General features: G+C 39.3%; 1 protein-coding gene across 2 annotated transcripts; it reads right to left on the minus strand.

Annotated features, from left to right (window-relative positions):
* Positions 1-5,401: 5,401 nt before the first annotated feature.
* On the minus strand, positions 5,402-31,908 carry cnpy1 (canopy FGF signaling regulator 1). 2 transcript variants are annotated; one of them, XM_078172894.1, is made up of 6 exons: positions 31,856-31,908; positions 26,893-26,995; positions 23,923-24,038; positions 8,933-9,148; positions 6,312-6,408; positions 5,402-5,571 (listed from the first exon to the last, which is right to left on the minus strand). In XM_078172894.1, the coding sequence occupies exons 2-6, from the start codon at positions 26,984-26,986 to the stop codon at positions 5,531-5,533; spliced, it is 564 nt and encodes a 187-aa protein (XP_078029020.1). In that variant the 5' UTR covers positions 26,987-26,995; positions 31,856-31,908; the 3' UTR covers positions 5,402-5,530. The 2 variants fall into 2 exon arrangements, with proteins under 2 accessions (XP_078029020.1, XP_033505653.1); XM_033649762.2 differs by lacking the exon at positions 31,856-31,908 and adding an exon at positions 31,529-31,666.
* Between the last annotated feature and the right edge of the window lie 40,181 nt (positions 31,909-72,089).

Consider the following 72,089-nt stretch of genomic DNA (forward strand, 5'->3'; position numbering starts at 1 on the left):
CAACTTTAGAGAATTAGTGGCAACATAGACCCCCTGTTAAGTCACCTGATGTTGCCATGCCTTGGCCAAAACGCCTAGAGCCTACAGCCAGCCAGCACATACGTTCTGCACCTGTGAGAGGAAATACCTCTCCACACCACCAGACAGCGGTGGTCTATATTCATCATTCAAAAAGTGAAACCAGAAGACCAGAAGACCGTCTTGACGCAAGTTAACCAGTTAGCACGTTAACAACACAATGCAATGCTAAAAGAACAGAGCATATTTACTGTGCGCCAGTGAACAATAACACAAACCATCAGGAAATGTGTTTGCTGAAGAACTCAATGACTAAAGAAAAACAATCTTATGTAACAGGTTTGTTTTGGTCTCACTCCCTCTTGACTTTAGCCCTTTGTTTACTTTCCTCACTTTTGTTTCTCTTCTCATGCGCTGAGCTGAGCTGCCAATCAGAGTGATTTCATTCACCGATGGGCTGCGGCGTGGCCGACACCCATTCAACATTCTGGATCGGCAGAAAGTGCTGACTAGCACCGACAAGGGCCAACAGTGCGTGACACAGCGCAGAGACAAGGGCCACAGGCGCTCACCAATGGCCCAACCTTGACTGACGGCTGACAGTCAACTTGGTGTGTCAGGGCCGTGTCAAACCTCAAAAGAAGAAAAACAGCAGATAACAGAGAGCACATGGACAATGGAAAAAGAGAGTTTTAAACAACTTAAGCTCTGTGCTCTTGGAAGAGTTTAGATAACAGCCCTCTGTGCAGAGCGTGTTTAGAAGCCTCCCAGAGACGATGAAGAGAGCTTGGCCTATGCAGTGACAGTATGTCATCATTTATTCACTGAATCTTTTTCAATTGCACTCCCTCGCATTGCATTTTATTGATACACATACTCTTCCACCTTCATCAAGCATATATCCCAGTTCAGACCAAAGATTCGCGACAAGACAAAACCATTGCAGAGAAAAGATGCAGCGGTGTGAACTGGCCAGTGTGAGCTTGACTCAAGCTGGCTGATGGTGTCACCAGCAACTCAGCCAGTCAAATAGTTGGTGGCTGGTTTTAAATGTAAAGCTCTTCACCTGCTTTAACAGCCAATCGGCTTGTAGTGTAGTGTTGTCACGATACCAAAATCTTTTTTTTTCGGTACCAATATCAATATGAATTTCGATACTTTGATACTCTTCGGTACTTTTCCTAAGGAAAAGTCCTTTTGGATACAAACCTAGAACAATAAATAGTAGGGGTGTAACGGTACCAAAAAATCATGGTTCAGTAAGTACCTCAGTACGGACGTCACGGTTTGGTAACTCAAATGTTCCACCAAGTTGGTGTTGTCTCGTGTTGTCTCCCTTTGCGAGGCAGACTTTCTCTTGTCTTTTTTCATATGCGCCAGCTGCGAATGTTGATACAGGTGTTGTCATACACACCACTTGTGCAATCTGTGCTCCAATAGGAACAAGAAAGGTGTTTGCGTGCATAAATGAGTAAGATAAATTAACTAAATTAATGAACTGAATCAATTTCAAAGTACCAGTATTTTCCAAATGCAGTATAGTACCGTTTGGAATACTCTAGTACCGCGGTACTATTTTAGTACCGGTATACCGTGCAACACTATTGTAGTGTAGTCTGTTGGTCAAGTCAAAATGTGCCAGTGTCAGGCGGTGGGTTGCTGCTGCAGCAACACAGGATTTTAACAGGATTTTAACTTATGCAAAGTTTATTTTAGTCCACAGTGATAGTGTTGCCGTTTTCACACTGCTGCTCGCTGTATGTGCTTATGCCCCCTCACACACACATTCTCATTGATTGATAAATTGGCACTGGTTATCCATATTATTGTGGCATATTTATTATGAATACAGTCCATCTGATGCTTGTTTTGTTTCTGTTTTTTACCATTCCATCACTACAAATGCAACTGTAGCCAGTATCTCACTATCACTATCCGCATTCATATTTTAAGAAACTACAAATTATATTATCTTGAAATATTGGTTACAGAGAAGACACAAACTTGGATCAAGGATCAGAGTCATAAGATTTTAGTGAAACCTTTTATCTTTCTTTGATTTTTTCTATTAATAAACTATAAAGGCTATATATACAGCCTATTTAATATGTATCTGCTTCAGTCATATCACACTGAACTAGAGCTGCTGTGAGCCATTAAAAGTCAGGAAAAATAAGCAGGAGGCAACTGTGGGAAACACAAAGTTGTGTAAAAAATAAAAGCAGCAACACATGATTTTAACAGGATTTTAACCTATGCAAAGTTTATTTTAGTCCGCAGTGACAGTGTTGCTGTTTTCACACTATGATTCCATCACTGAAGCTCAAAATAACACGAGACAACTGCATGATGAGAACTAGGAAAAAAAGATAATAATTAAAATAAATAAATAAATAAATAAATAAATAATAATGATAAATAAATAAATTAAATTGGCTCTCCCATACTATAAATGCAACATTTGGGTCAGATAAGCCTCATCAGTGGGTTAACTAGGCTACTTTTCCACTCTTTACTTCAGTAGCAGAAACAGTCTGACATTGCTTTAAAGTGTTGTATGTGACATATTCAGAGTAGTATCATCATCCAACTCAATAGCAAAAAAATCACTATACTACTGTCTCATATAGCCTTGTGATACACCTAATTTAAGACTCTGTTGACGGGTTATGACTTTTTGGATTGTATTTTAAAAATATCTATATTTCTGTTATGAGTATCATTTACACTGAAGCACAAGTTTTGATGGATTGCTGAAGAGTAAAGACATAATAATGTAATGGATGAATGGATCAATTGTTTTCATTCCCCATCTTAATAACTTCTTAACTGTTGTCTGGATGACAGAAGTCCTTGTGATTTTCATTTTTGGTGACAAATGTGGTTTTATGATCACACTGGCTGTCAAGTCTCTTGTAAGCCTTTATTAAAGGAATACTTCACTTCACCCACAAAATGACCATTTGCATATCAGTTACTCAACCTGTGTTATGTTGAATTTGTGAAGAAAACTGTTTTTCTTGCCGGCCACAGTGAATGAAGAATCCAAAAAGGTGAACATTCTTCATGAATTAAAGTACACTGTGTCAAAACAGCAAAACTGTATCAAAATGTCAGTTTACAAACTCTGACACAACTCGTGCAGTATAATCCAAATCTCATTTATCCAGTCGTATGCTCAGGACTTTCATGACACATGCATTATGGTTAATACATTATGATTTAAAACACATCAGTTCAAACAATCTCACTTGCACGCGTGGGCATGTGCATGTGTTTGAACTCTGCTCAAGTGAAACTAAAGCCCAACTCAGACCAAATTTGCGACAGGATGAGTTGAAACAGGCAACTACTTGCAATGTGCCATTCTGCAGCGCTCTAAAAACTTGCCAGTTCACACTAATGCAACTAGATGTGATGGTGTATCATCTCTATGCAACAGCTCTCTGTAATTTGTAGGTTCTTGAGAGTGAGATACTGGCTACAGTTGCATTTGTAGTGATGAAACAGCAAAAAACAGAAACAAAATGAGCAATGCCACAATAATATAAATAACAGCGCCAATTAATCAGTCAGTGAGAATGTGTGTGAGGGGGGTATAAGCACATACAGCAAGCAGCAGCAACCCACTGTCCAACACCGGCACACTGTGAGGATGGATACAGAGGGCTCAGCAGAGACGGAGCACCTGCAGCATGACTACCGACAATTTGACCAGCTGAGTTACAGGTGACACCATCAGCTGGCTTGAGTTGAGCTCTACTACTGCAACTTTTCTCTGCAACGTCCTCCAACGGTTTTGTCTCATCACAAATCTTTGGTCTGAACTGGGCCTAAAACACACGTGCATACTCAGGCACAACCAGGTTGTGCTTCTCATGGGTGGAACTGTCTTTGTTTTGATATAGTTTTGCTGTCATTAAAGGCAGTCTGCGTAAACTTCAATTCATTAAGAGCGTTTCCCTCTTTTGGATTCTTCGTTCACTGTGGAGGCATGTGAGAAGAAACAACGTTTTCCTCACAGACTGACATACAAATGGTAATTTTGTGGTTGAAGTATTCTTTGAAGCAGGGTTCGCCAATGTCAAAATAAAGTACATTCACATGAAAGGAGGAAATATTTTCGCCTTAACATCTACAGACCACTGAATGTTGCTATGTTGTTCAGAGCGTCGCTGATTCACCTGGCATAAGGGTTTTTAAGATAATCATTTGTTTGTTTTGGATTTTGAGGTTTATAGCATTTACAGCGGTGATAGAGGGAAAGTTGTTCTCCTCAGGTGATGGAGGTTGTACCTTGTGAAGAAGTGAACAAAATGTAACACACCTTCAATCAAAACATGTTTCCATAGGCTTTGGCCTAATCTTCCAGTGCTACACCAGCATATCAAAGTCAGCCAAGCATAGAAAGGTTTGAGTAATATTTGAATCTATTGAGAGGAGCTTCAGTACGACACAGTCTCTGCCACTGAACAAGCTTCCCCCTCTGGACTTGCAGCCTTTAGCATATCAATGCAGACTGTCCTGACCAATCATCAACCAGCTGCTGCTATATCTGGCCCAATCACAATGGATTCTCCAATGTTTGCTCCACTCTGTACACCTGCTAGTTTGTATGAGAAGACACTTGACTATTTGAAACCTGTGTGTTCACACACAGCTGTAGCTCATCCTACACAGACGCAAGCTTTTGGGGTTTTGCATTGTTGTCCCTGTATGTTCCCTCATCATTACTTTTTAGAGATTATCTTATAATTTTGGATCCAAAATGCTCTGAACTCTCATGAGCAACAGCTATATCACTATATTTAGAAAAATTAAAACAACACAAATTAATGTGAACAATACAAACTTGTGTAGTAATGGCGTAGAATTAGGACAGCAAATAATTATAAACTCTATCATCAATTATATTCTCAGTTTTCTATTTTAAGCTATTGATTTAACGTTTAGTCGATAAAACATCAGAAAATAATGAGACATGCCGGTCACAAATGTCCAACCAACAACCCGAAACCCAAAGACACTCAGGGAAATGTGACATAAAACATAGAAAAGGTGAATGGTTGGAGAAGCTGGAACATTTTAACCTGAGAAATGTATTATCTCAGTACTGTGAAGAATGCTATCTCAAATTTATATTTGTCTAGCAGCTCTTCAATCTATCAATTCACACTGACTATAAGCCTGCAAACACAGCACAAACACAGCCACCGCTTCATTGTTGTGCTTAGTTTATGGGCCTGATTTTGGTTAGACAACGAGGAGAAAACCCCAAAAAGAACCAGTAGCTGACAACACAATACTCTGGTGTGACATCAGTGAGCAGCGTGCTGGAGCATTGATTTCAAGCCTCAGACAAAAACCAACGGGCACAATATGGTTTCTCAATTTTTGTTCTTTTATTTATTTAAAAAAGATGGTCAATTATTTGTCCAAAAAAAAGATTCTGTTAAAGGCCTCTTTTTTTGTTCAAAGCTGGTCCCACTGTCGTCCACTGACAATCTAAATGCTATAACTCCTCGTTTGCGTGACTGCTGTCGCTACAGTATTCTGAAATCAAAACACAAGGACAAAAATATTAGTGTTGACGTTATTGACTTGTCTACATTAATACATAGATACATGAAAATTTTTACTATGTTGCAAGGTTGTGTTCCGTTAGATTTAATCTGCTGTTTAATCGTGGTGATTTTTGAAACGGGACAGTTGTGATTGTGATTTTGTGATCAATGTTAAGCCTGACCCTGAAGCAGTTTGTGTGCCACAGAGATAATTATGTTTTTCCTTGAAATAAATCTTGATAAAAACAGAGGCACTTCCGCACTGGCAGCGGCTTTCTGCTGATTCAGATTCTAACAAAATGGCTTCTCTCTCATCTCTGCTGTTACATAAGGCCGTGGAAGCCAAACCCAACAGGGAAAAATAAGCGATATAAGACGATTAAATTAACCACAAAGCACATTGCACAAAGCCATCATTGTGTGCCACAGCAAAGGGAAATGCATTTAACTACTGAAATGCAGAAACAAGTCAGATTTGAACTGATAATTCTACAACAAAGCATGTGAGGTAATTTACCAATATATTCCATATTACTCGAATGTATTGAATTAATTTATTCAGCTAAATTCTCTGTGAATTTCTCCAGCTTTATGCTAAAAAAACCCTCAGATTCCACCTGATGTGAAGAGTGATACAGATATCCTGAGTGAGGGGAGGGGGGAGGATGAACGTAAACCAAGCTGCTGCATCATGTCTGTGGCAGAGAATGTGTGAAGAAGCTTTGGTACCTGAGACTCTGTTGCATAACTCCTCATGCACATGCTCTGCGTCCTGGCTGAACAAAGAGATGATATCATCCTCCAGCTCCTCCACCAGTGTTTCACACTGAGAAAGAAAACACAAACGCAGAAGAAAGACTTGGCCTCGGGGAAACAGAGCTGCATACACAACACACACACACACACACACACACACACACACACCGGATCTTTTTGCACAATGGTGGCCATGCCGTTTGTAGGGCGGTGGCCATGTTTCCCCTCTGTTTGCCAAACTGTTCAGCCATTTTGACAACTCGATGGTCATGCTGCTGACTCCTCAGATTCACTGAGAGCTTAAATTCCCTTCAACCTGATACTAGTTCTAACTCCATTTTTGTTTCATTGATTTCAGTAGATAGTTCTCAAAAGAATTTCGATTTTTTTCTTAAGAAGGACCTGCTCAAAAAAGCAGCAATGTGACCAGCTATGTGTAAAAGCAAAAATGACCTGTGATGTGTATTTTAACTCCAGTGTATTAAATGCATTGAGCAGCAGGGTCACGTTCAAGCTGAAGAAAACCTCAATGCTCCTATTTTGAATCCAGCTCAGGAGCGTTCTTGACTTTTTAAATTAGCTATAGGCTTTGAACATTGCAATTTTCAGGTCTGTCTGCAATAAGCAGATCTACAGGGTGTATAGTATGGCAAACAAAATATGGACATGAAGCTTGAGCATCCCTGTTACCCTAATTAAGATGATTAAGGACCGATTTCAAAACAAAAAGATAAATTAAAGCCATTTTAGGTGTTCTCTGTTCTTTTCTCCTTCACTTTGTTATTCTTGCATGGCGATCAAATTCACTGCAATGTCCTAATCCAAACATTATTTTTATTTAGCTTTTTTAATTATTATTCTATCAATTTAAAGAGGGAAATTATATTAAAGTAGGAAACTTCTTTTGCAGGAGAGATACGGCCATACAGATAGCAAGTATATTACACTAGAAATGATTAAATTGATCATGTTGATCATGTACTGTACAGAACAAATATAAGATAAATGAAATTGCTCTCTGGTCTTAATATGACCTATGAACTTGATATGATCAGCAATATCTGAATGAAACAGCACAAAACACAAGCTGTACTCAAGTTCTGGATGTGAAAATCTGTGGACTAGTTATTGTAACACTTGAACACAGCAGTAGCCCTCTGCATGTTATACTGCGACTGAAAACATAATCCACATTTTTGTGCCATTCACAAAAAACACTGCTAGTGCTTTAGTCACATGACACAACATGGCATAATGTGGCAAAGCTAGCATCTGCACCAACCTACGTGGTTACTGTAGGTAGATATTGACACATCACTAAATTCAAACAGGCTACATCACACAAACTAGTAATTCTAGAGAGACAGGCACTAAATATGACTATTTGCAGGTGGAACTGTTGACTGCACCAACTGACACAGTGGGCTAGTCTGAAGTCTGAACAGTCTGAAAATGACATATCCTGTACATATGTGTATGTATATGTGTATATATATATATATATATATATATATATATATATATATATATATATATATATATATATTTTTTTTTTTTTTTTTTTTTTTTTTTAAGCACAGATGGTAGCCAGTAAACATTTGAGTTTTACATTTTTTATGTAACTCTGTTTCATAATAACATTTCAGACCACTGCACTGTTCAGTAATATCCAGTTATACAGTCTATACCTCACTACTGTGTTGAGGTTATAGAAAGTAATAGTTTCAGTAAAGTAACAGTTTTGCCCTGTAAATATAAGGGCACATTTGCACACTGGGAAAGATTATATTTTAAATGAAGATATTGAGAAACCTTTCATTGCTGAAGACTTTTCAGAAAAGTTCATTCTTTTAAATCGTTTTATTTTAAATGCAAATAGGTTGTCTATAAACATTTATTACTCAGTAAATCACCAACCTTAAGTCAGGGCTCCAGTCATGTTTACAATGGTAAAATGATAATCAATTGAACTTATTTAACCCTTATTAAATGGAAATCCCAATAAATAAAATATATTACATCTATCATCAAAGCATGTTAAATTATTTTGTAATATCCAGATGTAAGCTAGATAAACATCAAAGTAATCTTAGTTATATATATATATATATATATATATATATGTGTGTGTGTGTGTGTGTGTGTGTGTGATCCTACATTTACAAAACACTGACAGTTGAGTTAATGATGTAGTTGGGCCTTCTAAAACTGTTGTATGTTATGCAATAATAGCATTACAACTACCCTGCAAGACTTCCTGTTTACACAACTGATTGCTTTTGATTGGACAGTGCAACAAATGTTTCCTAGCAACCTATTCACACTGGGTCTTTACAGCAAAGACATTCCTCCAATCTAAACGGAACAGCCCTTATAGTAAATGACCAGACTGAAAGAAGCTTGTAGTTACTCAGAATTTAGGAAGGTCTTCACACACAAACTTAGTGAAGGATTAAGCCAGTGTTACCCAGTCCTGGTTTGCAAATGCCTCCGACCTACACATGTCCCTAAATTAGCCAACAGTTATAATAACAGGTTACAGATCTATCACATGTAGTTCATACTATGGTTTAATTATGAACTTTTGCACTCACTGCGAATTTCAGGGGGTTGGGCGTTGTCTCAGGTCCCGCAAACTGGAAATTTTTAAAGTCAGGGAAGTCCCCGGTGAACCCGCTTTCCCTGGGAGCAAATCTCTTGTACTGCTTGTGCTGGGTGTCGGGGTCCACGTAGAGGGCGTAGTCACTCATGCTGTTGCACACCCCATCCAGGAGCTCGTTGAGGTGAGTCTCTGAGCGAGCCAGAGGTACCTGGCCACACAACCAAGAGAGAGGAGGAGAGCAGACGTTGAGCTGTGTGGTGGCGTGTGTTCACGGATGTCTTGGATTCCAGTCTGGCCTGGATCTTTGTCATATGACATTCCTCTTATTTTCCCAATGTATCCTACACTAACTCAAGTGCGTGTCTCTGAAAGTTGTGCAAATATGGTTACAAAGAAGTAAACGCAATCTAAAAATTTTTAAAAATACACTTCCAAATCTGAATGGCACCTGTGTCACTACCATGGCAACCAAATAACTGAAATGGTTGGCTTATCGTGAGGAAAACAAAAACTCTTTATGACCCGCTCTGACGTTGACAGTCCTCAGAGTGTGGGTTGCCCCGGTGTCAGCTGTGTTACACCACAGGGCTCTGTGGGGGTCAGCAGGGTGACCTCTTGTTTCCGCTGTGTTTTCTCCATCCTCACTAACAAACCTCACCCTCCAACTCTGACTTTTAACCTGCGCACATCCCCTCCCCACCTCTCCATTCCAAACTCCACCGTCCTCTTCCTCTCCCCCCTTTGAGGACAAAACAGCAAGGCAGTGGTGTCTAGACGGGTCAAGACAGGTGCAGCACTCTGCTCCCACCATCCCCGGAAGGAGATTGGGTGACAGAGGTGACGCCCAGGGGATGAGGGGCCGAGGATGGGGCGGTGAAAAGGGCTTAAGGGGGTCGCTCTTTACACCTCCAAGCGGGCTGGAAAAAGTCAAAGGGAGGGGTTGGTTTCCTGAAAAGGGTGGGGTCAGTGAAGGAGATGGGAGAAGCAGGAGGCCTCAACAGAAGCCAAGTGCAGGGTAAACGGCTCATTTTCTCAGTCCCTGCTCTTCTTCTGCTGCTTTTTTTGGGCCATTCATCCCCCCTCCATCCTCCAATGATCAAAGGAGGAAATCTTCCTTGTCTTCTCTGGTCAAAAGGTGGTAGGGTGGGTATGGGGGGAGGGCTGTGGGGGTACGGCACAGAGAGGAAGAGGGGAACTGAACTGGATTTTGTAACAATGTAGATATATTATTCCCTGACCCCTTTTGTCTCTTTTCAGAATTGGCTGTGTTCCCTTCCGGGCCAAGCCTACTGATTACATTATATGCACGCGCATGTGCATGCACGCAAACGCACACTCTTCAGGATGTCACAAAGTGACAAAGAGCCTCTCCGCCATCTGTTTCTACCAAATCCTTCCTTTGCGTTTTCCGTGTTTCTGCCTCTTCCTCTGCTCAACAAACAGCTTTTTCATAGTAAAAAGTGATCACTAATCCCTCTGTCTTTAAGGTCCACCCCACCTCTCTAACTGCTGATTCATTCAGCACAAGATCCCTTGAGCTTGACAACACTGTTGTGCTGAGGAGGAAGGAAGTTGGCCGGTCAACAGAATGTGTTACAGCACGGGGCCAAAGGTTGGAGGGCGAGCACCGAGGGATGTAGGTCACACAGGCCAATGACGATGAGGTTCACCTATCAATCAAAATCTACTAGTGATGACTTTGACACCAGTGGTGACATTTTATCCACTGAGTGATAGAAATGAGAGATTATGTCTAGCCTAGCGTATTTGTGGGACAGATATGTGTGGGGCTCATTGTTTTCATTCATTCATTTCATGAACACATTACTTTCTCAATCAATTCATTCATTATTTGGTCTAAGAATTCTTAGGAAATTGTGCAAAATGTCTTCTATTGTCCGATCAACAGTCCAAACCCAAAGACAGTCAACTTCATATCGTTCAAAACTAAAAGGACCAGCAGATCACCAAGTTTAAGAGGCTGGAAGGTTTTTGTCATTTTTGCACAAAAAGTCACTTTTACAGTTAGACCCTCCAAAATTTGTTAGTGATTAATATCCTGTCAACTGACCAATCTTCTTACCTCTACAAACATAGAGCACACTGAATTTTATTGAAGCTTCCTATGGTCTTGATCAGCAGTCACGAAGGTGGCTTAGTGGCCACTGTTAACTTCTTCCTTTATTATTCACGTTATTATCATTACTTGATACAACTACAACTACAGTTTCCATGGTCAAGAATGAATTATCAAATTCAAGGCTGTACTTGACTTCATGATGTTCCACCTACAACTATATAACAATGGTTTCCTTTTATTTGTATATTTAATGTAGTTAATTCTGTTCTATCGTGTTCTGGAAGTCCTTGGTAAATGTTTGGTTCTGCCATCAGGTTGACGTCTAATTTATGTTTATGAAGGTACATATCTGAGATATATTAGAATGTACTTTTTCATTTATTATAATGGGTGTAATTAGCCTTCAAAATTATTTTAAGGCCTTGGAAATTAGCTTAAGTGTCAGATTAAGCAATTAAAATGTAATGTAAGAGATTTGGTCATTTTTTATTTGTAATATAAAAGTATATATATATATATATATATATATATATACACACACACACACACACATATATATATATACATATATATATATATATATATATATATATATATACATACATACACACACACATATACATATATATATATATGTATATGTATGTCTACTCCTGTAAAAAATACTCCATTACAAATGATTGTTAATTGTTAATCAGATCATTAAAGCTAATTTGATTTATTTCAAGTAGTGTTGGGCATTTTTCATCAGTACCAACGCATAATTTTCATAATCAGACAGCTGTCAGCTAAATGTAGTGCAGTGTCGTTTTTGCTTAACATGCAGATCAGATGTTGGGTTATATTTTTATTGTATAAAAATCATAAGATTGTCATACTAAGAGCCGTGGGACTTCACTTTTCTCATCATATATATGAATTTGATAAAACTGAGTTTGAAATTTAAACTCAAACTAAATCCTCAATCTCATCCAAAAAAAAAAAAAAAAAAAAAAAGGACAACTCCCCCTACCCGACAATAAAACCACGTCGGTCCGTCTCAGCCCGTGCTTGGGTCTGAGTCTTTATCATGCCATGCTACAAAATGGTTTGGAATTAAACCCCTTCCTTGCCAGTCGGAGCCCTGTGAAAGGGAGCTGTCAGTCACAGTGTTGTTTGAAGAATGGGGCTGGGGGGCGGCGGTGGTGGCGGGGGGAAGAGACCGGTTGGGCCAGAGAATAGGCTTCTCAGGGATGCTATCCTCCATTCAATTCCCATTGGACAGGGAGCCATTATTGCACCGCTGTGGACAGGGGCCTTTCAATTTCATTGTCCTGGTGATATGGGCCAATGAAGACCCATAAATTAATAATAATAATGATATTGTCATCAAAGCGGTGGGTGGAAGGAGAAGCTGAAATGTCATTTTGACTATTATGCCATTTAAAGCATGGATTAGTGAATATGAACGTCCGTGATAAAGATTCAATGATAACAGTAATATTACTTCATTATGACAAGAGAGAAATATTGCAATGATTTGTAATTAGCTGGCAATTCTGACTGTAAATGATATGCATCCTTGGAATAACATTAAATCATAGCCTGGAGCTGGGTCATGTTTGTAATTTGGAAAAGGATGGAGAACAGGTGATGCCCGGCACTGCTTCAAAACAATTAGCCAACATTGCAGGAAATGTGCTTAGCTGCTTTTTTTACCAATGAGTAGGACAAGAAGATCAATATCAACCCAGAGCCAGGGCGTGGTCAGCTTAGTTTAGCATGAAGCAGGGGGGAAACTGCTAGCCTGGCTCTGTCAAAAGTAAATATACGTATATGGGGCAGTTAAGCGCTGGAACAATTTCTCAATGGAAGTCAGTGATTGTGTCCTTGTTGCTGGCCTTGAGGAATAATGTAAACCTCTGCACATGTTCCCAAGTTCAGTAATACACCGGGACCTCTAAAGCTCACTGATAACATATATCTTGTTTATCCTGTTTAATCTGTTCAAAAACTGAAATTAAAAAAATTAAGTTTGTAGTTTTAGAGGCAGTGCTGGAACTATTTCTGGATGAACAGTGACTGTGTGCAGCTAAGGCCTCCAGGAAGTGTGCTGGGCTTTGAAGCCAGTTATTGTAGTGGACAAACAATGGAATTATGTCCATCACGTGATGCCATGTGGTCCAAAAAGACCTTTTCCCATTGACTTAAATAGTGAAGAAGACATCTGTAAATCAATGGATACTTTTTTTTTTTTTAAATCTCACAACCCCCTTGAAATGACATGTTTAACTATCAGAATTTGATCCATTCATGAAGGTCTCTAGCCTACTCTATGGACCACACGGTGCAGAAGCAGTGCCAATTCTCTGGGTAATTTTATACACGGCAGTTAAACTTTTTGGCTTCATGTGCAACTGAGTAACTTTCATAGGAGTGAATGGGGTCCCACCTCCAATGCTGTATCCAGTTCTCTTTAAACCTCCATGGTGCAGCTTACTGATGTCTTCTTATCTCATACCCCAATTCCACCAACATGGAACGGTTCTGTTCCGGTTTGCACACCTAATTATGAGCTGTTCAAAGCATATTGACCCAAAAAATAGGTCTGGAACCCAAAAAGTTGGTTCCCAGCTGGAATCAGTGGACATATCATATTCTACAGGTTGGAAAGAGAAGATGGAGGGTAATAATGGAGAAATCAAGTGAGAAATCATCTTCTTATCATAAATATGCAGCCCATGCTTGATTTTTGGATAAAAACAAGTATCTGTAATAACCGAAGCTCGCAGTTAGTCGATGCCTTTCTACTACTGTTAACTTCTGTTGTACATTCTGCAATGCCCTCTGTTATTGAAGCATCCATGATTACAATGGTTTTGCTCAAAACCAGTGAAAATGCAGCTGATTTTCTAGACAGAACCAAAGTTCAAGGAATCCTAAATGGAACTGATGGATTTGGTACCAGTGTACTTGTGCACAAATCACAAACAAAACCTCTACTCACTGACCACATCTGTCTATCCCCTCTATAGCTGGCAAGAGACAAGTGTAGTAGGTGGATAGATACATTGTGGCTCCTCAAGAAATAGTTGCAGCATGTAATTCCCCCTAAAATGACACATTTGATTTTTGTACAGATTACATTAACAAGATATGTGTGAAACTTTGAGCTTTAGTGTTGTAGTCATTAGTCATACTTCTACTGTTATTATACACATATGACTATTGTCACACAAGTATACTGTCAGATATTAATACATACTTTCAACATATTGTACCACAGTAGCCAGAACTATAACTATAATATTATTACTTTCATTAATGTTGTTGTAAGCTACTGTCATTACCTGCATCTCTCTCTCTCTCTCTCTCTCTCTGTCTCATTGTGTCATATGGATTACTGTTAATTTATTATGCTGATCTGTTCTGTACGACATCTATTGCACGTCTGTCCGTCCTGGAAGAGGGATCCCTCCTCAGTTGCTCTTCCTGAGGTTTCTACCGTTTTTTTTCCCCGTTAAAGGGGTTTTTTTTGGGGAGTTTTTCCTTATCCGCTGTGAGGGTCTTAAGGACAGAGGGATGTCGTATGCTGTAAAGCCCTGTGAGGCAAATTGTGATTTGTGATATTGGGCTTTATAAATAAAATTGAATTTGAATTGAAGGTGGATTTTTTAACCTTATACAGAGGTTCACACTGTTGCCCCAGCAAAGACAGAATGGCCCTCACAGACTTCCCACTTAAAACAGTTCCAGAAGATAATTCCCCTTAAAACCACAAACTGCCCTTTAATATTTCTGTTTATGGATTTAACAAACTGCTGGCTGAATAGTTAAGATAACTGGTGCAGGGGTCTGTTGCATGGCATCTATCTCTCTCTGTTGAACTATTCCTTTAAGAAACCATCAAAGAAAAAAAACTCTAAACATTTCTGGATTAAAAAATAAATCTGCAAACCTCATGTCACCTCACTCAGTCAAATTTCTGGGCCATGATATTATGTGTCACTGTGTCAGCGTGTCATTGTGCATCCTCTCATTCTCAATGCATGACTTCCCACTGGTCACTATGAGATCAGCTCACCGCTCCAACTAAGTTCAATGTCTTTGGAGGCCTTAAATGTGTCATTGTTGCAGCAGGCAGGTTTAACTTTTGTGCCACGGAGCAGCCCCATGCCCCCAGGAAGTCCTACTGTGAGGAGGCCAAAGAGCAGAGACTTAAAACCTGCAAATCCTCCTCACTGATGGCATCTAAGCTGTGACATCCCTCCCTCTCCGATTCAAACCAGGTCAAAAGCTGCTGAAAAGGAGGGAGCCGGGAGGGCATGGGATCAAGGTTTGGCTTCTTCTGCAGCTCAGTAACATTTGATTGACCGAACAATGCAACAGGTGGAGGTTAGTGTCAGCTGAGGGCAGAGGAGGAGCTCATGTCTGAAGGAACCACACTATCCTGGCATGGAGACTATAGCATAACAACCCAAAAAGCTGATCTGGGTTCCAGTAATGCATTCAAAGCAAAATTCCCCACTGTTACATAAATAAACCAGTGTGTCTGTTCATCAGAAAATTGGAGAAGACCTTTTTAGACCAAATATAAAGAAATGGGCAATGGGCAGTTCTAGTGTTACATAAAAGTATTAAAATGGGGGCTCTAGAAAGACTGTAGTTAAAGGGACAGTGCACACAAAAATCAAAAATACATATTTCCAGAGTTTTGGAGATGTCAGCTGTAGAGATGTCTGCCTTCTTTCCAATATAATGGAACTAGACGGCACTCAGTTTCAAAGCGCCAAAAAGATAAATTTGATACGTTTGATTTGATTCATTCTGCAGACCTTGTTGTGAGCTGTCATATGTAGGAACTATATCACCGTGCAGAAGGAAGTGTGCATCTACCCATGGAGGAGAGGCTCTTGCTTGGGACTACGTGTGATGTAAACATTAACAGCTTCCTCCTCCCCTGAGCTGAAACATTAGCTAAATCAGTGGTGCTAGGTGTGCTAGCCGTAGATGCACTCTTCCCTCAGCATGGTGATTTAATTGGCGGGTGTAGTTCAGTAGAAATAAAATAGTTCCTACATGAAACTGCTCACAACAAGGTCTGTGAATTATCTTGAGTAACTGGGTCAGGATTTCTGGAAGGGGACATTGCTGTTGAGTTTTTCAAATGTGTTTTTTTGGTACTTTATGCTCCACGAGCTGAGTGCCATCTAGTTACATTACTGACAAACACACATGGTTACTTTGGCAAACACACGCACATGATTGGATTTACGCAACAAAAGCACATGGTTGGGTTTATGAAAAAATAAACAAACTTCGGCTTTACAATCTCACAGGGCGCAAACACCGTTGTTGTCTGCTGTGATCCCCCTGATGGCACTGGGTGCCGTTAAATAATAATGGCGACCAACCATGTATCATGCTGTTTTCATCAGTGTCTAACGCTGGGAGTCACTGACAAAGCACTAGTTTTTGAAACGTTAAACCCAACCACGTGTATGATGATGACAAAAGGTAAACCATATGCGTTTGTTGCTGAAGGAAAAAAACATCAATTTGTGGTGTTGTACAGACGTAGTGCATTTATTTTGAAAGAGACTGTATGCAAACTGTACATTTCCTATGAAAACGGAAGTATATTTTGACAAGAGACAAAGAACGTAAACAACTTAAGTTGACACGGCGTCCCAGAATGTCAATAACCAATACACCCAGGGTACCTTGCATGTTATATATCGACGTGAAAGTCCATGACCAAATGTCGATACGTGACAAGGTCGGATTGAAAATGTGTTGGTTTTGACCATTAAGAAAAAAAAAAGTTTCTTAAGTGAATATTGAAAGTGCAATATTAAATCACTTCTTGACGGAACATCTTACTCAAATAAACTATAATACATGTTGAAATTCCTCTATCTGCTTCTTCTTCTTGTGTCGTTGTTGAGGGTCAGTGTAAAATCACAGTTCCACAAAGAAGAGATGATGTTGTTGATTATGACTCCTGTCTTTCATGCTTGAAACATTTTCTATTTTCAGTGTATGATAGCTCTGAACGTATGTGGTGATGTCACAACAAGAGGCACCAGTACAAGGTACATTGCCATGAGCTGCGTTCTGATATGTGAATTTGTCCTAAAGAGCAGTTTCAAAATGTCCTTTGTAAAATATTACATAAGCATCAATATAGTGAGTATGTTAGCATAACCTTTGTTTGAGTGTACTGCAAACCTACTGCCTTTCCTTTTAAGTGGCACACACACACACACACACACACACACACACACACACACACACACACACACAGCTAGGGGGCAAATTAAATGAAATCTAAGCAGGACCCACAGGGGGCACAAGAAGAGTAATTAGCATTCATATCTAAATTAATCCACCTTTAGACAACTGCTTAATGAGAAGCCACGAATGACACAGATAGCAGCATTAATAGCACCATGAAGGACACTCACATTTGGATGACATAAATGTAGTATCCATCAAACAATAGTTGAAACCACCAGAAGGGCAACGTGGTGTTGAACTGTGTCTGATACTCTGGTCATGGAGAAATAAATAAATCATCGTTACGCAGTGTGGAGTCCTGGCTTTCTGTTGGTGTCCTTTACACTTCAACCTGCACACTAACTTTACCCTCTCTGTGCAGTCATCTAATTGATTCATAAAGATAAGTCTCTAACCGTTGTTCAAACGTTTATCAGTTCAAATTAACAAAGGTCCCGTGTTCATATAGATCAGTGTACACTGGTGTCATTTAACAACACCTTACAGTGAGACTTTACCAATATATGGACGCGTGTATTTCTTAGTACAGCGGGACAAAAGCTGTGATTTGTGAAACAGAACTGGCTTGACCTTTTAATCGACAAAAGACAGCTAACCATTTTTAAGCTTTGGCCTTTTTTTTTTTTTTTTTTGGCTGTTGTTTTGTCTCATTTCATTCACCACATGTGTTGGAGGACCTATATTTCTCATACTTGTGGGATAGTGTATCATGAATTGATGCTTTGGTAGTAGATTTCTATGTTCTTTTTGTCTACTGTTTGAAAAACTCAAGTAATAGATGGGATGAATTGAGTTTAATCCAATACTGTCTCCACTGGTGTTGGGGGTAACACATTGAGTTACTTTCGTAACACGTTACAAAAGTAACGCCTTACAGTAATATATGACATTTTAGCAGTAATGAGGTAATATAACGCGTTACCAACAGGATTTCAGATAATGTTACTGTATTACATTTACAATGTCGCATCACAAGTTACCACCCGAAATACACTGTTTATTGTTTTCATTTTTAATTCATCCACACTGATCCACACTACTCCACTTCCGCCAGTGTACCCACAGAATAAATCCCCCGATTCTTGTGTGTTGTCATGTCATTTTATGCTACATTATAGGCCCAGAAAGGAGCAAGCGATCAGCACATCTGGGGCTATGTGTTATCAAGTTAAATGTGTTTCCATTAATACACCCGCAATGTCTACAACCTATCCCGTTCTGCTTTTGCGTCCTAAGGCTGCTTGAAAGCAGCGGGGATTAGGAGCTGGTCTCTGGTTTGTTTTTTCTTTGTCCTGGTGATCAGCACTTCCAGGCTGATGTTAGTGTATGTTGGATGATTCCATTCACATCCCCTACAAATGCAGAGCAACACTGGCACACAGTTGCGTTTTTATGCATAATTCTCTCTAGTGCTGCTGTAGCTAACTGGCGCACCAAGAAATTGGCAGGTGGGTCTTCCAGCTCCGGTGTATTAATTTGCACTCCTCTTAGTAACTCAATCGCATGCCATTCTTTTTGCTGTGCTAACCTCAACATTTGTTTATTGTGTTTCATATCAAAGGCCCACAAATACTTATCTATATCTCGTAATTATTAGACTTTGATCCTCTGCATGACCCTCCCTGTGTCCAAGGCTATTCATTTATTTTAAAAGGTCTAGGCTATTTAAGTGTTCTATATCATCATGCTACTATTAATAAAAGCAGGGGATTTTAATCCTAAGAGGTAACCACTGTAAATGAATGCATGAAGGGGTCAGACCTGTGAAGCACTGGATTTGAAATGAACTGTAATAAACTGGAGCTTCTGTGCTTTGATTACCTGCTGTGAAACAACATGACCATCATCCATTTAAAATGAGCATTAGTTCTTCTTAGGTCATTTTGGTCAAAGTAATCCAAAAGGAGTGTAATAAGTAACTTATTACTCTACACAGAGCGTAACATTGTAAAGTAACTAATTACTTTTAAATGAAGGAAGCCAGGTTTTGGTACCCATAATCTAAAGCATACATTTTGGAGAGCAATCTTATCTTCTGAGAGATGTCAAAAATTGATTTAATCTCCAACTGAGCCACCGATTCAAGAACATCATGTCAAAGGAAACATTATCGCAAACATGAAGGAACTGTAGACTGCTGAGAGTGGAATTAAGCCTCAGGCCAAAGACAGAAGACCCAAGAGTAACAGTTGGCAACAGCTTTTGCAACACAATTCAAAACTCTCTCCCAGAGTGGCATATTATTCATTTAAAATGAAGCTCTGGTAAAGTTTATATTAGCTGCTCTGCCACAGAGCCTGCTGCCAAAAAACTCTAGATCTAGCCATAAGCCTGGAAAATTTGCTGCAGAAGCTCTGAGTTCACTTCATGCCAGCATGCCTCAGTTTAAAAACTCATCTTCCTCTCTGTTTGAACCTCCAGCTATGCTCCTTTTCTAACCACAAAATTCAGCTATCCAGAGAGGACAAATCTTAAAAAGTTCATATTATGGCGATAACTGAGCTTTTGGAAAAAATAATGAGACAGGTTTGATTGGAGGCTGGGAGCTCTAGAGGCACTTCCTGTCACCTCTAACCCTCTCTGTGATCACAAAACTTAAAATTAAAATAGTCAATAATGCAGCAGAAAGTTGTCAGTATTTTGGATTTAGGTTTTCTTTAGGTTACGTTTATGATAGTTAGATATTCAGTTAGATGACTTTGCAATTATGGAACCATAATGTGTTAATCAGCAATGCAATACAGGAATTATGATGAAAAAAAAGTGAGGTGATCACAGAGAGAGGATGGGGCTGAACAGACTCAGAGCAGGAACCAGACTGTCTGTATGACTGCTGAGCGGTTTTCTTTTTTGCTGACTGAAAGAGGAGGAAGATATGGAGGCCCTGAGAGCTCAAAATAAGCAAATTAAGAAAACACATTAAGATAGACAAAATACCAAAAAAATTAAGAAAACATCTTCACCAATTTGACAGCACACTCGCAAGATTTAGATAATACGCTGGTAGCACCCAACCCAAAAGAAAATGTTTCCTGGGGGCACCAAAATGTGAGCTGTGGCTATTTTTAGAACCCATATGACTAATTCATCACATATACCTGTAAACTATCAGCACAGTGATATCTCAATTATCATTGTTAACTGTCAGAAAGATGACTGATGATTAATCTATTGAGCTCATATTGGAATAGTTCCGACAAATGCTAAGTCACTGACAGGGAGATGAAGGCTCAAATGTATGTAGCAAGAACGAGAGACCGTCTTGTGATGGGATCACTCCAGCCATGATATAGCTATCCACAACTTAAAGCACCACACCTACCCTGGAAATTTATCTTCATTTGGATCTAAACTACACACCTGTAAAGTTTCGTGACCGTATCTTGCACGGCTGTGATGCCATCGTATGGACAAAACCAAAGTCTACAGACTGAGAGACATATAAACACCTGCCAATGGGCTCAAAATCATCTCACCTGCAGCTATCTCAGCTGAAACCGTGCACATGGTGTGAAGTCTGAGGCGCGCACATCCTATAGCATAGTGACATGGTAATTATCTTAAGGATGTAGTTCTGAGTCCTGCACAGGTCCATTTTTTTAAAACCCGCACCCGCAAATACCCAGCGCTCAGTACCAGAACCGACCCATTACCTGTCATTATGTCTAAGTCAAAGCTGTACCTGCCCACACCCGCTAATAGAAGTCCTGTGGCCCAAAACATGCCCATGATTAAACCCATACAGGCTACAGTCACTTGCATTAAGCAAATCCAATGGAGAAAAGGTTCAACTTGTGTCATTGACTTTCAAAATAAAGGGAACTGCAGCTTGATAAAGTGATTCAGATGTCAAAATATTACACATATACCATACATCTTTTTCATCTGTTACATTACGAAAAATAAAACATACATTTTTATTCTCACCCGCTGCCCACCCGCATGTAGTTAATTTCTATCCGTGTCCGTACCCATGAATTTATATATATACACATATTTTTACCTGTTACACAGCTTTTTGCTCGTTACCCAGTGGAGGACTCTGGTTCAGATGCTAGTTAGCCAGATTAACATGATTTGGTGATGACAGAAATCCATGCCTTGTTGCTTCCTAAAGTGAGATGGCTGAGGATGATTGTTGCTTAGCTGTTTGAGCAGCATGCTGACAATGATAGCAACATGCTTATTAGCGTGACAATTTGTGTTGAGTGTGTAGATGCAGTTAACATAGCAGCAGTTATGGAGATGGGGCCCACCAGTAGATTTAAAGTAACTCTAAAGTACTTTAAATGTACATTTGGTAAGAATTCTCATAATCTTATCTCATAACCTATTGGCTATGGGTCTGATGGTGATTAAGCCATTGGGGTCATCGGCCAATATTTCAGGGGTTGGGGTGTAGCCAGCAGATATCCAGATAACATATGACGGATATGTGGGTCAGAACTTCCTCTTCTATGAGCCAGTCATTGTTTACAGCCCTATTAGCAACTTGAGACACAATAATGGAGATTGAATTGAGCAAGGCAACAATCTGCATTCACATGCAGAAAAACGTTTTCAGAGGTTTACAGGGTCCGAGAGCCACTGCTTTTCAGTTCTTCTGCTCTCCACATGAACTGTTTACCTGCATGCAATCAAAGCCCATCAAACATGATTAATCAATATACTCGGCCTACAAATGGTTCTCTTCTGATACCAAAATCTTGTCAAGTAGCCTACAGATTTTAATTACATATGCAAATATCTGTTCACAGAGATTATTTTACAGATAGAGACATATTGTACATATCATCGTAAGACTTAAAAATATAGATATTTACGCCCTCTTGTCTTACTTGCACACACCAGTCAGTCCAGCTATCAGAGATTAAAGCCAAGAAAATCAATGGCAGAGCTGGACACCTCATGATAGCCTAGTCCCTGGGCAATAGAGGATATCCAGGTTCCAGTGGGATGTGACCTCATTAGACCAGGAACAATAACCTGGATCCATAGTGTCATTGTGCCCACTCAAACACACACACAGACACAGAAAACCAGAGATCAATCCACTCTGAAGAGACTGCAGTGATACCTTCACATCACCGATTATAGCACAAAGTTTGAATGTTGCTTTATTTTGAATGAGGCAAACCCAGTGTGTGCATATAAACTGAAACAAAGACTGTGACTAGGAACACTGAAATTACCAACATACTTTTAACTGAAAAATAATATACTGCAATAATGACATACTGTTACACACGAGATGTAGTTTAAGTAAACTTCTATGTAAATCCCAGACAGAAAATAGTACATTTACTGCTGAATAAATTACTCTTTTCATAAACAGTGTTAAAAAAGATAATTTACAGACCTTCCCCACTACCCACAGAAATCACTGATTTTCCCTTGACCACAGTACAGTGATCTAGTATTCCACTTCCATAATGTGGGCGTACTCACAAGAGACAGATAACAACCTAAAATACAGTTGGTTGTCTAATGGACAACGAGCCATGTGATTACAGAAAAATAATGCACAAGGCACACAGGTCCAAGTGGATTTTCCTGTTGATATCATGGTCACTGAAAATGTCACAAAGGCTGAAAAAATATGATGCTGAAAAAGCTGTAGCCTAGAAAGAACTTAAACTGGTGACCTTCAAAATACCGTGTGAGTATTAATTTAGAACTTGATAAAGACAATGATTAAGCACATTCTCCAGCCAAGTGTAATGATAAATTCTACACATTTTAAATCCTTTGATGGGTGACAATAATAACAGAGGAATTATCAGCCCAGTCACCAAAAGAATATGTTGGCATTAACATTTCTGAAAACAATCGGAAACATGGAGGGGATGGTGAATGGTGTGTCACCTCGGTGAGACACCGGCCAAGCTGTAGACCACTGTTCAAGGTCAAAAACAACAAATTTGGTTGTTTTTTGCATGTCATCATTGCATTTTTAGCAGCTTTTTAGGCACAAAATGTGGTCACTGTGTACCCACTGGGTGTAGTGCAATGAAAATAGGTTGTTTTTACCGAGACTCAAAACTAGGTATTTTAAGGTAACGTATGCATTACATTTGCAGAAAAATACAATAATAACCTTTATTCTGGTAATTGGTTTGGGAATTATCTATAGTTACTCATTCCGCTATGTGTTTTTTTCTGAGGGGTTCCTGTATTGGGTGCTGTTGCTGTGCCAGTGCACAGCTGTGGGGGACTCATAAGTTAATGTGGAACAAAAGCTAGCCAAGTAGGACAGAGCTTTAGTTCCCTCTGAACCAATAACCAGTAGTGAAAAGTAACTAAATACATTTACTCGAATACCATTATGAAAAACAGTTTTCAAAATAATGTATTTAATTATTTTTAGCAACGCTAAAATCTCATTTTCTTTTCAGACTTTGCTGATAATACTTGAATACTTTCATGTAAGAAAGGTTCTGAATGCAGGACTTTTATTTGTAATGGAGTATTTAAGTAAGTAAAGCATATGAATACTTCTTCCAGCACTGCCAATAACCAAACAGTAGTTCAGCTTATACTTCAACAACTACATATACAGTAACTAAGAGCTGTAGGAGACGGATGAGTGGTAAGCTGAGGGCATCTTTATCAGTGTACTGTACCTTTTTGTCTTTCATGGTTCCATCAGGGTTGAGTCTAAAGCCGCCGACGTTGATGGTTTTCTTTGGGTCCACCTGACTGATTGAGTGGTTCAGTTCATCCACTATCGCCTTACATGCTGGGAAACAAAGGTAAACCTCAGTGATGGCAACAAGAGAAGCTGCAGCTTGTAATTTAGTGAACATCAGTAGATACATTCAAAGTTACTCATAAGGTTATTGTTGGTAACTAAAGAGCACTACGTGTCCAGCAGTGAGCATGGCACTGTTAATAAACTATACTGACTACCACAATGTTGCTGTTTAGGCTGCTGAGTGTCCAAAACAGTGTCTGTCCAAAACATCAGAAAATCAGAGTTTTGACAATATCGATTTCACAGGTGCAAAATGCTAGTTAAAGCTATTTAAAACACGTTTAGCATCAAATACAAAAATCAGACTTCTTATGATCTGGATTTTATTGTTGATTTTTTATTCATCATTCTGAATGGGCACAGACACTCAAACAGGCAAACTAAAGCTTTACCATGTTCGAGTGGGGAAAAAATGCTGGTAAACCTGATTGATTTTGGATTTTTAAGGCCAAGATGTCAATATAATACATCCAATAATAAAATATTTTAGGGCTGGGTGATATGGAGAAAATCCAATTTTATGATATTTTGTAACAAATACTTCGATATCAATATTGCGACAATATTGTAGGGTTGAATTTGGTGCTTTCACAATGAGATATATGATAAATAATCATCAGTAATGTGGATATAATGACTAAGTGGGTTAAGGCAAATAATAGAACAGCTAGAATAGTCTGATAAGTTCAGAAAATTACAACACTTAACTGTAATGCAGCCTTGAAAACCAGGAAAAGACAACACTTGAGATATTATGATATCCAAAACCTAAGACAATAACTAGTCTCATATCATGATGTCATCAATAAATACTGATATATTGCTCAGCCCTACAATATATAAGCCATTATTCAGTCTACAGCATAAACGTTTTACAGTATAAAAGTCAACTTGTCAGTGCTCTCTGGTGGACATTGAATTGAGTTGACTATTGAATGAAGACATTGTTTTTTTGTAATGTTACACCACTATTTGCAGCACCACATCGGCCAACACATACTGTACACTGATCCAATACACCTGTGACAAGTGAATATTGGTTGATGTATTGGTCAGGTACTACTGAATACAAATAAGTTACACAGTAAATTGTATACATCTACTAGAGCTTAAGAGCAACCCCCTGGTTTCATTTTGTCCAGACATGTACACTGTGCATATTACAGACATTTCATTACAGCTGTTTTAAGTATGACCTTAAAATTGTGAATTAAAAAAAAAAGATGTTTAAACTTCATCTTGAACTTTTAGTATCTGTGCGATTATTTGTCCACTTACGTCACTTGCACTACTTAAATCTATCTGGCAGTGCTCCCCATCCCAAGATCACAGTATTTATTTTTTTTTCCTCAAACATCAGAGACATGGTATGATTTTTGCAGATAAATGCATATCTTCTTTTAATGTGCACAATGGCAAACACTTCATAAAAATGTAAAGAACAACAAGTGTGCCCCAGTATTTGGCTGGACTGCAGCAAAGCAGGGCCAGAGTCTTTCCCAGATAAAGTGAGTAATAACGTTGCACCATCAGTCATCAGAGTGTTGGAGCTTCCCCACTGGCTATTGCTCTTTCAAAATGAGTAACAGTGTTTCCAACAAATTCTCACTCTGACCTCATCAAAAACTGAACTTTGGTCATGGACTTTCAATGTTGACATATGACGTGCAAGGTACCCTGGGTGCGCTGGTTGTTGACGTTCTGGGACGCCATGTCAGACTGTTACATGTATTGTCTATTTTCAAAATACACTTCTGTTTTCACAGGAGATGTACAGATTACATACAGTCTCTTTAAAAATAAATCCACTAAGTCAGCACAACCCCACAAACTGATGTTTTTTTCCTTCAACAACAAACGCACTTGGTTACATTTAGCCAACACACTCACGTGATTGGGTTATGAAAAAAATAACAGGGTTGGACTTTACAAACAAACTGGAAGTGAAAACCATCTTCCCAGGTTAAAGTCGGTGCTTGTTGGACACATCCACCTACCCTTGCCCGCCCTATACAGACTTTCTTCCCCTTAACTTATGTTGTTGTCCCATCACGTTCCCCCTGGCACCGCTGCTCGCGACCCACTGCAATCATGCCAACGTGAAAGAGCGGCTTTTTTCATCAATGTCTGACGCCAGAAGTCACTGCCAAAGCACCGGTATTTGACAACTTCAGCATGAGACCGGGTTGGTGTTTGCACTGATATCATTTGACTTGCACAGCAAAGAAAAAAAAACACATCCCACGATCAATAATCATTTGATTCACTTCCTCAAGAGATATGTGGTTGTTGTTATTGTGCAATGGGTTTATTAAACTACCCGCAAAGCCTCATTCAGAAGCAAGGACAGAAAAAAGGTCAGAGATAAGCTGCCAAAGAACTTCCACAGGAAATGCTGCTCGAACAGTCTTCAGTTTCGTCTTCAGGAGGTTTTTACAGTGAGGCACAAACAGTGCACAGTTATTTGACTTAAACTGCTTCAGCTCACTTTAAGAACAAATATTACTGGGTGAATGATGGACTAAAGATGTACGATTTATATCCAAGAATTCATATTATAGATGACACTGACTATCTGGGTAACAGTGTGGCCACAATTTAGCACACTCAACACATGCACGGTCCAGCCACATACTTGGTTTCAGCCTTGTTACTTTTCATCCTTTTGGAAAGTTTTTGTTTCCTTTATCTATGCTAAGGTGCAGTAACAAGCATGTATCATTTGTACATACCATCACATGGTCAGACATGATAGTTTTGTTTCCCCTCCAACAGACGGAATTGCAATTTACAATATTTCATCCGATCAAATGATTCAGTTAGAACACTGGTGACTCACCAGAGCAGTAGAGCACCTTGTCCCTCTTCCCCTGGCCACCGCTGATGAAGACAGATAGCACCATTACAGTCATCTGAATAATCCATGAGGCCATATTGATAACCTAACAGGACAGACAGACAGACAGACAGACAGACACAGTTATACTAACAGTCTGATAAGACAGTAGCACATTCTCATGAAACTAAAGTGTAATACATCCCATTATAATGTCTGTAAGTGTTAATGGATGTTAATGAGTTAAATAATTGGCATTCTGGTGAGTAATTCATTAGCATTTATCTATTTCCAAGGGATTTGTATCATGATGACATCAACATGATTCTTTTATGTTTCCAACATTTCCAAACAACCAGTAAACTGGGAATCAGTCTGCGTTCTCATCCACAAGTGTTTTGAAGTATCGTCTAGAGGACATACTTAAAAGAGTAGTCATACCTTTTCTGTTTGTTTCATTCATTCATTAACAGAAGTGGGCACTGGGATGAGCTATTTTTGGCGCTCCTGGTCGGATTATTTTTTTTCCCCACAATGTCATGTGACTTAAAGTTGGAGCAGCTCTCCTGAGGCCTATACTATGAAACAGGATTTGGAGTTAGTGAGGAAACTTCAGGGTTAACTCTGGGTTTTCAGTACTACGAAGCTGGTACTCTTTTTACCTGGGATACATCACTGTGGTAACTTATGCTGAACAGCCAACCTGCTCCGGAGCAGGTTAACTTCAGGGTTGTGTGTGTGTGTGTGTGTGTGTGTGTGTGTGTGTGTGTGTGTGTGTGTGGGTGTGTGTGTGTGTGTGCGCGCGCACATCAGGGCCGAACTCCGCCGTGTGCGATACAGAGAGCAGAGGAGAATTGTAAATGCGCGACCATGTGGAGACAGAAATGACATGCCGTCGTGTAAATAAGTCATCACGTGCACCACATAATCGTTTGCATAATCATGATTTCAATTTTGACCAAAATAATCGTGATTATGATTTTTTCCAAATTGGGGAAGCCCTACTTTGTAGTACAGGCCTCTGGTTGAATCATCAGTAAAAAAGACCAACAACTGTGTCAGAAAATTTCTTGTTCTTTGATAAAGAGTCAAAGGTCCATGTCTGTCGACATAAAACCTGATGAGAGAAGTGAACTACAACTCTCAAGGTGCATTTCACTAAGAAGCATCTCATCACCAACCAAGTGGAAGCTAAAGATTAACGTGTTGAGAAATTTGCAGCTTGAATCAATTCACTTAGGTCTCACTTAGGTCTCATTTATACCACAAGCGATGCTTGTGGTATAAAGCGATCTTTGGTCATGATTCTAAAACAGGGGTCCTATGTCACACAGTGAAAGAGCTTCAAGGATGGCCGTTGTCACAGGCTTGCCGTCAAAGACAGCCTGGGAAAAAAGTGACAGTGTCAGAAATCTGGGATGACCATCTTACAGTGTAACTGCCGTTATGACCTACATCTACTAACCAACCAATAGAAATGCAGCATGGAATGACACACTGGTGCTAAACCCAAACAAACATGGGGATGGCAGCTTGCCATGGAGGCAAAACATGCTAAAAGAAATTTGTGGGATTCCTCACCCACACAGTCCTGAGAAAGAGGTCCAATCAAAATAATAGTCAAATACCTGTTTGAGAATCAGTCTTCAACAGGGGGTCTGTGGCCCCTAGGGGTCCCCAGAGTTACTGCAGGGGGACTGCCAAATTATTGATTCATCATTTTTTGATTTTTTTTTTTTTTTCAAAAATTTTAATGTCTGAAAATACATGTTAACATAAATCCATAGTATTAGCACAGATAAATCAGCCTATCTGTAAAACAACCCCAAACCGTTAATTGACAGGACACAACGCTGATGATAGCTAACTGTTACCCATGAATCATTTCCAAATTAATCTATGACGTACAGATATATGAATCTGCCAATAATTATTTCAATAGCTTATATGCACCATATAAAAGTATGTTTATACATGTCCCTTTAGGCTGCTCTCAATGTTACTGTAGTTTGAGTTAATGCAACTCTATCTCTCTTGTGTCACAAGAGTGTGACATGTCCGTCCCCAAGAAAGGGAAATCTGGGTTCCAAAAAAAAACAAAAGAAAGGAAGAAAAGAGAGGAATAAAAGAAAGAAAATGAAGCACTGACTTTAAAAAGGTGTGTGAGAGAGGCATGAATCAAGAATAGAAGGGCAGGGGCCCACAGAGACTGCATATGCATATGGCCCAGACTTTGGTGCCAGGCCCCTGCCCATCCCATGTCTTACACTCATTCTTGTGTAGACTTGACCTAAATTGTTCCTCAAAATGCTTATGATTTTATTAGCTGTAAAATTACATGCTATAAAATTCTGACAAGTATTATTCAGGCTAAATTTCTACATGAGAGCTTACATGTAAATTTTTTACGAGTATCCCTCATGGAGTGGCCTGCATTGCTACATGCACTCGGATAGGCGACACCATCACACACATCTTCAGACTCTCCATTTACCTTTAGGTTACTTTCTTCATTGCAAAGGCAACTCTGAGTACAGTGCATACAAATCAGCAGCACACATATGGGGTGCTAAAATTAACAGCAACATTTTGCAACATTTAGCTTCAAACAACGTTTAAAAAGTGGTGTGAATTTTTTAAGGTCACTTTTTACCACATTTACAGCAATATTTTAAATATGTTAAATATAATGTAACAGTTAAATCTAAATATTAAATGTTAAATCTAAATCTAAATCTAAATGTTAAATGTTAAATATAAATGTTAAATATAAATATAAATGTTAAATGTTAAATCTAAATGTTATCTAAATGTTGGTGAAACTAAATATTTAGCTAATATGCAAATGCACACTGCCGGTCACCGGAAGAACCAAAATAAAAAACCTGGGTGGTTAGACTGTGTTTATAGTATATAATAACAAATTAAAACCAAACTAATCAGAGAAAATGAACACTTGAACATATCAGCGTGATAAGACCTAGGCTACCTAAAATGACAGAAACCATGTTTGGAGAAATTTTATTTGACATGTACTTTGAGTTTTTAGTGTCTCATCCTTATCCGATTTAGCTGAAAACACTGGAAGGGCCGTTTTGGCCGCAATTCAGAATTTCAGCAGTGTGAGTATCGACCATAGAGCCACCACAGCACTCGGTAAGTTTGTTTTCTAACTCGCGTAGCATATGTTCCTTATGTTAGCATGTAAGCTATATGAAACTAGCTAACAGTTTTTTACCATTGGATATCATAACAATGTCCAATGGTCAATAATGCGTGAAGTACATTGATGCTAGTAGCAAATCTCTACTGGGCTAACATTATTGTTGGCATGTTGGCAAGCAAGGATGGGACACTAAAAACTCAAAGTAGGCCTACACGTCAAATAAAATTTCCCCAAACATGGTTTCTGTCATTTTTAGGTAGTTCTTATCACGCTGATGTATCTTCAAGTGTTCATTTTCTCTAATTAGTTTGGTTTTAAATCGTTATTTGATGCTATAAACACAGTCTGACCACCCGGGCTTATTTTGGTACTTTGGTGACCGGCAGTGTTCATTTGCATATTAGCTAAATATTTAGTTTCACCAAGCACATTTAGATTTAACATTTAACATCTAGATTTAGATTTAACATTTAGATTTTACATTTAACATTTTGATTAAACATTTAGATTTAACATTTTGATTAAACATTTAGATTTAACATTTAACATTTAGATTTAGATTTAACATTTAGATTAAACTGAGATTTAACATTTAGATTTAGATTTTACATTTAACATTTTGATTAAACATTTAGATTTAACATTTAACATTTTGATTAAACATTTAGATTTAACATTTAACATTTAGATTTAGATTTAACATTTAGATTAAACTGAGATTTAACATTTAGATTTAGATTTTACATTTAACATTTTGATTTAGATTTAACATTTAGGTTTGACATTTAATATTTAGATTTAACTGTGACATTATAGCCTATTTAACATATTTTAAATATTGCGCTAAATGTGGTAAAAAAGTGACTTTAAAAAATTCACACCACTTTTTTAAACGTTGTTTGAAGCTGAAAGTGGCAAAATGTTGCTGTTAATTTCAGTTTGAGACACTTTACAAACGGCACCCACGCGTCAGCCAGAAGTAACATCAGCGAACAGGTGTAAACCAGATACCTGGCAGCGTTGTGCCGCTGTACCTGCGGGCAGACGTGCCTCTCTGTTTCTGTTGAAGAAATCACCTTAGACACGTGTGGGAGTGAGGGTCATACTATTTCCACTATTTGTCACAATTTACAGTTATCTAACATTGTATCCATTGTATTAAATAACTTGCGTGCAGTGTTAAATAACTGTAAAATGTGACAAAGTTACATTTTTGTGTACTTTGGTCAAATGGGAATAACAGGTGAACCAAATATGAAATAGGTTAAACTCTATTCTAACCATAATTCTTGATGTATTGGTTTCATGCCGAATTGTAAACCGACACAAGTCTAAATCGTAAAACATGTTTAATAACGTTTTGCCTTAATGATCGTTGGCCAGTACGCAAGACCGTTTTAAATTCATATATTTCACAGCGGGGTTTGGTGGCGCTAAGGGATAGCTGCTCAGCTAGCAGGCAGCTTGTCTTACCTGGCGGAGACAGCAAGCTGCAGTCAGCTGGCAGAGGACGTGGGGTCGCTCCGACTCTGAGGACAGTAGTGTTATGACTGCAGTGATGAGCTGTCATCAACTACTTTTTCTGTTCATGCTTAGAATCTCACAAGTTACTGATCGATCATCAACACTGACAGGCTTCATTCATACACTCACATTCAGTTTCCGGTCGTAGATTTCAGCGTAAAATCTTTATTAAACAAAAATATGCAATGTTTGAGTAATACACTGGAATTGAGATAACGCTTTACATGTAGGAGGTAATTTACAAGAAGCTGAAATAGTATTCTTAAAATGTGCAACCTCCTTTCCGGTCCCATCTACTCCATACCAGACGAGCTCTGCCTTAATGTTGAAGGCGCAGTCAATCACTCTCCTCTCTCTCTGCCTCGTCCCTTCTGACTTGACGCAGTTGTCAGTGCGCCGGGTGTCTTTACGTGCGCGGCTGTGGAGGAGCCACGTTCGGTCAGGCATTGGCCTGTTCAACCAATCATGTTCCAAACTCAAAGAGCACAAGCCAATCACACAGCTACAGTGTCTCAGGTGGTGTGTTCCAGGTTCCAGGTCGCTTTTGTTAAATAAGGAAATAAGATTCAATTTCTGTTCACAAATACAAGAAACAGATTATTACTAAAGGTCCATACAGTGCAATTAATACAAGGTCATTTATTTACCATGTGCAAAACATCAACCCACTTCCTGATGTTGTTAGTGAAATACAATAGGCATATGTAGGCTTTTATAGTTTAGCTTATTGGAATGTTAGTAAAAGTCTACATGTTAATTAATTTTATGGTAAAAATAAAGAATTATTACAGTGGCCCTGAGGATCAAAACACGTTTTAAGACAACACAACAGCATTACAATAAAGTAGCCCGTTCTCATTACGAAGTCGTCACCCCTTTGTCAGTTTTTGTGGCATCAGACACCCAGTGGTGTAGTGGAGGGTATAGTCGGGTATATGGTATACCCACTTCTTTTTCTATCCAGTTACAGTATACCCATCTATCAGCTAAAAAGCCATTGTAATATATAGGAGAGTATGCCTACTTCCTCATCGGTAACCTACCTATCTACCTAGCAGTACACCCATCTCATCAACTACCACTAACACCACTGCAGACACCATCACCAAAAGCCACCCTTCACAGCAGTACGACGTGCCACTGGGCAGTGTAAGTTTATAACGTGGGCGCACAGAACTTTTGGTGGTGTTATGTCAAGCGACCAGTTGGCCACATGGCACCTGTCGTGGCAGTACCATATGCAGACAGGCGGTGCTTGTTGCAGTGGCATGATATGCCTATAGAGTGCCAAAGTCACGCCCCTTCTGGTAGAGCTCATGGGACCTTAGATCGGAAAAAATATGAATGGCGGTGAATGGGGAGAGAAATATTATCTTTTGTTCCTGTTTGAGTTGCGACATGAAATCTAAATATGTTGTTAATGAATTTAAAACATACATTTTAAGGTCAAGAAAGTCATACTTTGTCGTAAAACTGTTGAGATATAAGCTTTTTAATTAGCAAGACTCAAGAGTACACAGGAGGAGGTCGCATATGTGACATCATAGCTTTTGCTCGCTTCCTGCAGCTTGGCCTCCCCGCTGAAATTCCACTGTTTTATGATTAATCGATTTATGATTGAAGATGTCTGTGTGTTTTGTGCCAGGCTGACATCACTCCAAGCTGCTGGAAGCGAGCGAAAGCTATGATGTCACATACGCGACCGCCTCCTGTGTAGTCTTTCTAATTACATTTTTTCAAAAGCTTACATCTCAGTAGTTTTACCACAAAGTATGACTTTCTTGACCTTAAAATTAATGTTTTAAATTCATTAACGACATATTTGGATTTAATGTCACAACTCAAACGGGACCAAAAGATAATATTTCTCTCCTCATTCACTGCCATTCATATTTTTTCCGATCTAAGGTCCCATGAGCTTCACCGGAAGGGCGTGACTTCGGCACTCTATGCATCAGTTTGAAACATGGCCAGTAATGATGTAATAAGGAGCTGAAAAAATCCTACAGGGTGGGTGGAAAGTGAAGTGGATGGGTCCAACAAACCCCGGACTACCACCTGGGAGGCTGGTGCTTGCCCACCATATAAATGTAAAGCCAAACCATGATGTCGTTTTTAACGGTTTTACAAAACACAACAGCATTTCACTAATCACTGATATTTCAGTTAACACAACATCAAAAAACATAACATTTTACAAAACACAGCTAAATTGAAATATTGTAATGGTCTCTAAAATGTTGCATTTTGTGAAATATTTTGTGAAATGTGTTTTCTGAAATGTTGTGTTTAACCCTCAGGGCCAATGTACTTCGTGATTGTAAACTATGAATCTTCTTGAGGAACTATTTCAAAAGCTCACCTCCACACGAGGTTAATCAAACAACACACTGTAAGTCTTTCCCACCTGTGTGTGTGTGTCCATGTATGACTATATGAGTGTGACTATTAAACAGGGAGCCAGGTGGCGTCTTCACAGGGGGATCTGACCTGGTTTCCCTTCTACTAATTGAATGTCATCTATAACATCAAGGTCTTCATTGCGCAGGTAGATGAAAATGTACCCAGTACAACATGACATGCAATGGTGTGAAGTAGAGTGTGGTATAACTAAGAGCCAAACAAATCCAAGCTGGGAGAAGTCATGGTATGTTGTGTATGTGAGATGTTTTGACAAATAATACTTTTTTATTTTTTGCAAGAGTGAGAGAGTTTTAGGAGGTGAATTGTCAATAATTCACTCAAAGGGATAGTTTAGATCTTTTGAAGTTAGGTCATATGAGCTACTTAAACACAGTCAGTGTATAGAGTCTGTCGGCCCACAGTTTGAGGAAGCAGCAGGAGTACCAACACAGAAACTAAGCTATGTACTGCTATGGAGGGGGGCCTATATATTTTCCCTGCTTTACCTTACTGCCACACAGCAATTGTTAATGGGGACCTGAAGCCATTATATTACTTTTTTTTTTTTTTTCAAAAGCCAGACTCTATTAAAGGAGAAGTCTGGTATTTTGCACTTTGAGCTCCATTTCTGGGTTGTTTATGATGAAATAGAGTGGTTAAGACCAAAATTTTTTACGACTGCTCCTTTTCGGAGAATTTGGCTTTCCCCTGCCTGGCTTAACAATGCTGTCTATGGCCATGTGTGAATCCGTCCTAAAACCACCCTAAACGTTCGTTTTCAAAGCCATGAAACTCACCAAGTGGTCAGTGGTGTTCGTTGATGTTCTGACATAAAAATCGTACTAAACTGTGGTTTCCATGATGATTTATTTGACATTTTGTCTAATCCATTGGTTTTCAATATATATCTTTCTAGTGTATAGCGCTTCAGGGTCAAACGAATGATCAAGCAGAAGTTTACACACGGGTGTGAGGCAGCTGAAAAAATAGTTCCACAATCGAGATGAATAGCGAAAACACGGATGGAAACCACAGATTGCTACGATTTTTGTGTCAGAACATCAGCGAACACCACTGACCACTCGGTGAGTTTCATGGCTTTGAAAACAAACATTTAGGGTGGTTTCAGGACAGATTCACACATGACCATAGACAGCATTGTTAAGCCAGGCAGGGGAAAGCCAAATTCTCAGAAAATAAGAAATCATCACTATTTTGGTCTTAGCCACTCTATTTCATCATAAACAACCCAGAAATGGGCCTCAAAGTGCACCGGACTTCTCCTTTAAGTAAAACAGTAATTTAACACACAGGAGCTGCTGTTCAACTGCTGCCTCCATCAGTTAAACTAGTTAGTTTGTGTTATTGTGTGAGTTTAGAGTTTAAAGGTTAAGATTCACCAAAGTCACAAAATATAATAAACAAACTAACTGACTGATGCAGCAGAAACCAGCAGCTCTTGTGTTCAACAAGGTAAAATTACTGTTTTTCTCTATGAAGTCTGGAGGCTTTGACAAGAGCATAGCTTGGTATCTAAAGCAATCACCAGCTTCCCTGTCTGAAAGGGCTGTCTGATGGAAAGGTAAAGGAGTGAAAATGTTCACAGTATAACGTACACTTAAATGGATTTTTTTTTTTTTTTTTTTTTTTTTTTTTGGTGGGACTTTTTTTAGGTGGCTAAAATCCATTTTGTTTCTGACCCCTCCACAGCAGGACATTGCTTAGCTTCCGTGTCAGTACTCTTGCTAATTGGGGGCATGCCGACAGATATTTACTCTAAGAAATATACTGACTTTGTATACCTCATACAACCTAAATTCAGAACATTCAAACCATCCCTTTAAGCAAATTACTGACAATACACCAACTAAAACTCAAAAGCACACTCTTGCAAAAAAGTCATATTCCACAACACATCTCACATACACAACATACCCTGACTCCTTTAACCCAGCTTGAAATTGTCTGGTTCTTATTATTCATTGTCTGTGAAGCAGCTTCAGATTTTATACCCAATGATATCACAAGTTTGAGACTGACTTCTTTAGTTTCTGGCTTTGAGAGAGAGTTGTTCATGTAGCCTGTACTAATATTTTTGGACTGTTTTAGACTATAGTAATAACATGTATAAATTTTGGAAATGGGTGACATTCCTCTTTAGAACTGGCATGCTTTAGGTGAGGAGGTTCTGGATGAAGACCGATTAGATATTCCTGACTCCCATGGTAAATAGTCTGGACCGAGGGTTGCACACATTGTTTTGCCTCCACCCTGAGGGCATGATTATATGATTCTGTATGACATGGGACCTACTCTATAAAGCTGAGTGAATGCAATGTTAAAGTTTTAGGTATATGCTTGTCCCTGTGTGTGCATACGTGCTGTGCCAATATCTTCTCTGACATCAGATTTGGGTTGTGTTCAAGTAAGGACACCTGTGGCTAATTGTGATTGTTGTATTTATCACTAAAATGATATTTAACCACAATTACAAATTTTCCACATTAGAGGAACAGAGCCACCAATTCAGGGAGAATGCACTGGTGATATTAGTGTCTTTTATCTCAACAGAGTAATCTACGGCAAATAGAGTATATACTGTCATTTGGAGGCCCACTGCTCAGTTGGAGGGTGTCGGATGAAGAGCTGCATGCTGACCTTTAGCTAGACATCCAGACCAAACTAAGAGGTTACTTGAACTTTCCTACACCATCATGACCTGTCAGCACTGAGGATCATACCAGCAATATACATTGCATACTGTATATATGTGTGTACGTGTGAAGTACAGGCAAAGGCTGATGTTGCTCTTTACGAGAGTGAGATCAAGGTGAAGGTGAACATACAAGTGTGATGTGATCCATTTACTGACAAACAAAAACAGGCAACACAAACGTGCTGACACTGTTCTCACACACAACATAATAATTACTCTTTGCAATACAGTTCAGAACTTACTGGTTTTCTCTGGAATAGTTTTAATTCTCTACCTTGATTATTGTTCTGATTCTTTTAGCCATGCAAGCGTCACGGTCATGACATTCGATACAGATATCTATGAGGCCCAGACGATAGTTGCTAATAATTTTCCCCAACTTTTCCTCAAATGCTGCAGCAGGTCAGTTTTTTTTTCTCATGTTGCATGTCTTAACATCTATTACAGATCATTTTGTATTGATATTAATGTTTCCATTAAAGGGAAACTCCAGTATTTTTCACATTTTTGTGTCTAACTGTGAAAACAAAATTATTGAAGCATCTGAACTCCACATAATAAGGGTGTTACAGTTACGTACATATTGTAACTTAATTATTATTAATAATTTGCAGTGCATGACACTGGAATTCTTTTAGGTAAGAGGAAGATACGCTTTCTGTACTCCAACACAACAATCTCCTCACGGCACTCCTCTCTCCAACGCTCACTCAGCTTTCCACCATTTTCTTTCTGCAACATGCCACCTCTCACAAGATTTCAAAGAGACTTCTCCTTTCGAGACTCCTGGACACAAAAACAAAAACAAAACAGAAAAAGATTTTTGGTACCTTTCATTGGTTCTGTTTTTTCTTTGTCTCTGTAGGGTCCCTTCTGTGATGTTGTAAGATACTCATTGTTAGAGTTAATTAGCAAGTGCTTTTCAGTTAAAAAAAATTTGAGTCACTTTAATGTGCTACCTGAACTGGCATCTCAGGAACCTTTAATTGAGGCAGGCATGCTGAAGTGAGTGTGGAGCGTAGAAGACACCATTTGGTTACAGTCTTTGACAGCCATATGTTTGGTTAATCTTAATTTATTGTTTGTTGAAGTCTGTCTTTGTAATGGGCTGTTTATTTGGGGAATATTTGTTTGGGGATTTTTGATTTTGATTTGACGTCACAGTCAAGTCAATCGTTTCACAGCGTCATCCTATAACTCTCCATAAATCCTGCAAATCAATCAACTCTTAAACCAACTGAAGCACTCTTGATCATGAAACACATAGCAAAATTTAACTAAAACAGAGAGTTGATCATATCTCCTGCTATGGTGTCTGTGGGCAGCTATTTTTGAGCTTATTTGGAAGTGGCAAAAACTAGCACTTTCAATGAACATATATTGACGAGGCGCACGTGCGTTGAGTGGTTACATTGCAGCCTGTTTCATCTTTGCAGCTGCAGCATACTGTCTCGATACTGGGCCAGTTTCAGAAACAGTTGTCTTCAGCAGTCACTTAAATACAAAAACATGGCCAAACAGGTTCCATTTTGAAAAAATACCAGAATTCTCGTTTCAGTGATCCGCTTACTTTTCATTTAGCGCTATTATCAGGTCAAATTTTTGATATAGCTAATTCTTTTATGACCAAATACATACAAAATTAATGACATTCCAATCTTAATATGCGCTTGTTACCAGTTATGAATATGTTTTCCTATGCATGAGAAAATAGATGTGTGATGATCAGTGTTTGAGAGTTGGCAGCCCCACTCTTCAGCCCAGTTGCCAGAAGAAAATGTTGGCATTGTACATTTCTGCAAACCACAGATATGTTACAAAGTACTGTAGTAAATTAGCTGACTTTGTCATCTGGACAAAGTTAGCTCATAGCTCATATCTCATGTAACAGGCAGGAGTTGACACGGCGTCCCAGAACACCAACAACAGACGCTCTCAGAGTACCTTGCATGTCATATGTCAATGTGGAAAGTCCATGACCAAACATCGATATGTGACAAGGTCAGAGTGAGAATGGATATAGAGTAAGACAGTCATAAGGAAATGTTGCTGTGTAGTGGCTTTGATGAGAAGGTAAACTCTTGTCTCCCAGTAGTGTTTCTGTTGGCCCTTATCCTAGGCTGTGTACAGCAGGCATTCCTGACCTCTAAAACGGTGATTCTTTGGCATCTTTGGCTAAAAGCAGAGCTGCACATAACTGTATTTTATGAGCTTGCTGAAAGGATATCCATTTCTTACTATACAGCTATCTTCCAAATTAATAAACTTCACTTTTTTATTTTTACTTTGGGTTTGGAGGGTCTCCAGAAATTCTATACTTCTTAACATTCTTTTGCCTAAATGATCAGAGGTGATTCCAGAGCCACAGATCAGTTACAGCATGAATGTGGTGGAGCCTGTAGAAAACAACAAAAACACAGAAGCAGAGGTAACTGTGCCCTGGTGACATTTAAATCAATGTGTCTGTCAATGAATTTAGAGTGAGTCTGCTTCCCAGCATATCTATCGGATCCATCAGGTCTGTTTGAATGCCCTCGTCCCACAGGAGGGAGGGAGGGAGGCAGATAAGTGGGGTGGGGGGAGGCAGGAGCTCTGAATGGGACTGGCTTCATTATCTCCTGCAGAGAGTGTATAACAAAGTTTGTACTGACATCTGGTTCAGCCTCAGTCCTTCTCACTGCCCTCTGGCTATGTTTCTTCCTAGATAAACATGAATACCTCAGGATAGACACAGATACATGCCACCACTGAGATTAGTTTACACATTGAATACACACAGCCAGTGGAGCCAGGTCAGTGAAGTCCAGCTCTGTGGTCTGGACTGACAGGAACAAAGAGTTGCTTTCTATCACTGATTCATGGTCATCCCACCTGTAAAGACCTCTCAATAATGTCCATTTGATATCATGTAATATTTGCAGCTGATAGTGTAACAAAACTATTAACTGTCCTCCCAAGAACAACAACACCAGGCATAGTCATTGTCTTGTCCATGGCTAGCAAAAGAGGAATTCAGGTGACATCAGGGAGTGAACTCGAGGGGAGCCAGATGGAGCTTCGTTCCTCTTAATAAAACATAAGCGCCCCTGAAAACATGATTTTTGAAATTTTGGGGGGGTCTCTAAAATATTGACAATATGCTTTTTTGCCATGTATTTCTATTTTTCTGTATCTTCGTCATCATGGATCATGCATAAGGCTATTATTGATGTATGATTCATGCATGAGGGTGATTCAAATGAATAAAGGTACTGCATGCATTCCTTCTTGCCATTGCCATCAAAGCATGGCATAGCTCTAGCTCATAGCTCTGTGTGTGAGTGCATGGGAATGTTTAATCTGAGTATCATGTGGCACCTTGTATGGTGCAATAGGCCACCAATATGTGAATATGACATATGTGTTAAAGCGCTTTCAGAAATCAGAAGACTAGCAGGGTGCTACACAACTGCAGGTCCATTTACCATAAAGATATGTCCAAAAAAGTGTGTTTATTGGCTGTTTTGCTATTTGACCAGTCCATGTCTTATTTGTGCCGATAAACTATAGTTTATATATTACATTACTCTCCAGAGTATACTGTGCCCTGCTTTAGTTGGTCATATATACTGCATTATTTGGTTTTGACACTCATGTGGAGGTTTGATGTGGTCATTAACTGACTGACTGATTTCTACCATTGTTTTTCCCCGTTAAAGGGTTTTTTGTTATCCGCTGCGAGGATCCTAAGGACAGAGGGATGCCGTAAAGCTCTGTGAGGCAAATAATGATTTGTGATATTGGGCTTTATAAATAAAATAAAATTGATTGATTGATTGATTGATCAGTATATATCAGATGTTCACAAGGCCCCCTAAAACTTTTAGTTTGGTACAATACAGTAACATATATGTTCTGAGTACACCAGACACAAAATACACATGACCTGTTATTTGAGCATTTCATTCTATGTCATATGAACATAAACACATTGAGTACACTTTCACAGTATTTATAATTTATAATAATTTTTCATGACTTTGCTGAACCATGTAAATTTATTGTGGTGAGCTTAGATTTCTTGACCACTAGGAGTAGGCAAAGAGATGATTTCTTAACTAGGAAGTGTTCATGAATTCATGTCAGTACAACTTCATTCAAGGCACTCCAGCATTTCCACAGGTGGGAAGTCAGTAACTGTGTATACGACTTAACTGCAACATGTCTTTTACCATAACATTAACTGTAACCCATTAGAACCAGTGTGAAATACAAAAACATGCATTACTGCATAATGGGTAACCTGAATGATATAGAACACATTTAAACAAAGTTTTCTTTTTCTTATGGCCTTAAACACATTGTCTCACAGCATGCTGGGAAACTCCTTCCATTTAGCCCCAACACACCACAATATGTTAAATGCACAACAATAGTGTTGTTGTTTATTGGCCCTAAATCAATTAGGCCAAATTGGCTTTATAAATTTTAGTCAAATTTAAGCTACTCTTACCTTTCTTGCATTTCACACAGCACTTAGAAAAAATTTGAACATCCATAACTCCCGCCTCCCTCCAAAGTCCTATTCCCCTCCTCCTGCAACTCCACCTCCCTCCAAAACCATATGAGAATGGTATAATCATGAGTTTTTATCTCTGGTGGAATTCACTTACATTTTAGTGTGCCATCAGCTTATTAATAGCATTTTAACCTAAACAAAGAAAAGCATAACATTTCCAGAAAGGTAAGGGTTGCTTTCACTAAAAAAAATATGTCAAGCTCACAAGGAATATATTTTTGTGTCAAGTAAACATGAAGTTTTTGTGTCATTTTGGGCATTGTGTAGACTTAAAAATTTCAGACTTTAAAATTTCGTGTCATGGATGAATTGGGGTTTACAGTGAGGAGGTCAGGGTGGTTGGATTGGTCGACAAAACATGAAAATCACTATTTTATTCAACAATAGAAGTTGATTGTGTTACTTTCAGTCTCAAGAGGAGAAATTTTGTGATCTTGTTGTGTAGTACCATCTTAATGCCAAATTATGAGGTGGAGAGCAACAAAACAAAACGTGGTAGAAAAACATTAATTTCTCTTGTATTAAGATGTTTTATGAATCTATGACATTATTGTTAGTATCATCTTGACAAGCAGCGTTGTTGCAATGTGACCTTGACAGCAGAGTGGGCTTTGTGTGTCAGTGATCAGCTGCGACAGCTATCAGTGACAGCTAATTCAAAGCTCCTCAATCCAAACTAAAGGCAGCTCTGATAAACTCTGCCTTACTCAAAGGATTATTGACCTCCTCAGTGGTGTATAATGAGGTGCCTGCGTGACAAGATAATTGTTTCTCCTCTGCTGTATGTTTTAAAGAAAGGACACTGATTTGGTCTGGTGGCAGACGTTAATGTTGTGTATTACTGATACTGACAAGGGTACTATAGCGAAGCATCAGTTCCAGATAAATGTTTCAGAGTCTGCGTGTGCTCACTGGATCGATAGAATCTGACAGTTGGAACAGGCTGACAATGTTGAGATGATGTTTCTTCATTCTTTAACCACTTCTAGTCAAGATGGTGACCACTCACAGGTTAGTTTGGTTTTCTCAAATTAGAAACAAACTTAAAGGAGCTGTATGTGACATTCACAGCATTTTTGTGATTCAGAGTTCTGACGTGGGATTGCCTGCACATGGCTCTCACCATGGATATGGTTGAGCTGGCAACTATCAGCTAACGGTGCTAATAGCTCAAACAATGCTAACAATGGCAACAATGCTGACAGAGCCTACAGTGTTAACGTGTGGGGTGGGTGGAAAGCATAGGGTGGGCCTTATGCTTCCGTGCCACTGCCATTTCGTAATCTTGGGTCTTTACCACCAGCAGCAGTGGTGGAGATCAGCCACAGACTGTATAAAAAACATGGAGGATATGACAGGTCCCCAGTGGTGAGGCCACTTCATGGTGGCTGGCTCCACTGTAGGTGTTAAACCTCGCCCGCTTTGTGTTAGCAAAAAGGACATGGGCCAAACTAAAAACTCAAAGTACATGTTAAATACATTTTTCCGAAAGATGGTTTCTGTCATTTTAGGCAGTTTACCATGCAAATCTTTGTTCAAGTGTTTATTTTACTGATAAGTTTTGTTTTGATTAGTTATGTTTTTCTACAAAAAGGGGATATGACATCACGATTGACAGCTGTGTGTGCCAATCAGTGTGCTCGTGACTGGTTTGGGTGAGTGTTTGGGTGGGAACTTAACACCGCAGAGATCACTACTGCGCAGACACTGGCTGACTATGGCAGACTATGCCATTACTCTACTATATCTTTATATAGCAAATAGTGGTTTCCTGCTATATTAAAGACAAAAGGAGCGTGACAACAGGTCTGTAGATCAAATAAACCTATATTTACTCACTTTGGGTTAGGTTGCTATGCACTTGAAGTGTACAGTGTTACATGGCTGATGTAGACAGCTGTGTTGATCAGACCTGAAGCATGTCTGTTTTGTCGGACACATGTAAGACAGAATAGTGAAAAATGTGGTTGTGTTTGGGGTTTACAGCCTGTTATATTCACATGGATGCACAGTAAAAAAATGCAATGGGGGTTTAATTATTCAAGCTGAATAAAGGAACACACAAGTTAAAAAGAACATTCTGCAACTGGACTTCTAACTGTGTCTAACTGTTACCACTCAAACCCCTTATCCTCCAAATTAGTGCTGGTTCTTGAACAGTTCCCTTTCAACATTCTTGGAACCTTGGTGCTATCTGGCAAACCAGCCTGCGTTTTCACCAGATTTGCGTGGAACCATTGTAATAAAGGATGTGTCTGTGTTCACAGCAGTAAACAGTAGTAGCAAATCGTGGATAGCATTGATAACCTGTGAACTTTTTTTCTGTCACAGATATTATTTTTTACCCAAAGAATAAGCATGAACCAATGAATAATGAGACAGCTACACACTCTTTTTTGTTTGATGATTTCTCACTTGACTTCTCCAATACTGCCTTCTTCATCCTATCTTTCCATCTTGTAGAATATGACACGCCCACTGGTATCATCATGATTTACACATCAGGTCAAGGAAAAACTGCTGCTTTTTGGTTTTAGCTGGTAACCAACTTTTTGGTTTTGGAACCAATTCATTGGTGACAAAAACAGCAATTTTACCTGCTGGTCTTCCACTCCCTTGATTGGTAGTTTGTTTGTGTCATGGTGTGACTTATCTGAATCTGAACTAACCGTTTAAAACACGGAAGTCACACCATTACACAAACAAACTATCTGATTGAGGCAGTGACAGACCAGCAACTCCTGTGTTCAGTGACATAAAATTACTGAGGGGAGCATAAATACATTTCAATTTGGATTTAACTGCAGGAGATGTGTGAGATTTTGTATCTGGATGTTTTGATGTGGTTTTGCTGTTATTAAATGCAGACTGCTATGACTTCAATTCATCAAAACATTTCTCCACTTTTGGATTCTTCTCTCACTGTGGAGGCATGAAAGAAAAAATGTTTTCTTCACAAATTCAATGTAACACAGGATGAGTAATCAATATACAAATGATCATTTGGAGCAGTGAAGTATTCCTTTTGATGGTGAGCATGCTTTTTCATTTTGTGTACCAGCCTTGTGGAACAATCTTCCTATTGGTAGGCCTATTAGGCAGGCATGTTCAGTTGATGTATTAAAAGCAAAGCTAAAGACCCATTTGTTCATTGTTGTCTTGATTTGAGCTCTATAGCAGAAATGGTTTGTAATTGTTTGTGTTACTATTTGCTAGTACACGGTACATACAGTAGTGTTGTGCAGTTAATGTGCTAACTGGCTAACTAGTGTCTTCAATCCACCCATGGTCTTCCAGTTTCCCCTTTTGAATGACAGTTACAGACTACCTGCTGCTATGGAGAATTATTTCCTCTCACACAGGCGCAGGACATACATGCCAGTCAGCCGTTGGCTGTAGTCTTTGCAGCGTGCTCAAGAGCCAAGGCACAGGTGACATGAGGCGACGCAACAGTCGGCCTTAGTCACTACTACTTCTCTGATGTCTGGGCCTTTAGATCTGGGTTAGTAGGGGCCTGCCACACCTAAATTTAGGTAGAGAAGGCCGTTATCAGGCCATAAAAATTAAACTTTCTGCCATGTAGGGCTTTCATGGGATTTTCTCCCATGTGCAATAAGGTCCGCATATGGTGGTGGATGGGTCAAACACAGCACTTTGACCCAGGAAATTGAGTTTGCCCAGCCATGATCTTTTTCTAAACCTAACCATGTTGTTTGTACAACAATTGAGAGTCCATGTTTGTCTGGTGTTTAATGCATTCCACTTCATTCCAGTTGCTGGTGAACATGTCTGTGTCATTGTTTTCTAAATGCTGTTTTCCACAATTCCCAGTGTTCTCCAAACAGTTTCTGACATTTTCAAATAAATCCACCCCAAATATTTTTTTTCAAATAACATACAGAGATGGAAAGCACCAGCATGGTATGGATAGAAGGCCAAACAGAGAGAATAAGAGACATGTCAGTTTAACTACATTTAGGTACAGAGCCATTGAAGCTGGCTGTCTGTGACATTATCTGCCTGATGGCACTGAACACAAAAGACACAGGGTGATGGGAGGGAAGGAGCTGAGGAGGAGGGAGGGTATTTGGATGGTTTTGGGGGGATGGTTGGGGGTAAGGGGGGTACTTAAACTGGTGGAGCATGGAGAGAGGGGGTGCAGGAAAATGGCATATTGGTTGCCAAATAAACATGACAGCTGGCTCACTCCCAGATTTACTGTGTCTCAGCATCCAAATATTACAGTCTTGTTGGGCATACTCATAAGTACCTTTAAATTTAAATGTTTTGTTTAACATATGATATATAGTGAGACAAATGAAGCGTGTTTGAAGTGTTTGATTGTATTCTTTTTTTTGTTTTTGTTCTTCTATTTTTCAGTCACCATTATAATAATTAATAACACAACAACACAGAGCTGCAGGGATTTTTTACAACAAAAAAGTCATTTTCCTGGTGAATGCAGCCTTGCCAATTTCATTTCCATTTTATGTCTATCTTAAAGTCTGTGTAACAGGGAGCTCCTCTGGTGGGCAGGGCTCCAAAGGCACCAATTGGAGGTGTCATGTGGAATCATTTCATTACACTGGGTGAGGGAATTAACCTTGACGTTCAGTAGCAGGGCTGTAATTTAGGATTCACAGTGTTAAAGAAGATTGCCTGTCAGGTTTGATCCAGTGCCAGCTTTTTACTTTACATATACTTCAGGGTTTCCATCTACCATTCAGTGTTTGAGAGCTGCTTGAGGTAAAATTTGGTACACTGGCAAAGACAAAAGTCCTTTATGTTCTGTCTTTAGGAGATCTTGTTTCAATAATAGGTGTGTTTTATACCTGAATCAGATTTGATAAAGAGACTAGATCTGCAAAAGTCAGGTGAGAGTTGACAATGGAACTCTTCTTTCTAGAATAAAAACACTTGACATGAATGATGAAGCTCTTGGACGATCAGCACTGTATGTGTAAAAAGGGGACCCCGGGTTGAAGTTTGTGGGTACCTTAAGCCCCATTTCCACCAAGCAGTCCAGTATGGTTCAGTTCAGTATGGCTGCCTTTACACTACCATGTCTTGATGCCCAATTCCGATTTGTTGCCTATATCCGATTTTTCCTGACTGCTGTTTACATGTTCTATTCACCTTATTTTTCACGGAAACACGGAGGCAAAACAGAATGCAGCCAGCTTCCGTTTTTTGTGCGACACTTCCGGTCCAGCGCTCTTGACCACTGTGTAAATGTCCTACAGTGTTTGCTACAGTGACACTACTGCGTGCATGGAAATGTTTACATTACTGAGAGCAATTTTAAGGACCAACTTTAAATATTTTAAGTAAATCGTTAAAGAATAAATCACCTGGAAAGCTGGCGCTGCTCCACATAATTTAAAAGGAAACTTAGCCTACACAGAGCGGTGGAAATATCCGTGCAGCTGCAGATGGGTGAGGCTGGATGGTTGATGCGTACATGCTGATTTGGGTGCTATCAGAGCCGACCCGCGCATCACTAAAAAAAGATAGAAAAGCAGCGTACACCTCACATTTTTATTTCTCCCAGTTGCGCACACGTTTGGCTGGCATGCAGAAGCACCGTCTGTGTGTCTGTGTGTTGAGGGTGCGAGCCGCAGCTTCAGCTGCTCAGGTAGAGAGGCTGTGTAGCCCGGTGTTTTTTCGCTGATTCGGTTCTGCAGGTTCTCTGCTGGTACACTGGAGACGGGGATCAAGCGGTTTGTCTTAGATAGATAGATTGTGCTTTTTTTGGTTCATAGTTTTTGATTAACGTACGATTTATTCGGCTTTCCTTCCTTTCCCTCGCTCATGAGCACGTCATCAAAATGCGCTGTCGTCGCATTATTCATGACGTACGACGTGGATTGCCAGGAAATATCCGATCTGTCTGTTTAGATTACAGACCTATAGAGTGTGCCAGGGCTGACATCAAAACCCGGAAGTTTAGCATCGCGCTGGTTCCTGGAAGAGAAAGTGAATGTGATTGCGTTTTGGATTATGTCAGAAAATAGGCTCTGTGGCTAACACAAGTTTATGATACTTACAGGTTTTGTTCAGCAAGATCTTCACATATGAACACCTTTCATACCGCATTTGAAGCTTAAATGCGATCGCCACAAGTAAAAAGCTAACGTTAGGCTTTAATGGACTACATGACTACTCCACGGTCACATGACTACTCCATGGTCACATGACTCTTGACGTCACCGCCACTAAGCTTTCAACTGATTTCGGCTGCTTTATTTTAAAAACATTGTATAATGGGGAAATCGGACTGTTTAAGCTAAGTAAGAAGCTGTAATGGCGGACTGCCAGCACTCTCGCCTGTTCGGGGTTGATGACATTTAATGTCCCCGACAGGGTTTGTAGTCGTATTGAGCAACTTGTTAGCAACCGCCTTTTTTACGACACGTAAAAGCTTCAAAATTCACAAGTAGGGTATTTACTGATGTGTTTTATGTTGTAGAACAAAACCTGAAACTCGCTTAAGCTTTTGTTAACCACAGACCTTATTTGAGGCATTTTACCAAAATCCCATTCAAAAACGTATTGACTTTTAGATGAGAGAACCGGAAGTGCTAAAAGCGCTAACAGAGTTCCAGGTTTACTGGCACACTCTATTGGCAGATATCTGATTCATATCCGATATATTTCCACATATGAAGGAGGCCTGACTCTGATCTGACAATATCTGATATCATGTGTTTTTTTTCCTGTTTACACATTCATGTTACAGATCTGATCTGTGCCAAAAATCGGAATTGGGTCACTTGAACCATGTAGTGTAAAGTAGGCTTATGAATTTTTTTTCCATTTTCATTGTGAAAAGTTGTGGATGGTACTAACGGAACTGTTCCTCACTGTCCCCATTATTGGTCAACCCTTTATTGGGGTACCTAGCACACAGATCTGGTACTAAAAAGTGGAGCTGTGAACACTGCAGTCCCTTAATTGGTCAATGGCGGATGGTCACTCTCACCAAAGATACTGGATCCACCGTCTTTGCTCTCGCTCAGGGCTGAGTTGTGGCTGGTTTTGAAGTTATGTAACCTCTGTTCAAAGCATGGCAAGTTTTACAGAGGCTACATTAGTGAATCATAACTATAATAATATAAAGAAATAACTTAATTCACTGGGCCAACTGCTGGCAACCTTTAAGGTGAAACATTAACTTGTAATGTTACTCAATGCATGAGTTGACGACATGAATCTGTAAGCACACTTTAAATTTCAATATGACGACTTTGACCATCCAATTGGTTTTTATTCTCTCTCTTTGGATTATACAGACATTAGTAATGAGTGGATCTTAAAGCATTTAAAAATAAGTATTAGTGGTATCGGTAGCATAGTGAATAGTGCCAGCATCCCATGTACAGTACAGGTACACTGCAGCGGCCGTGGGCTCGATTCTGGCCTGCAGCCCTTTGCTGCATGTCATTCCCCAGTCTCTCTCTCCCTCTCTCTCTCTCCCTCTCTCTCTCTCTCTCTCTCTCTCTCTCTCTCTCTCTCTCTCCATTTGGAACACTGTCCTGTCCATTAAATGCAAAAAGCCCATGAAAATAATCTATAATAAAAAATATTATTCATTTTGACCAGATTATGTGAACTGCATATATTCTAATCCTGATTTGGAAAAAAAAAAAAAAAAAATGCCACAAAGCATCGTTCCTGTGGGCTATGGCAACACTACATCCCTGCGCTTGCCTGAGAAGGACTAAATGCACAAACCTGCTATTTTTAAATATCTCATTGAGCCTGTTCTATTTTACTCTCAAAATGTTTGTGTGCAGCCTCGTACTGTGGATGATAAACGATGTGCAATGTGAGGAAATACAGCGAGTGCTGGACGGAGCAGTGAGTGACAACAACCCCACCCACATTGAAGAGCACTGTTTGCGGCGGAAACACTTAACAGACCAAAGGTTTAGGTATCATGTCTGAAGGGTTACTTTTGGTTTAAAGGTACTATACCGAAAGTGTTTGGTGGAAACTGGGCTTTACTAAACCATGGCTCATTCCCTGTGGGGTGCCACAATGCCTTATTTCTGAGCTTCCCTCCTCTTATTGCCTTTTTACCAGTGACATAAAAGTGACTTACACTGTACCTAACCCTGTGATATGTTCACCTGCATACTACATACAGTGCCCTCCAAAAGTATTGGAACAGTGAGTCCAATTCGTTTACTTTTGTTGTAGACTGAAAACATTTGGGTTTGACATCAAAAGATGAATATGAGACAAGAGATCAACATTTCAGCTTTTATTTCCAGGTATTTACATCTGGATCTGATACACAACTTAGAAGATAGCATTATTTGTAATGGAACACAAAATTTTTAGGTGAGTAAAAGTATTGGAACATATAAACTTAAAATAGATTAAAGTGAATGAGACTTAATATTTAGTTGCAAATTCTTTGCTTTCAATAACTACATCAAGCCTGTGACCCACTGACATCACCAAACTTTTGCATTCTTCTTTTGTGATGCTTTTCCAGGCTTTCACCACAGCCTCTTTCAGTTGTTGTTTGTTTTGGGGGGTTACTCCCTTCAGTCTCCTCTTCAGCAGGTAAAATGCATGCTCTATTGGGTTTAAGTCTGGAGACTGACTTGGCCAGTCTAAAACCTTCCACTTCTTGCCCCTGATGAACTCCTTTGTTGTTTTGGCAGTGTGTTTTGGGTCGTTATCTTGCTGCATGATGAAGGATCTCCCAATCAGTTTGGTTGGATCTTTCTTTAAATTAGCAGACAAAATGTTTCTGTAGACTTCTGAGTTCATTTTGCTGCTGCCATCATGTGTTACATCATCAATGAAGATGAAAGAGTCCGTCCCAGAAGAAGCCATGCAAGCCCAGGCCATGACATTACCTCCACCGTGTTTCACAGATGAGCTTGTATGTTTGGGATCATGAGCAGATCCTTTCTTTCTCCAAACTTTCGCCTTACCATCACTTTGGAAAAAGTTAATCTTTGTCTCATCAGTCCATAAAACTTTTTCCCAGAATTTTTGAGGCTCATCTCTGTACCTTTTGGCAAATTCCAGCCTGGCCTTCCTATTCTTCTTGCTAATGAGTGGTTTGCATCTTCTGGTGTAGCCTCTGTACTTTTGTTCATGAAGTCTTCTGCGAACAGTAGATTGTGATACCTTCACTCCTGCCCTCTGGAGGTTGTTGCTGATGTCACTAACAGTTGTTTTAGGGTCTTTCTTTACAGCTCTCACAATGTTTCTGTCATCAACTGCTGATGTTTTCCTTGGTCTACCTGTTCGACGTCTGTTGCTTAGTACACCAGTGGTTTCTTTCTTCTTCAGGACATTCCAAATGGTTGTACTGGCTATGGCCAATGTTTGTGCAATGGCTCTGATTGATTGTCCATCTTCTCTCAGATTCACAATTGCTTCTTTTTCACCCATAGACAGCTCTCTGGTTTTCATGTTGGTTCCACCTCTAAATGCAGTCTGCACAGGCAAAACCTATCGTACCCAATCTGAAACTGAGCTCAGACATTCAGTGCTATTTATTGTTTGAATAATCAATGTAATTGGGAGACACCTGGGCAACAAAACACACCTGTCAGTCACATGTTCCAATACTTTTGCTCTCATGAAAAATGGGTGGGTTCAAACAAAAGGTGCTATCTTCTAAGTTGTGTATCAGATCCAGATGTAAATACCTGGAAATAAAAGCTGAAACGTTGATCTCTTGTCCCATATTCATCTTTTGATGTCAAACCCAAATATTTTCAGTCTACAACAAAAATAAAGGAATTGGCCTCACTGTTCCAATACTTTTGGAGGGCACTGTACTAACTGTGCATAGTATGTCTTTTACTAATAATCATATATATATTCTCTAAGCAACCACTAGTAGTCATTTAAGAAACAAATCTTATATAAGTAGATGAATAGATGAATTGGTTTTGACAGTAATCCAGGGGGTTGCTGCAGCAAAATGTATTAGAGAAAAAATGAGCAAATAGTTGGCCTCCTGTCTGGTCCACTGTAATTCAACTTCGCTATAAGTGGGAAAAATGGGCCCCTTATTAAACCTTGGAATAGAAACTCCATGCAGCACAAAGGAAACTGATAAGACATGTAGTCTACTGGAGCACAGAATGTATGTTATCAAGTCTTACTTCAAACTAAATGAATGGAGACCTACACCAATCGGCCAAAACATTAAAACCACTGTTACAGGCCTGACTACAGCAGGCAGGAAATATGTGCTGACGCTGGAGCTCTGTTGAGCGGCCTTTTGGTTTTCTTTATGCATTTTTCCCCCTTTAGCATATTTGACTTGTGCCACTTTTCCCATGTTTCCTATATCAAACGTTTTGATGCAGAGCCTATGTCCAGCACATCTTGGGTCTGCCTCTGTCTTGAACCATGTGTTATATATTTGTCATTCAGAAGCTATACAATATTAAACACGCACTTCCCAGGCATTTGCGAATAAGCAGACTGCTAGTGCTTGCTAACTTTAGCCTAGTTGAACATTTCCACCACCTAGAGCTGCAAACATCAATCATTGAGTCAAGTGACATTTCAGTGGTCATGCACTGCAGCACTAGATTTTTAGTTAGTAATAAAGGAATGATTTGGGATTCTTATAAATATATTTGAAACAAAACGATGTATATTCAAAACTTTTCCAAAACATACTGTTAATTCCAAACCACCTCCAGACTTGGAAAATATATATTTTTTTAATTTCATAACTTTTCCATGAATTTCATGACTGTGGGAACCCTGTAGAGATTTGGTAAGTGGGCCTGTTGGACCACTTGCATGCTTGTATGTGGGTACACATATGACCAAGACCTCTGTCAGATTCAGAAACACCCCTAACATGTAGTAACAAAATCCACTATTACAGGCTGTTGTGGCCTGATCTACAGTATAGCAGTACTATATCAGTTTTATCATCATGGAATTAATAAAGTTTGCAGTAGATATGTTTGCCTGTGGAAAGCAGAGGACTGTGGGTTTTGTCACTCTTAAAACTTGTTCAACTCTTAAATATTTTTCTGGTCCACTCCTCAGTTCCCTGTGACCAGGTGACAGCGAACATGGTTTATGGAGAGCTTGATTGTGTGGGTAACGATTCCACCTTGGTCTTATCACAGTAATGTGGCTGTTGTTTATACATAGATTTGTTGGTTTTAACAAGCGCTTATTCCTCTGTTTACAGTGGGTTCTCAGTGATGCTGCAAGTGTTTGTTTTCCACAAAATACCAATTAACCCCGTCCTCAGCTCGCCTCCTCTCTGTTGGTGTATGGGATTACACACTAGATGACTTGGCATTGTTCCTGTTGTTAAAGTCTACAACACGACATTTCAAAGCTGCCCCAGTGATATTAAGCTGGTTTGCTTCTTCTGACTGGAATGTAATCTAACAGATTACAGCTACAAAGCTCTGGTCAGTACGTGTTTCCATGTCCTGGTTTCATTGGTTAGTTGTGCTGCTCCATGTATACGTGCTGTTAGATTCAGTGTTAAACTACTGTTTCCAAAGCAGTTTTATGTCAGGCAAAGACTAACTAACTTTTTCCTGACAACAAACAAGGCCACATTAACTGCCCAGTGATAATAAATATACATCCAGCTTCACTTTCATCCCCAATAACCTGGATTACACACAGAAACATTAGTAGTTAGTGTTGTCAGGTAGAATTTGGTCCCTGGTATCTCTCACCTCTCTATGTCGCACAGCAGGTCACAAAAGATTGTGACCTTTGATTGGTCAGGATCCAGTGAGTAACCTGTCTTGTCTCTGCCAAGTCACGGCAAGACTTTAGTACAGGCAAGTTCAATAAAGGGATGTGTTATTTTTCATAGAGAAAATATTACCATAGACCTTTTTCCAGCTGGATTATGGTAACTTCTGCTACTGCGTATTGCATCTGTGGAGCGGTCTGCATGCATTTTGTATATATGTTAATCATAAACTATAAATACTGCCTTGCAGTTGTATGCTGCAAAAACATGGATTCTGAGCACACAGCAGCTGACCTTTGACCTTTTTGATATAAAATGTCATCACTTCGTCATTATATCCTACAAGACATTTGTATGAAATTTTGTTGTGTATTGTTACACCCCTACAAAGTAGAGTGCAGGCACTCTGCAACTCTTAAACCTAAATTAAAGTAGTTACGCTACAGAACATATCAACTTGTATAATAAAATGAAAAAGAGTGTGTTATAGAACTGAAATAAACAGAAATGCACAGAGCTGAAATAATGTGTGGAGAATGTTGTTTTAAAGGAGGACCTGCTGTTTCTTAGTCAGGGTTAATATCATCATGTCTTGGCACAGTCCAGGTCCTGTCAGTCTCTCCATCACTGTTACACAAATCATTACTATCTCAAAGATCAATTCTCCCCTCTGTAGACAATTTCAAGATAAATACAATCACAGTCTTCATATTCTGCCTGCATATTGTGTACACACAGTATCACAGACCTTCCAGTCAGAGCGCTGCAGTCTGCTGAGTGTGTCTGGTGTGTGTTTCTGTCAGCAGGAGAAGCTGTACCATGGCTGAACAGCCCAACATCTTCATTCACTGCCTGTCGCAATAATCCGACACACTCCTTCATCTCAGCACCGGAACCTTTCACTGAGGCCTGTGTGTGTGTGTAGGATGCAGTGTGCTGCATATGGCCTCAGGACAGTATCCTGTCACGCTCATCAATTTGCTTTCAGTCCTGCAGGTGCACGACGCTTCTGCTAATCTTTTCATGATAAATGCTATACCATACTGTACATCTGTAGAGATCTGTGTGTGTGTGTGTGTGTGTGTGTGTGTGTGTGGTGTGCTCTCTATAGAACATAGAAAGAGACAGAGAGGACACAAGAGACAAAATCAGAAGACAAAGACACAATATGCTGAAAACTGAGAAGGGTAATATTAAATCAAATTAAAGCACAACCATGGTGAGTTCTGCATTTTGATTGGCCAGAGGGTGTGCATTATTTTTAGATAACCACATTGGCAAGGTACAGTTGCCCATTGTCCCTATTTTCTACAGTTTTTCCTTGGGCAACTTGTACAAATGAAGTAATATCTACAAGGAGGTTGACAGAAGCTTTCAGAGCCTATTTTCCTGAAATATGACCAAACACTACTTATTTTGACAAAATAATCTCACCTCAAGGTTCAGCTTTTTTCTGCTGCTCAGTTGATGACTCAAACTGAGCCATCTCCATGACAACTAAGCAAACTCCATCTGCTGATGAAGAAAACGAAATGCAGGGGAAAAGTCTGTATTATAGCTACGCTTCAACAGTACTACAATAATAATTTAAAAAATTCTGGGCTGATATTGATACCAATGTTTGAAATACCAATTTGGTCTATAGCCAATAACATTGTTTTGAAATTGGTGTTTCTTTTGTTTTTGTTGTCATTTATTCTTCTTTTGTGCCAGGGAAACAGAAATCTACACTATAAAAAAATAAATAAACAGTTTTAAAGTCATTCAGTCCTTCATTACACTACCTAGTATGAACACAAATTCAATAATACACATTTATGGAACAACCTTTAACGTAACCTCCTTTCACATTAAAAACATCTTTAAAAAATAATTTTACCATTTTATCATGATACATCAAAATTTCTTCTCTGATCTTTTTTATATTGCCGTTAACATCTACAAATTTCTCCCTCAAACAGCTGTATTTATTCAAATGCTACATTTTACAAGCTTACATTGAACACATCATTAGAACAACAATTTACCTTCATCCAATATTACTTTTTACTGAATAGAGCTTAAATGCCTCACAATTAAAATCAATGCAACCTTCATGAGCTGTTAGCAGTAGAGGTAACGTTAACTAGCTGTCCCCCTGATGGTTTCGTGTTCTTTTTCTCTACATCCACTCCTCTCATTAGTGTCGTGGTAGCTGAGTGGGCACCAGCGAGCTCTTGTTGTTTTGACATGATAACGATAGAGCATATTTCGTGGTTCACGTGACTTCGGATAACTCGCCCATCTCCCCCAGAGAGCAGGTAAAGTGTAAGGAGCTGGGGAGGGGAGGCAGGGGGCGGCAGGGACCCAGAAAAAAAGACCTCTTTATTATTTGGTAGGCTTTGCTATGTAGTTGTATTGTTGTGGCCTAATGGAATATTTCAAAAAGTTGTAATGGTATTAGGGTAGCCTCCTGCGTCAGTTTTGGACCTTCATGGACGACATCTCTATTGACGCTCGTTACATGCGTAGTGTCCTCTCAAAATACATTTCCATTTTCACAGGAAATGTACAGTTTCTGCACATAACATGCATGCAGTCTTTTTCAAAATAAACTTGCACTTTTGGCTTCACATGGGAAACAAACAGTGGGCTCTCAGGTGAAAGTCTGGTGTTGTGAATATACACACGGACAAAATTGTTGGTACCCTTCCGTTAAAGAAAGAAAAACCAACAATGGTCACTGAAATAACTTGAAACTGACAAAAAAAGAAAGAACATAACCGAGCCTCCTTCATGTTTCATAGAGCTGATGTGACCCGCAAAAAGCTCCAGGTTTGTCTCATCTGTCCAAAGGACATTCTCCCAGAAGCTTTGTTGCTTGTCAATATGCATTTTGGCAAATTCCAGTCTCACTTTTTTATGATTTGCTTTCAACAGTGGTGTCCTCCTCCTCAGTGGTGGTCTTCCATTAAGTCCACTTTGGCTGTGCCTTTTTTGGGTCAATGGCGGGCGTGAGCAAGTAACAAAACGTTTAGCTCAGCGTGTGACGTAAACAGTGACGTACTCCGAGGGAAGCCACGGCTGGTCAGTCCTTCAGCGATTCTCTCTTGAGTTGGACCATCCTTCATCGTCCCCCTCATTTGACGGTTAATGGCCTCTTCATTTGCAAGGGCAAGAAGGGCGCGGAATTTCTTGTCTCCCCAGTTGCTCTTTAATGTGTCTGTCAGGTTTGCATTTCCCTCTTGCTACTAGCTGCTCATTCCTGCTATCAGCTGTTTCCTGTTAGCCCACCGCCAGTGGGTCGCACATGCGGCATCATCAGCAGCTCCTCCTACAAGTCATCAACAGCCCCTCCCGAGGGCACCTCGTTCTTTTTAAATCAAAAATGTGCCGCCAATATGACTACCCTACAAGGCAGAAAATTTGGCACCTCGGATCAACTCGCCAATCCAGCTCTGTGTGTCTAAAACGGCCCAACATTCGCCGAAAATCTGGCAGCGTAAAAGGGGCTTTATGTTGTTGTTGTTGTTTGGCCGACATGAAAGGACGGCTTTCATCGCTGTCTGACGTGGAAGTCACTGCCAGAGCATCAGTATTCAATGACTTCGGAATGACACTGGGTTGGTGTTCCACCTGCTCTATCGGGACACTGACGACATCAGAAATAGCTGCCACATGGTGTGTATCATAGCACCGGGAAGAGTGCCTCAGTGCATCTTTGTCTGATGCTAACATCAACTGACAAAGCAGCAGTATTTGATGACTTTTGTTGTGTCTGAAGGCGTCAGGAATTGGTACGTTGGTATCTGAGGTTGTAATCATTGACACAGTGGCGGTATTTGATAAGTTGTGAGTGAGAATGGGCTGGATCAGCCAGATCAGAGGGCAGGTACATAAAACTCTGTATATCCAGACTGTATAAAGACATGCTCAGTTTATGACATTTGACAAAAATATTTAAACATCAGTATTTTTGTATGCAGTTGAAAATGGGAAATATGAAATCTGGAGCTGGAGTTTGTTAGGGGGATTTATAGTATTTTACCTCCCATTTTGGCTCCAGAAAGTGAATTGGCAATGAGGGTAAGGACAGGAGAGGGGCCGAAATAAGGCAGCCATGTCTCTGATCTGAACTAACATCTGGACTCCCAGGTGCCAGTCTGTTTGATGTGTGTATTACTGATTAGTGTTGAGGACAAACAGTTTATAGAGATTGGTGTGTTGGTTAACGTCACTGTTTGATCTTCACCAGAGGACATGCCTCTTCACCAAATGAGATCTGAACCTAGTTTGCAAGTATAATTCCACTCTTGGTATGGTTATTGGAGGGAAAGGATCTGAACACAGAAGGTGATCATTTTTCAGAGTAAGACAGATATCTAAAAGTGCAGAGTGAGAGGAAGCTAGAGAGGAAGCTAGTGATCTTTACCATACCACAGAATACGATAAAGTCACGATTGTGTGGAATTTCTAGGGCTGCAGTCTAGTGAAGTCAACTTTGAAGAAGCTCAGTGTTCTATTACATCTCCTATCAGTGAAAACAGCCACTTTGCCTACAGACGCCCCCCGAAAATAAGTGACACTTTGTGGTTCTAATTATGCATGTAGTCTTAAGAAATGAGAGACCTCAGTGGTTGGGACTGGGACTTAAAAGACCCAACAGTGGACCAAGCCAAGAACCACAACTTAAGTTCTGATGTTTATTACTATTACCAGACTCTCACTGCATGAGCTGGTCATTTTTTGTTCATCCAGTTCCACCAGTGTCCCTGAGCAGAGAATTTCAATCACCTATCCATCCATCTGTCCATCCTCAGACACATTTATCCCACCACCTCTTACACCAGCCCCGATGTAAAAAAACAACAAAAAAAAAAACAAAAAAAAACTAATAATTAAATCCTTGAAGCTCATATCACACAATAGCAGTTGTGTGAAGGGATGCGTATCAATGTTTACCAACCCTCACAAATGGCAAATAAGCACGGCAGAATTGTGTGTGTGTGTGTGTGTGTGTGTTTGTGTGTGTAGACAGAGCAGCTGCTACTCTCTGGGTGTCTCCTAGGACCACAGCAGGTCTCTGAATGTTTGTTGTGTGTGTGTGTGTGTGTGTGTGTGTGTGTGTGTATGTTTGCTTAGAGAGGCGTATGAAGGACACTTCAATGAGACGGCCAACAAAACATCAGACAAAGGCCTGCATAACACACACACACACACACACACATACACGCACACACAGTTACATTTACAGGAACGTTTCCTTTGACATTTCCCCTTTCTCTCTTTAACTCTTTAGGGTAACATGTGCCTCCAAAAATGTTGTGAAATCAGCGTGATCTCTTAAAATCCCCCCCCTCCCTCCAGACAGGCAGATGGGATGATACAGTTAAATTCAACCTTAATGACCTGGACATAATTTTTGGCACATGACGAGGTGTCTACAATTTTCTACCAGCCATGACTTTGCCATGACCTTTGCTTTGGATATTCATGGTCCTCTGAGGATGCACCCTGATAATAGTGACACTCTTTGATTAGCAATATACCAAGACCAAAATTTGTTCTTGTATACAATAAATATCTAATTGAAAGAGAATTGTCATGAAATGTACTCACACATTTATGCTCCCAGAGGATTTATTTGTTATTTCCCAACTATATATATATAGTTGATACATATAATTTACAAGATAATATATGTATGTGTATATATATATATATATATATATATATATATATATATATACATATATTATCTCGTAAATTTATTGTATTTATTCCAAACACAAATAAACAATTTAGCTAACAAACAATACCAATAATAACAAACAATAAAAGGTCTGCGCAAATATGCCAATTTCATCTTCTTCTTTTTTCTTTTGTTTGTACTGCATCCTTAATGGCTTTTGCCTTTTCATTGCTTCTCTCTGTAATTTTCTCCACATCACTCACTGATGAACACATTAAGGTGAGCTGCACTGCCAGGTACCCCTACTAAAGCTCTACCATTAGCATTATATCTATGGGTCATTTTTCCCTCATGTTTTATTTTTTTAATTTTTTTTACAACATTATATTTAAAAAGGAAATATATGACATCAAGTACGTCATGATACAATTTCATGAACTTTTAAGTATAATTAGGAAGTCTGTTTGTAAACAAAATGCTTTATTTTTTGAAAATACATTATTGTCCCATAATCCATTGCACAAAGGAAATCAAACGACAGCTGGTAATAAAAATGCTGAACAACCTGAAAACACACAAAAAAAGTCTTAAGAAAAATATTGTGCTCCCTTTGTGAAGTTCAAAGAGAAACTTTGCTGACCCCCAGTGGTTTAACTTGACACCCTGCTGCACTGATGTTGAGGTGAACTCCAAGGTATGTCACTACAACAAGAGATCACCATCAGGTGTGCTTACAGGTGCAACAGAGGACACCTCTCACCTTAGCTAAAAAGAGCATTAGGGATAACACAGGCAGGAAACCTTCAGGGCTTCTGGTATAAACTTACTCTTTAATATGCAGTGTCATTTCAGTATTACAGTTTAGTACATGTACTGTACTGTCCCATTTCTTGTTAGTACAAAACTACAGAAAGCTGTATTATAGTGAATATAAACATTTTACAATAAACCATAGTTTATAATGTGTACTCTATAGTCACAGTATATCATGACACAGCTTTAGTTGTGTTTATTAAGTAATGACCAAAACTTATCCCAAAGCTTCACAAAAGAGATTTGGTCACTGACACATTGAACATTTTTAATGCAGCTTAGTTTAAGGGGCCCACAACCTTTTAATTATTTCCAAAAAGTTTCCTGAAAAGAGTTATGTGATTTGGTACAAATTACAAGAAAATTTCCCATGGCACACTTTAAGTTAATTCATTCCAATCCAGCTAGTTACAATGTAACCTAGAGATTGACAGCAGATCAGCAGAACATGCAACAAGGTCAAATGTTTATAAGCAAGTTGACACCTTCTATGCAGTGTTGGGGAAGCTACTTTGAAAGCATTGAAAGCTTTGCAAGCTATCAGTTACCTCACACTAGAAGAGGTTGAACTACAGCAGAGCTACCCAAGGAAGATATAGTTTGGCTAACTAAAGCTACTTAGAAAAAGCAGTTCAAACTACTACTGATTTTAAATTGTAACAAAATATAATCCAAAAATTCACAACTGCAAAAAATGCCACTCAGTTGAGCTTACTGCAAAAGGTGTCCAGTTGTTCACTGCTTATACATAAACAAATACAACAAAATCAAAATGAATAAATACCCCACCATTTATGCAAGTAGTATAAGAAAAGAATGTTAGCTTAAGTATTGAATACAATGTCCATCAGTTACACACCTGCCTTCTGAGACTAGAGTCCAGGTGGGGGGGATTGCACCAAGCAGGATTACTAAATTAGCCAGGTAACATGCAACAACTCCTCTGAACAACTGTTAATAAATAACAATAATCAATACCTCTGACTAATTGTGTCCAAAGGGGGTTCAATTACAATAGAGAAGTAATGGCAAAATACAAAACAACAACACTCCTTTCATTTTATGGCTCAGCATTGTTTGTAGTTTCAGTATTTAACTTCAGTTAATTTAAGTACCTGAATCGCTATGCAAATAGTAATGGAGTTGAACTGCAAGCAAACTACTGTAATTAGTAGATAAACTACAAGTTTAATGATGATTAAGTCTAGGTTAGCATATCAATATTACTAATAGTTCTAAATGAGCATGGCTACTCTGCAGTTGGTACTTAATCAGTGTAGCATTGGTAGTGAAAGCAAAAAAATCTGTCCACTCACGGTAAAGTTTCTGTTTTTAGATTTGGAATCTATAGTTAGCCTAGCGAGGCATACATAATACGCGCACTTTTGTCAACAGAATGTTAAAACTTTTTGAGGTTTATTTTTTGAGTGTATAGGTTACACATTTTTAAAACTGGAAAATGTAAGAATTAAGGCCTAAAGCAATGAAAAATTAAATTTAAAATGTTGAAAAAATTATATTTTTTGTAAAAGCCATATGGAGCCACTGGACAGGGGCTAAAGAGCCACATGCAGCTCCAGAGCTGCAGGTTGCCAACCCATGTCATAGCTGTACTCAATAAATCTTTAGCATTACTTGGAGCCACTGTGCCTTTTCCTTTTGTTATTTTGGGGAAAAACATGGACCTGTAAAGTAAAATGCTACTGTGATTTCAGGTGATAAACAGGTGATGATGGCTGCTGCTCTGAGTGTCTCCATGGAATTCTGCTGAGACTTTGATCTAACCTCAAAACCTGTAACTCCAGCCAACCATACATACAGTAGGTGTTTACCAGGTGACTGCAGAGGTAGTCTGAATGGCCAACAGGTCTTACTGCAGGCTGTAAATTCATTTACTTAGAAGATAAAAAGTGTCTCATGGCATTTTTAACACAAAACAGCAATGCAGTCTTCACTCCTATACATCATTTTTAAAAGTAACACCAAAATTAAGTACAGTAATGTGGTCATTGTCTCAGAGCTGTGCTTCCCTCTAGTGTTGAATGTTGGTCAGCAACAGACATCAACACATCACCCTGGCTAAGTGCACTTTTTCTACCCAGTAACATGAAAAGCAATATTTAAGTTGTGATCTGTTTATGTGTGTTTTGAACACACTAAGTATGATGTCTTTCTATCTTGATTTGGCTGCTTTTCTTCTCTGTTTAGCCTTTATCTTGCAGGATAATTAGTTTGAAATGGAAGCCATTGTTGTAAAGAGAAACCTCAATGTGTGTGTTAAAGATCTGATATTTACCATCTAAAGAACACCCATTGGCTCAGTGTATTGTTCTGATGTTTATGCTGTTAGCTCCCACCGCTCAAGGTCAGGAAGCATTTCCATTCAGAGCTTTATCATTAGACTAGATGATGAGCTCTGACAATGGCTCAGAGACAGATCAATACACCTGGCCGGGGCTCTTTCACTCACTGCTCCCTCAATCAATACTCACTGTCAGACTTAGCATGAGCCCAACATGTCCTGCCTGCTCTGCTTGGTCTCTGACCGAAGGCCAGTGGAGGGAAGGAGAAGTGTTCCTTTACTTGATGAAATGTAAGTTAGCAAATATATCAAGCTGAATCAGGCTTTACAAGGAATACGTAAATGTATGTGAAAATATACCTTTAAAAATGGTCGTTTCTGAGAAAAATATGTCTTTGTGGGGTCATGCAGTTTCAAATTGGGCAGTCTGTGAAGTCATTGTCAGGAGGAGCCGACAAAATTATACTCTGCAATGGACAATTTTGCAGTAGTCCCCACTGCACACTGTACTTTGACAAAGGAGATAGACGGACTTTTATTAGAGCAGACATTAAAGGAAACGTACAGGTGACAAATTAATTAACATTAATGAGGCTCTGGTCCTTTTATTGTGACAATAAGTCTTACTGGTGAACTAGCACACTAGGCACAATAATAGGGCTCCAGGGTGTACCCCACCTCTCGCCCAGTGTCAGCTGAGATAGGCTCCAAACTATCCCTTAAACATCACTGGAAAACTCGAGATGGTTGTATGGGTACAGAGTTAGGGTGCGTTCCGTAGGTACTGCAGCTGCCCTTACTAAGAAGATACTGTTACATGCAGTATGCACAAAATCGGGACATACTACTTTCTCATAACACTCCACCCTGAACTGTGACCCTCTTGCTTTTATATGTTACCTTGGAGATAAAACAAATGCCACTCACTAAGCTCAACAGAGATGGAGATCAACCCGAAGAGCTCTGCTGTTGTTACTTTGTAATGTATGTAGTTTAACTTTAAAGTTATTACTACACATATTGTAGATTCTAACATGTTATATTTGCGACAGTGAAGTTACATCTGCATTTCTCTGTCATTGTTATTTTTATAGTATTTTTATAGTTCTATTGTTGTTTGCAGTGGTATAAGGAAGTTACAACAGCCCCAAATGGCACCATTGTTAAATTAATAATATTCTTTTTTTTTTTTTTATCATTTATCTTTGAACACAGGTATATTTTCAAGATGGAAAGCTGAATCACTGCAAGGGCTCGCTCTCTCTTATGAGCCCCTCCACTCCAGGGACCCCAGTGCAATTGAGCTGCCTGCACTGTATATTTACACCCCCGGTTGTTTGTTCACTTAAACAAGTAATATTCCTATTATTACTATTCGACTGGTCATCACTCACTTGAATGTGCTGTCAGATGTTATTGCAACCTCTGACAGCTGTCAATCAGCTGTCATGCTGTCATTTGTTTGTGGCTCAGTTGATGTTGACGTATCATCCGCTGCGCAGAGGATTGTGGGTCAGAATTGTTGGTTTGCATACTGCAGAATTGGACCAGATGTAGTAGAGCATCCTGGTATTTTTGGCATACTGCATTTGACATACTATGTATTGGGAAATACTTAATCTTTTTCTGGCATAAAAATGTCCATTGTCAGCGTAGTGCTATATTTACATATTATGTTTGGCTTTAATTTCCTTGAATACAGACTTACTGGCAGATTACAGGGAAAATGAGCAGCGCCTATGCAGGTCAAACTGAGACAACCGATGTGCAGGTCTGAGGGCTTCCAAGACAATTGGTGTAAATGTGATATTCAGATGCCACCAATCTGTTACACATAACATATTGTTGGTTTTCATGGAGTTCACTAACAGTAGAAAAAGAGTAAATAATGCCAGTCTCCTCCCTTAAAATGTATCAAGGTTATGGGATGTTTACTGGTTGCCTTCATATAAAAAAAACATTATGGGTAAATGGTGTAAAACACAAATCAACACAGTTTGTGGTTTCTTTCAGAGCTTTGGCATCTAATTGCTCCGACCTCTGCCTTTCTGCTCCCACAGAGGAAAAATCCTGTGTGGGAACTGCTGCTGCTGGTTGTGTTTGTATCTGTGTGTGTTAGTAGCCTATGTGTAGGGATTAAAGACAGTCGACAACAGAATCAATGTGTTTTCTTTTGACATGCCCAAGCAGGATGATGCCTCATTGCCCTGGGACCTCCACTGGCTGTCTGCTCTGTCTGTGAACTGAACCTCAAACAATGTTATCTCCTCCTCTCTGTCTCTCCTCGCCTCTGTCTGCATCTTTATCTCTTTATATTGCTCTGTTGCCACCACCCCCACTTCAATTTATGTCTTTCTGGGATTTCTGGCTCTGGCTTTCAATTAGTTCCCCCCATTTGGATCCTTCAGGTAGACAATACATGTGGCTAATTAATCTTTTATATACACTGCATATGAGTGTGTGCTTCATGGCAGGAAATAAAGAAAGCCCATCCTATTAGCAGGGGAAATTGGTCTTTCCGGTGCTTATTGTGACAGACAGCAGATGAGGGGAAATGACATTTTCATTGCCAGTGATACCTGAGAGCTTAAGTAATGAATGAAAGCCTGGCTGCCACACAACACAGTGACAGGAATGTGTGTGCTGTGTGTCCTTGTACTTGCTACATAGTGAGGACCAAAACACATTGTAACAGAGTTAGGACATTTTTGGAAAGTGAGGTCATTTTGGCTAACCTTTACTTTGTCAAAGACTTGTTTGAGGGTTAACATGTGGTTTTAAGGTTTATGTTAGAATAAGGTTTAGGTTAGAGTAAGGGTTAGGGTTGGTCCCCACACAGATAAAATTACATGGATGTGTGTGTGTGTGTGTGTGTGTGTGTGTGTGATGGGGACTATGTAATGCCTTGACTTGGGGCGAAGGTTGATTAACCTTGAATTAAGAAATTAAAAAACATTTTTAATTAAAACATATTAAAGCATTTTCTAGACAATGATTCTGTGGAGTTAATTGGGTTTGAAGAATTGACAAAATAATATTGATTATGGCTGGACTGTGCATTTTAGGAGAGTGAAATTTTTCAAATAGATTTTTTAGGCCCAGTCATTAAATTCTAGACCTGGTGGTGAATAATTGACATTTGTACTCTGCCTCTCTGCCAGTGTATAGGCATACATACTAGTCTCTCTTCAAAGTGAAGAATGGAGTGTAGATGGTCAGGAGGTGGAGGGGATGGTGTATGGCGTGTCACCTAGGCAAGATGCCTGAAAAGCTGAAGACCACTGTTCAAAACCAACAAACAACAACACTGGTTGTTTCTAAGTGAGTCACTGCTGTGTTTCCAGCATCTTTGTAGCCCCCAAATGTGGGTGATTTGTAGCAACCCATTGCTGTTTTTCGAACCGGGATGGTGCTGTGAAAAGCAGTTGTTTTTCATTACACAACAGTTAGTTCAAACCAAGCAATTTGTTTGGACAAGACACATTCCATGAGTGCTGATATACAGTATAACAGCACTTGGACTTTTAACTCTGCATGTATCACTCTGCTTTATGTCAATGTTATTATGTTAATCGTTGCATTAGCCCACATTACACATTAGGGTCATTATAAAAACCTTTGCACAGCAAAATGAATCATACAACCACACGTAACATCTGAGTTAAGTAATGACTGATCAAAAACAATGAAGGAACAGAAAAAAAGCCTGGATACTTCACTGTAAATCTCTAGGTATGTGCCTACGACATCAGAAGACGACGCAACGTGCTGATTAAGTTGTTAACTCATCAGCATCGCATATATTCCACCAAAGCAACTGTCAGCAGACTGATTTCCTTGGTCTCAAAATGAATGGAGACACACAGATGTGGCCTACATGATACAAAGTAGCTGACCTATGGTAGAGTGTAGATCTAGCTTACACAAAGTAGCAAGCTAATGTGCAGGAATGTTTATGTGGTGCTTGGCAACAGTAAGTCCCATTCCAGTTGCCAAACTATTTGTGTTGGTAGAGCCAAATAAATCATTAAATAAACAAACAAATCAAAACCTGTTGCCACATTTTACTCTTCACTACTTGGCCTGCAGCCTCATGCCTACAACCAAAACACTGCAACGCTGATGTACGGTACAACAGCACTCCCTCTCGCGTGATTCTGCTTATATTTTCTCTATTTATCTTTATTAACTTTCCTGTCTTTATGCTGCTGCAACATATGATTTTTTTTCCCACTGATCAGTAAAGGTTTATCTTACTTTATATATCTCATTCCTATTCCTATTCCTATTCCTTTACTTGAACAAAAAAATCTACAAAATTGAAATATTATGTAAGAACAGGCAAAAGTTTGAATATGTTTTGTAACAACCTATCACAGGAGGGATGTTTGTATAAAATAAGGCACAGGTCAGAGTTCATGGTTCAGTCTGCAGCTGATCTGAGGGGAAAACACATGAGTACCTCTCAGTTTGACATCTGCTTCTGCCTCTGCCCTGTACTGTACTGTGTGTGTGTGTGTGTGTGTGTGTGTGTGTGTGTATGTGTGTGTGTGTGTGTGTGTGTGTGGTCCCGAGCTGCTCATTAAGCCTTTTCTGTGGGGGCTTACAGTAAAAAAAAAAAAAAAAAGGCAGGCCATACGCAGCTTTTCAAGGTCACAGGAACGCACCTCATACACCCACACACACACATCTTCAAGGTCCACATGCTGATTTGACCACAGGTTGTCTTCACTAATGAGGCCCAACAAACACAGCTAGCACTGAAGTGACTCTAACAGAGACCATTCAACCTGAAAGCCAAACATTTTCTTTACATATTAATTGTCTTTTCATATATATTAACCAAAGACATTTTCAAATTGAGGACTTAGTGACTGTTTACATTAGGGTTCTGTTCACCCTAGTGTTTCCAGATTGTTCTCTAAATGTTTACCTGCCTCACTTAAACGCCAGAGCAACAACAAAATGGCAGATAGAAACAATAAAATGGTCCATCAGAGCCATCATCTGCCAAAGAGGCTCAGGCATGGTCAGGGTCAGGTACTTGACAGTGTTCTGCCCATATAAGCTAATATCAGTATTCATACTGTGCAACTCAGAGACAGTTGCAAGCCACAAAAGGCAGTTTGCCTTATAGTGCTGTTTTTGAAATGCTCTGGGGGGTTTTTTAGGCCTTTGCACTGGCGACAGCTGTGGCCAGAGGCATTATGTTTTCGGGTTGTCCATCCATACATACGTCCATCCCATTCCTGTGAATGCAACATCTCAAGAATGCCTTGAGGGATTTTTTTCAAATTTGGCACAAATGTTCACTTGGACTTGAGGGTGAACTGATTAGATTTTGGTGGTCAAAGGTCAAGGTCGCTGTGACCTTGCATCAGTGTCATTCTCATGAACGTAATATCTAAATCTCAATCCCAATCTCAATCTATCTTTAAGTAACTCATTCACATTTTTTCGAACCCTAATCTGAAGTTTAAATGTGCTAAATGCCAACTAATTTAATGCCAACTAAATGTGTTATTTTTCTAATCTTTTGTCATGTTTAACTTTTAATTCATGCACACACAAGTCAGCATTTCTGAGAATAAGCATTGTACTCCATACATTCATGTACATGACATATAGGTTACCATAAGCATATAGTGAATACAATATTTATTACATTTATAAACACATACTTATGGTGACATGCATAAATGTCTCTTCGCAAATATAGTCAAATATAGCTATATGTAAATATTTCATAGATGGACATGCACCTTGATGTTTGAAAATTGTGTCAGTTTCTTACTTTGATATTAATATATATTGGTGAACGATGGTGATCAGTGATTAATCAATGGTGGTGATCAGTGGTGATCACAGTGTTGATCAATGATTTATTCAGCAGGGTCCTGAAACTGGAATAGATAAGCTTTATTCATCACAAAACTGATCATAATTAACATCTTCTAAATGTAAAAAAAATACTTTTAACCCTGAACACCATCATCAGTTTCTTGGAAGAAATGCTGTTGGTAGCGCAGAGTGAGAGGAGGGATGGGAGAATCGGGGAACAGAGCCAAACAGAGATGAGGACAGTGGACAAATAGAGGGAGGAAAAGAGGAAAGTCAGGGAAGGAGAGGAGAGGAGCTGGGGGGTTATGTGGAGGATGGAGAGTGCTGAGATGGGATCTGGCCCGTCTGTGTTGTTCTGTGTCACTTGAAGGGCTTTTTCCATCAGCTGCCAGCGTCCTGGAGAGAGAAACCTGCTGACGGCAGGAAGATCCTCTCAGCTGGGTCAGAGTCTCCTCCACATGTTTCCTGAAGGCCGTGTCAGAGCCTGTTAACAACTGGAAGGAGCAGTGATGGCTGATACCATCAGAGAGCAATCTAGTGTGAAAACGGAGGTCTTTAGCCACCACTGTAGTGTTAGGATGCTGACTGCATGTCAGATTAGAGGGAAGATAATGGATTAGAGGGGCTGTTAAATGTGACTGTAAAAATAGTGACTGTAAAATGCTAATAATTATCACTACAGATTCAGCCTATTCTAACAGCTATTTGTGAAAACACATTTGTTTTCATAAAAAACACACATTTTCTTTAATCACATCCTACAAAAATCCTTTTTTTTCTCAAAATGTTCATTAAAGCTTTCATTGAAATGACAGAATTTAGAGCATTCTTCATGAATTGAAGCCATTGGGGTCAATAGCAAAACTTTATTAAAACATCTTTTAACAAACTCTCACACAACTTGTGCAGTATAATCCAGGTCTCCTTTACCTATGCCTGTGCTTAGTGCTTCCCAAACACAGGCATTTTTGATAAAATGTTACAATATAACATGTCAGTACAAACAGTCTCGTGCATACTAGAGTAGCACATTCAGAGCACTACTTGTAGGCTGAACTGTTTTATAATGGAAAAATTCAGTGATAATGCTTTTGTTTGGAAAGTACTTAGCATACGACTTGGTAAATGAGACTTGGATTACACTGCATGAGTCGTGTGAGAGTTTGTAAACTTATGTTTTGATACAGTTTTGCTGTTGTTTAATGTGGACCTCAATTACTGCAATTCATGAAGAATGTTTGCATTTTTTGATTCCTTGTTCACCGTGGAGGCATACAAGAAAAACAACGTTTTCTATATAAATTCAGCCTGCAGTAAGTGAAATAAGCACATAATCATTTTGCAAATAAAATATATATATATATATATATATAAATAATATATATATATATATATATATATATATATATATAAAACAACCAACAAAAACAGCCAAACAGACCAAATTGATCAATTAGTAAATTAATCTGGCAGCCCTCTAAACTTCCGACAGTAATATCATTCCAGATTGCAGCATTTAACATTTATAAAAAAAGGTCTATAGTCAATCTCCTCATTTAAGCCAGGATAGGTCATGGCATCTAGTTTAAAAATCCAAAAAGTCTCCCTTTGGAGGAGTCTGTGTAGGCGGTTACCACCTCTGATGGACTCCTTAATGGATTCCAAACCTTCTATCCTCAATAAGGAATCATTACTAGCATGTACCTCTTTAAAGTGTTTAGCCATGGGATAGTCCTCATTCATTCAATTACATGGACATGTTAGACGATATACAACAAATGTGGTGTTGCAATTAATAAAATCTGCCTGATTGTACTTTCTTCCTGTTTTCAGTTCCATAAATGTCTTTGTTTGAATAACATTCGAACAGTGGTTACATGTATTAATAAGATATTTAAATGTACCTGAGGGTTTTTTTTAGCCACATATCCTCCCTGCGTGCTGGTAGATAACTGCGTACCAATGTATCTTTAATAGTGGGAGCTCGTTTATAGGATATGACTGGTGGTACAGGGAAAATGGTTCTCAAATTCACATCATTTTTTAATATAGACCAGTTTGAATTAATGATCCGTTTGATTTCTTGAGCTTTAGTGCCATAACGAGTGAAAAATCAAATTAGAGGGGTTTCTCATTCGTTTGTGTGATTTTTGCAATAAATTGCTACAGTTAACATGCCTAACTTTTTCCACAGCAGCAGTGATGACATGTGGCCTATAGGACCTTTCCCTGAATCGTTTAGATAGATCTTCTGTCTGTTTCTCAAAATCAGGGTCAGAGTCACAAATCCTCCTGACTCTTTGAAACTGTCCATAAGGGATGTTCTTTTTTTGATGTGGGGAATGAAATGAATGGTAATGAAGAAGAGAATTACGATCGGTTTGTTTGCAAAATAAGGTAGTGTGTAAACTGTCTTCATCACCTTTATAGATAGTAAGATCCAAGAAATCAATTTTTGTCTTAGAATATTCCATGTTTAGTCTTATGTTCTCATTAGTTGAGTTTAAAAATTCATGAAAGGATTGTAATTCAGTTTCATTACCTGAAAAATGTAAGTAAATATCATCAATATATCAACAGTAGAATTTGATGTTGTCAAAGAAAACATTCTTCTGAGGATTATGAATAAACTCCTCCTCCCAAAGGCCCAAAAACAAACATGCATATTCAGGAGCAAAGCTGGCCCCCATGCTAGTGCCTTTACATTGTTTAAATACTTTATCTTGAAATAAGAACACATTGTTGTTGAGGATCTACTCCATGAGTTCCAAAAGGAAAACAGTGGGGGGAATAGTTTCCTCCCTGCAAGATAAATAGTATTCACTTGCACGTATGCCCTCTGAATGTACAATATTAGTATATAAGGATTCTACATCAAGAGTTAGTAGAAAAATATCTTTGACTTCATCAGTTTTCTGATAGTCTATTCAAAACATGTGTTGTATCTTGTACATAAGATGGAAGATCATGTACAAATGGTTTCAAAAAATAATCAATATATTGAGAGGGTGGTTCAGTCAAAGAGCCATTGGCTGATGCGATGGGTCTGCCGGGGGGATTGTCTTTTGGCTCTTTGTGGATCTTTGGTAACATGTAAAATGCAGGCATTCTGGGGTGTTCACACATAAGAAAACCATACTCACTTTCATTGATCCAGCCCGCATCTTTGGCTCTGTTTAACAAGGCTGTGAGGTCACATTTCATGCTACATAAAGGGTTAAAAGAGGGTTCTTGATAGTAATTAGGATTTTTCAGTTGATGGCGGGCTTCATTCAAATATTTGTTATAGTCCAAGACAACTACTGCGCCCCCCTTGTCTGCTGGTTTTATTATGATGTCCTTGTTGTCACTCAGTTCTTTCAAATCATCACGTTCATGGGGGGACAGATTATGCTTCGTGGCTGTTGTTGGGCTATTGAAGAGTTCCTGTATTTTGTAATCAACTTTCTTAATGTATGTCAAAAGGGTGGGATTAGTACTTAAAGGCGTAAATGTGGACTTAGGTTTGAAGGCTGGTGTGCTCCCATTTGTGGCCTGTGTGTATGTCAAATTGTGTTTTTGTCCTAAAGAGTACCATGTTTTTAGGTGTAAACTTCTATAGAAGCGAAAAAGATCAATTTTAGTCTCAAAAAGGTCTGATTTGTATGTGGGGGAAAAGGACAAACCTTTGGAGAGAACTTGTACTTGGGCAGGTGTCAGCTCAACTTGGGACAGATTAACTACTGCACATGGTGGGTCTTCGATGTCTGGCTTCTCAGACCCTGTCTGCGTGCTCGCCTCCATTGAGGGCGCCCTCTTCTTGGTCTTTCTTCCTCTGCAGATTTTCCGTTTCTTAGAGGTAGTCTGGAAATTGTTGGCCATTCCGCTTCCAAAAAACTGCTGCTGGTTGCTGATGTGTTGGACACACACTGCTCTGATTGTTAATTTGACTTGAGTTCTATCACCTGTGTCCACTCACTAATCAGGACCCTGACACTCCCAGTTGAGCCTATAAATAGGCCTGTTTTGAACATCATGTCTCCATTTGTAACCCTGATGAAGACCCAAGAGGTCGAAACTGGTTGGGTTTTTTTTTAAGTGTCTTTGTACAAGCCATAATAAAATAAAGGCTTTTTAATGATGTAATCAAGCTACCTTTTTTCTTTCCCTGCTCCATGCAAGAGTGCCTGAAGTTTGTTTTTCGTCTTTGGTCATATTTAATCATGTCTGAAATCAACAGTGAAAACACTTTAGTAAAGTCTTTTCATGTAACCTGAAAACTCTGCTACACAGCTAAAAGTCAGCAATGCAGATCAAAATGTGGACAGAAACTCTGAAAATGAGGCTGTATATTAAATAAGAAGACTGTGTTGTCTCATTTTCTCACATATTTTCTCAGTCTGGCTACTGGTGTGTGTTAGATGATAAAAACGTGTGTCAGTGATTGGTGACCATCTGCAGGACAGAGGACTGTTGAACAGGTCCAATACTCTATGTTCCTCTTG

This window comes from Epinephelus lanceolatus, chromosome 12 (assembly GCF_041903045.1).
Source record: "Epinephelus lanceolatus isolate andai-2023 chromosome 12, ASM4190304v1, whole genome shotgun sequence".
In the NCBI taxonomy this organism is placed as follows: domain Eukaryota; kingdom Metazoa; phylum Chordata; class Actinopteri; order Perciformes; family Serranidae; genus Epinephelus; species Epinephelus lanceolatus.

Excerpts from the sequence above, each read along its gene's own strand:
- cnpy1 (XM_078172894.1), bottom strand. The coding sequence starts at position 26,986 with ATGGCCTCATGGATTATTCAGATGACTGTAATGGTGCTATCTGTCTTC. Across the intron at positions 6,409-8,932 it reads CCAACCCCCTGAAATTCGCA|TGTGAAACACTGGTGGAGGA; the intron begins GTGAGTGCAAAA and ends TTTCTTTCTCAG. Across the intron at positions 5,572-6,311 it reads GTTATGCAACAGAGTCTCAG|AATACTGTAGCGACAGCAGT; the intron begins GTACCAAAGCTT and ends TTTTGATTTCAG.